Here is a 72,089-nt window from a genome sequence, read left to right as displayed (position 1 = left end):
AGGGGAAGAGGGGTCTCTGAACAACCCTTGGCACCCTTCACAAACTACCCTTCTCAGGATTCTTTGGGGGAAACCATGATTTGTTTCAAGTGGAACATTGATGGAGTAAATGTATGGTGTGCATGTGGTGCAACTTAGGCCCATTCATTCCAATGGGTCTATTCTGAGTATATCTTAGTTGGATACAACCCCTTAACACTGAAGCCCATGGAAACATGGCTGGACAGAATATCACAGTGGTAGACACTGTTACATGCAAGTGGGAAAAGTCAAATGTTGGGTTTTCGCCATGAGGATGGGGAAAGGAATGCAGTGTCTGCCCTTCAGGCATCGGCCACAGAGGTTGCTCTCTCTCATCTCCAGGAGATGCTATTTTGGAGCTTGTGGACAGGTTGGAGGTGACTTTTTCTGTTGATCCTGGGGCAGCGTGCACGGTTTCGATGGCCAGCAGGCAGGGTCCTGCTTTGATGGGCATTTCTCCTGGTTGTCTTTGCACGGCGGGGGATTGGTTGGGCACTGTGGTTGCTGGGAAGACATCCTTCGGAGTGTTCTGAAAGAGGCAACAGTGATAGTTTTATTTTATTTTAATTCTTTCCTTACATTCATATCCTGCCTTCCTGCCATCCACCATTGAACCCCAGGTGGCGTAGATGTGCTTGCAAGGCGGTCTCCCATCCAAGCACTGTCCAGACCTGCTTAGCTTCAGCAAGGTGACCATCCGGTATGCCTGTGGGCCACACCTTGGGTTTAACAGAAACAAAACTGTGGGTATTAACATTTCAGTGAGTGAAGACTGAGGAAGCCAGGATTCTTGTCTGGAGAGATAGCACCCAACAGCATCATGGAAGATAGAAGACTGAATGGTGCCACCAGAAGGAGATGGTGATGGTTCACATTTTGCACGTTATTCACTTTATACAAAAGAAAGAAAGTCTCAGAGCGACTTAGCAAGATAAAATGCAAAAAAGCAAGCAAAACAAAGCAAACCATGTGCAATACAAAATTCCTAAAATGCTCATCCAACAATAAGGGCAAGTCCTGCTCCACCCTGTTACAAGAGGAGCATCGTCATAGAGGCTAAATGAACCACCAAAAGCCTGGTTAAATTAAAATAAATAAATAAATAACTGACAATGGCTCCAAGCAGCATTGGTTGATGCCCATTGAGGCTGGGAGGCAGAGCCAATGAGAGGGAGATCCAACTAATTCTAGTTCCCTCCCATCCTCCTCTCTGCTGAGAGAGATCCTGAGACTAAGGTAGGGATGGGTTGGAATTTCTATTCAGTTCCCATTTCAAGCAGAATTTATCGAATTCCCAATTTCCAAAACAATACGAGAACCGAGACACAACCATCCTTCAAAATTCACATTTGTTAGAATTTTGGGATGCAGTTTGCCAACTCAATAGCATTTATGAAAATGCGCATATCAGGGGAAAGTGTGCATAAAAATAAATACATGAGTGAAAATAACAGGCAAACAAGCATGATGCAATCAGAAATGGCTTGAAAAAAATGTATACCTTCGCCAAAAATGCCTACAAAAAAGGGGGTTAATTTGGAGAAATTTGCATAAAAATGGTGGAAAATTTCTATGAGGATTTTTTTTTTTAAATCACAGATCTCCGTAGAAATGTAGAGAACTGAATTTAACATTGGAAGAAATGAGAACTGACGCAGACAGAGCTTTCCATCCCTAGACTAAGGACAAGGAAGCTGACAGGTAGGTTCATCCCCTGGACTGGATGTTAAGTAAGAAGGCAGGCAGGTGGACATGATTTGGACCAAATTGAGTTGCAAATAGGGATAGCTAAAAAAATGGAATAAGATTAATTCCTTAATAACAGGATGGTTTTGATTTTTTGGGATGAGGTGGAGTGGGGACTGTTGTATCATTTGGTTGTAGCCAGTTATATTCTTCTCAGAGTATTATTATATTTATTTGTTGGCTACTTCATTATTTTCTTGTCTCACAATTTTTGAACAGCATCTGATACAAAATTTAAAATCCATCAATAGATGAAAGAACCTTATGAACTCAATGTGTTCATCCTACTACACACAGAAAAGAGGACATATCCTACCCCACCCAACTAAAAGATGAACACCCAGTTAAAAGCAAGAGCAGTCCCATTGAAATTACTGGAGCTAAGTTAGTCATGCCCATAAATTTTAATGGGCCTACTCTGAATATGTCTAATGTTGGATACAACCCAAGACAGTTATAGGAAAAGTAAGAACGAATACAATAAAAGGAAAGACAAATAGGGGGTAGCCAATGTTAGCCCTACTCAGAGTAGACCCATTGGAATTAATGGGTATGACTAATATAGGCCTTTATTTATTTATTTACTTATTTATTTATACCCTACCCTTCTTCCTAGAAAGAGCCCAGTAGAAGGAGCCTTATTGATTTCAATGGGTTGCATCTAATGTTAGTCCTACTCAGAGCAGACCCATTGAAATTAATACGCATGACTAACCTAGGTCCATTGTTTTCAATAGGTCTACTCTGAGCAGAACCTGATTGAATGAATGTATGTTAGGTGAGCCTCCAATGAACAACCAAATAGGTTTATAGGGCACTGTTTGTTGATATACAGCCCTGTAACACATTCACATCATTCTAAAATGCATATTTTTCCTTTCCTTTCTCTTCTCTTTTCCTTCTCCTGTAGTTTAATTTTGTATAATCTATCAGGAGTCATTTTTATGGGGAAATGCCATAGCTCAATGATAGAGCAGAAGGTCTGAGATTCACTCCCTGCTATCTCCAGGTAGGACTCTGAGAGACTACCTGTTCAAAAGCTGTTGCTAGAGTAGACAACACTTCAGTGGATGGACCAATGCTCTGGCTCATTCTAAGGCAGCTTCTTTGGTTTGTATCTTCCAAATACATTAAATATTTTTTTAAAAAAAATAGGGGAAAGAGAAAGAGATCCTAAAGACCTAGGACACGAACCCTTTGGGTTATCCTTTAACAACGTCCTTCTTCTACAGCATTTTAAGCTGAATTTAATCCCTGCTGCTCTGTGTGCATTTTTCACTGACAGCTGTTTTACAAATTGCTCAAGTGACTGTTGCTTGGCTGCTGTTTCTGTGTTTTATGACTTGGTGTGATCTATATCCTCCACAAATAGCATAAATTTAGGTTACTAGGACAGCTATCCAGGCAGCAAAGAACACACCCGGCTGGCTCTTCTTAGCGTTATTGTTAGAGTCACAGATTTTCTAGGTCAGGAATATTGAAACAGAGTTGGAAAAGGTTCAGAAAAGGGCAACCAGAATGGTCAAGGGGCTGGAGCGACTCCCTCATGAAGAAAGGTCACAGCATTTGGGGCTCTTCAGCTTGGAGAAAAGGCGAGTCAGAGATGACATGACAGAAATGTATAAAATGATGCATGGCATGGAGACAGTGGATAGAGAAAACTTTTTTTCTCCCTCTCTGACAACACTAAAACTTGTGGACATCCAATGAAGTTGAATGTTCAAATTCAGGATAGACAAAAGAAAGGAATTCTTCACACCGCACATAGTTAAACTATGGAACCGACTCCCACAAGAGGCAGTGATGTCCACCAACATGGAAGGCTTTAAAAAAAGGATTAGAGAAATACAGGGGAGGGGGATAAGTCTATCAATGGCTACTAGCCAAGATGACTGTGCTCCGCCTCCATGCTCAGAGGCAGTGCACTGCCGAATAGCAGTTATCTGCTGTAGAAGGGCCATGCCTGACCCGTGGGGCATCTGGCTTGCATGCAGAAAGCCCTAAGTTCAATCCCTGGCATCCCAAGTCAGGGCCAGGGGGGAACCCCAACTGAAATCATAGAGAGCTGCTGCCAGTCAGTGTAGGCAATACTGAGCTAGATGGGCTGAAAGTCTGACTCAATACAAGACAGCTTGCGATGCAGGTCAACAAATCTGCAGAGCAGGTTCTGTATTTTATGAAGGTACCTACATGGCACCTCTACAATGCTGAGAGGCCCTTATTATTAATATAGAGCTGGAAGGGAGACCTGGTGGTCTTCTAGATTGCAGCTTCCATCATCCATGCTGGCTGCTGGGAGTTTTAGTCCAACAACATCTGGAGGGCCACAGGCCCCCTCCCCCTGATGCAGAACTTCTTCCAACTATTCTTTGTATTTGCTATCGTACAATCCATTAAGGGTTCCCATTGTCAAGACTCACCTGGTCTCACAGCGAGCGACGGAGCAAGCACAAGGAGTCAGAGATGAAATGCAAAACTGTGGAGGAGACCGCAGTTGCTTTTAAAGCCTGTGCAGTGCATGAGAAACCCCCTGTGCATGTGGGCAGTCAGTCAGGTCCCAGCCCAAACCAGTTTTAATTACAACTTTGTCCGAACTTGTAATTTTTGATGGAAAATCCCCCCATTACCTATTTTTAGGTCATTTATTTGGCAGCTATTGCAATTTTGAGACCCACCCAAATGGAAATCATCAGGTTACATCCCCAGATAACCTTGTGAAATAGGGCTGATGTGATGTGTGTGTGCACTTCTGTAAGATGATTTTTGTTTTTTAAAAAATCTACTTTGCATGTTTAAACTGTATGAATGGCCCTTTAGAGACATATCAGGGTCTATGGGCTGGGCGGAGAGAGCAGTAAATTCCTGGTTCAGTCAGTCCCTACAACTAGGGATTGATTTCTCCATACTCTCAGTGTCTCATTTTTCCAGTCTTAAAATAAGTTCCGCAGCAATTTGTGATTTTTTTTTTAAATCCTCATGAAATTTCTTCAGCCTGTTAGTACAAATTCCTTCTAATAAACACATTTTTGTAGGCAATGTTGACTAATGTACACATCATTGCAAGCCATTTCTCATCATATAATGCATTTTTGTACGTTATTTTCACTCAAATATTCATTTTTAGGCACACTTCCCCTAACACATGAGTTTTTGTAAACATTGTTGTGAACTGTACCACCAAATTTGGATAAGTCCGAAGTTCAAAAGACGGCTGTGTTTTGGTTCTCCTATTGTTTCAGAAAGTGCAGATTTGATAGATTTGGCTTGAAATGCCAACTCAAATCAAAATTCTCACCCTCCCCTACCCATGACCCACCATATTCTACCATGGCTCTGTTCTTGAGCTTCCAGGTTGGGCCCCGAACCCTGATGGGTTTCTCCACCCCTTGTCCTGATGTGGGCTTCAGCTAGTGCTTTGGAGGTGAACAGTTAGGAAACTCTCTGCTTCATTGTTGTGGCTTTCCTCCAGATTTCCGTCCCGTTGCCCAAAGAGTATATGGCCTCAGAATCACCTTCCCTTACCCCAGGAGGAAAAGAAAATGAAGCAATCTTATTCCCTGAGTCATAAACTCTTACTCCTTTCCCCCCATGGGTCCTTTCTATTTGAAACTCTCGCTTTGAATCCAAATAGCTTTGCTTTGCTTTTGTCTCCTCTGTATATATTAGATAATTTCCTTCTGGTTCCAACAGGGACTGCCAGTCATAATAATCATTATTATTTTATTTATTAGCAGCCAAGCTCGTTATTATAAAGGCAGAGTTTTGCCAGTGAGATTATGCAAGGGGATATGAACAAACTTGAGATATGGGCTGATCCTTCTTGAATCCTTCAGTCTGATTGTGAAACTGATGGACTTGTGATATATCACTGTTCCTCCTTAGACTTATTTTCTTTCCAGTAAAACCAAGCAATATATATATATTCAGGGGGTGGAGTCTGCAGGGCCAGGAGTGCCCAGGGATGCTGAAGCAGGACTTGACATACACACCCTCTCTCATGACCACTACTCATGTCTTCATTCCCAATGCAGAACACAAGAATATAAGATGGGCCCTGCTGGATCAGGCCAGCGGTCCATCTCATCCGACATCCTGTTCTCCCAGTGGCCAACTACTAGGAAGCCTGAAAGCAGGATCTGTATGCGACAGCACTCTCCTCACTCGTGATTCCCAGCAACCGGTATTCAGAGGCATGTTGCATCCAACAGAGGTAGAACATGGCTATCATGGTTAGCAGCTATTGGTAACTTTCTCCCTCGTGAATTTGTCTGATCCTTTTTAAAAGCCAGCCAATGTGGTGTCCATCACTACATCTTTTGTGGGCTATTTCTGTAGTTTAACAACATGCTGCGTGAGGAATTGCAAAGATAAGTGAACCAGTTCAAGTCAAAGGGCCAATTCATCCAGCACACTGTTCTTAGGCCCATGGGAAGCCCACAAACAGTGGAGGAATGGGAATGAGGTCTGGACAGGGCTAATGTACGACAACATTCTATGTTCCTAAGCATCTGTTCAGTAGAAAGCCATGAATGAAATAGCAACATAGGAAACTGCCTTAACATGCAACAGACCCTTGGCCCATTTAGCTCAGTACTGTCTTCACTGACTGTCAGCTGCCCTCCAGGATTTTGAGACAAGGAACATTCCCAGCTCTGCCTGGAGGTGCCAGAGATTGACGCTGGGACCTTCTCCATGCCGAGCGAGGGATGGACCTTGAACCACATCCTTTCCTTAATAAAACACAGGGATGGGCAAAATGTATCAATTTTGGTTTCTCTCCGTTTCTCATGTGTCCAACCATAACTTCAGTTTAACACATTTCTGCATCAGTTTGCAATTTTTTTGGGGGGGGGAGAATCCTTATAGAAATTAATATACATTTTCATGCATGTTTCTCCTTACGTTTTGTTCACAGTTTTGCCTGATGCATGCAATTTTTGCATGTTATTTTAACGGATATACACCTATTTGCATGGTGTGTGTGAAGGCAGCATCAGAAAATTTGGAGAAGGGTGAATTTCAAAGGAATGTGGGGGTTCAAGTTTGGCTAGACATATTTCTCCTCCTTATTTGATAAAACGACAGTTGATCCTTCTGATAAGTTGTGAACTCATCTTCCATTCAGCATGGTACTTATTATCCAAAGCATTGGTCCTGATCAAGGTCATGTTTGTTCCAAAGCAGGAAGTAGAGACAAGCCACCCACATCCTTGGCTTATGTACATACTTCTGACTAATCCTCATGGCAGTGTACATTTCCTAATATCTGCTTTCTGTTTTCAACAGCAATAACCTAGATCCTTTCCCCACTGATCCTTAAAGATGCCCAGAAAAAAATTCATCTCTAGCCCCAGTATATAAATGCCACCAATCAATCAATGAGTTTCTTCACCTGCTCTTGCTTTAGACTACGTGTGGAGAACCTTTGGCCCTCTAGATATTGCTGGACTACAACTCCAATCGTCCCTGGCCATTGGCTATGCTGGTTGCAGCTAGTGAGTGTTGCAGTTCAGCAACATCTGGAGGGCCAAAGGGTCCCACACACATGCCTTAGACAGTCCCCACACAGTGTTCAGTATCCATGCAAGTTGTGGTCCCTGCTAAACTGTGCAAGTGTCTTGCCCCTTTATTCTGAACGTGGGTGCAGCAATCAGACGTATTTGCCTGCTTCATTTGGAATGAGGAACATCATCCTAGATCAATTATCTTCCATCCATTCATGGTCCAAATAGCCAAGGAGCGTGTTCACTGTGTTTGTGTTAATGACCTATTAAGCAAAGGAAATAAGAGTTGCACAGCTCTAAGGGCCTCGATGTGCATTAAATGACATTTGCATAAAAATGAAAAAAAGCTATCAGAGGAGCAGTATATCTAGTGCTAGTGAGGTTGAGCTGTGTGTGGTAGTGTGGCTCAGGGGTTAGAGTGGGCTTGGGGAGGTTGCACCCCTGCATATGTAATCAGCTCCAGCTCCCATTCGCCACAGCCACCATGGCCAATGGTCAGGGATGATTGGAGCTGTAGTCCACCAATGTCTGAAAGGCACCAGGGTAGAAAAGGCCGATTCAGAAGAGAGATAGGGAGACCTATGGCCCTTAAAAAAGATAGCATCAGAAGCTGCTTTATACTGAGTCAGTCCCTTGGCATTGTCTGCACTGACTGGCAGCAGTTCTCCAGGGTTTTAGGCACATATTTTCTCCCAGCCCAATCTGGAGATGTCAGGGATTGAACCTGGGAACTTCTGCATGCAAAGCTGATGCTCAACTGCTGAGCTATGCGTGTGTGTGTAGATAGACAGAGAGAGAGAGAGAGAGAGAGAGAGAGACGGACGGACAGACGGACAGACAGACAGACAGACAGTTGTGGCTAGTGCCTGTTGGGATTGGTGGGGCAGAAGGGAAGGAGTCCAACAGTAGGTGGCACCACAGCCAATGACAACCAGCCAGATGGGCGACTAATAAATATAATATAATATAATATAATATAATATAATATAATATAATATAATATAATATAATATAATATAATATAATAATAATAATAATAATAATAATAATAATAATAATACTGGTTTTGCCCCTACCTTCCTCCCTGCTGAGTTCCACAAGGCAACACTGAGCCTAAAGAAGAGGAAGCTGACAGGCAGGGCTGTCCCCTCAATTGGTTGTTGTGAAAAAGAAAGAAGGCAAGTGGGCCTGGTTGAGAGCAGCCTGAGGTTGGTAGGGCAATGCATCACTCGCCCTAATGGGCCAGCCTTCCCTGAACTTGATACTTAGTACCTTTCCACAACTGATGTGACAATCCGAAATAAAACAGGTGATGGTTTTATCCAGTTGCTGCCTGTCTATGAGACTGCAAGAGGCTCTCATCTGTTCATTTGTATCTGCTGTGTGGCTGTCAAATGGCTTCATCCATTAACAGGTGACTGCCTGAGGCCATTTCCATGTCCACTTGTGTATGTGTGTGTTGGACGGCTAAGTACAAAATGACCACGTCGTTGGATCTGAATATGCTTACAATCAGAAAAGGAGGAAGGCTGGATGTCTCTTGCTACTGGGGCAGAAGACTTAACCTGTCCTAGAGTAGGATTTGAAACCACAGAGCTTTCACACAATGAATCCGCATACACTTGGCTAGCCCTGAAGGAACCTCTATCCTGCATCTTTAAACCCAGTTTTTAAAATGTCATGATTACTAACAAGCAACCCTAGAGATGTCTCCTTTCTTTCTTTCTTTCTTTCTTTCTTTCTTTCTTTCTTTCTTTCTTTCTTTCTTTCTTTCTTTCTTTCTTTCTTTCTTTCTTTCTTTCTTTCTTTCTTTCTTTCTTTCTTTGTGTAAAATGATCTGGGACTGCCAAAATGGGTGTGTGTGTGTGTGTCTGGCAGTGAGGTGGGGAGAGAAGGAGATGTCTGAGGAATCAGCCAGTTGTTAGGTCCCTGTAGGTCTAGCTCCTTCCCTGTGATGGTGGAGAACAAGTGACTCCCCTGGTTCCCCAGTGACAGGGAGGCTGCTCTCCTCTGGAGAAATGTCTGAGACATTTTGAGGGATGCCAAAACAGTTTCCATCAAACATTTGTCTTAAATGAGCCACATTGGTGAGCTGCAGTTGATTAATCTATAATCTTACAAGTTAAATGAGATTTAAGGGGGATAAGCAAGAACTTGACAGATTTGTGCATAACTTGTATTGGTTGGTTGCTTGATTGGTAAAATAGTGGGCCACAGTTGCCAGGTGATCATAGATACTCATTCAATATGGTATTTTAGAATAGATTTGGAATGTATGTGTTATAATATAATAGCACACACATTTATAGTGATATATCCTTATTATTTTAATGTGTGTATGTGTTTTAAAAATAACCCTTTGTCTGATACAAGGTAGAAGTTAAGTACTGTGTCAAATTATTTTAAAATAAAATCAACTTTCAATTTAAAGGGTGGGGGAAATTCAACAAATCCATAATTTGTAGAGAAGATGTGTGTTAATGGCTTTTAGCCACACTCACTGTATAGCCTATAAACCACAAAAGGAAGAACATACACCACAAATTTGTAATAATATATGTGCATTTATTAATGCTTATGTGTTTTAAAAAATACCTTTGTCTGATGCAGGATGGGAGTCAAATACTGTGTAATCTTTTCTTTTCTAAAAAATAAATCAAATATTGATTAAAAGAGGGAAATTCAACATATCCATAATTTGAAGAGGAGGTGTCTGTCGATGGTAATCAGCTACAATGGCTATATATCTTATAGGTCACAGATGGAAACCTGTAGCCCTCTAGACATTGCTTGACTCCTTCTGCCATCACCCCTGACTGTTGGCCATGTTGGCTGGGGCTGATGAGAGTTGGAGTTCAACAAAGTCTGGGGTTTCCACCCCCATCCCTGACAATGACCCTCCATGGTTAGATGCTGGGGGTCAATACAGAAGACATCAACATGCCATCGCACTTTGCTTGTGGGCTTCTTGAAAGCATCACATTGGCCATGACAGGGGGCACAGGACCAGACCAAATGGGCTTTCCATTCATGGCTTTCTTGCAGCGGCAAAGGATGCAACCAAGTGCTATTAAAAGTAATGGGTAATTTCAATGCACTGCACCCAAATATGTCACTTTCTTCCGTTTCACCCTAGTTTGGAAGGGAATTGCAGTTGCTTTGATCTTTCAAAGTGGCCCATTTCCTTGTAAAATGCTGTTTACAAATGATGAGGGGAACCACCCCAGCATTGCCAAAAACGTTGTATACCTCCCTTTCCTTTTCTTTCCTCCCGTCTCTGGGACAGAAGAATGTTGCTAACTACTCTTTTGAGTTACTCCCCAGTGCCTGCTATCACCATGGCTCTTGGCATGTAGCAATTATATCCAACCTGCAATTTGAACCTTCCCTCTCTGGTTCCGATTTCTCACGCCCATAAAACATTCATCAGCTGCCAGAAAACAATTTGAGTCATCCTGCCAATCTGCCCATTAACAAAGGAAATCAAAGGAAACAGAGGAAAACATATATTTATGACCTGGTTGTTCATAGCCGAGGTGCATGATAGGGTTTGATTCTACAAAAAAAGGGGGGGGAAATCCCCACACCTACCTTTAAGAAAGAAATGGTTTAGGAACATAGGAAGCCGCCTTGTACTGAATTAGACCATTGGTCCATCTAGTTCAGTGTTGTCTACACTGACTGGCAGTGGCTTTCCACAGTTTCAGGCAGGAATCTCTCTCAGCCCTACCTGGAGATGCCAAGGTTCAAACTATGGACCTTTCGCATGCAAGGCAGATGCTCTGCCACTGAGCTATCCTTTAAATATATCTTTTGTTTGTGTTTAATATCTATTTTAAGATGTTTTGTTTTAAAGATATTTTTAGTGTTTAGACATTTGTTTGCTGCCCTGGTCTCCTTCTTAGAGAAAGGGTGGTTCACAACAGCTTTAAAATTCATCATTACAAACAGTTAAAAACATGTAAAGACAACCAAAATTTAGACATTATAGACTATCATGTAGGGTGAGATATGTTCGTTCTGCCATTATCAAAATTATTTTTCGCCACTTCCCTTCCCATGTGTATTCTCAGCCATTTTGGTATCATCATCCTCATCATCCTCATCCTCATCCTCATCATCCTCATCATCCTCATCATCCTCATCATCATTGACAAGGGTGGGGTAACTTGTGGTCCTCTCGATGTGGTTGGACTACAACTCAGATTAAGGATGTGAGATGACATCAATGTCCATTCTGCCTTGTATTTGTCATGTGCGGCACTGTTTCTGGTCCACTGCAGTTCCTCTTCATTGCCAAAAAGACATTATTTGTCTCACTGTCCTCTGTGGCAACATTACACAACTTAGGTAATTTACCCATGTAAATTTCACCATTCCACCCCATTTATCTCCATGCAAATGGAGGAAAAGGGTAATCCATTATGCAGACTGAAAGTGATGCTGATGATATTTGCCTGATTGATTTCCATTCTGGACATGGGACAAATAAGCTATCATTGTCAATTTCTGCTCCTGTTTTCATTTTCACCACAATTCTCTGGCATCTCTGTCACTGACCATTGACTGTACTGGCTGCATTTGAGGGGAGGAGGCATCCAGCAATGTTAGAAGGGCATTGTATTGGCTACCACTGGGGATGGGGCAGAACTCTGATTTAGTTTGCATTCAATGCTGAATGTATCAGATTTGCACTTTCCAGAACAACATCAGAGCCAAAACACAGCCATCCTCCAACATTCACCCTTATTTGAATTCTGCAATGCAGTTCTCCAACCAATGCTTCAAAAGATGCATATATTAGGGGAAAATATGCATGAAAATGAATATATTCATGAAAAAGGCACACAAATGCATTCATTAGGAGAAATTGCTTGCAAAACTGTGTACAATAGACAAAACTGAATACAACAGTTTATTTCTTCAGATAAATTTGCACTTCAGTGCTGAAGCATGTTCACAATTATTTTCTTTTAAAAAATATCTGCAGGAATGTGGAGAATATAATGGAATAGCACACACATTTATAGTGATATATCCTTATTATTTTAATGTGTGTATGTGTTTTAAAAATAACGCTTTATCTGATACAGGGTAGACGTTAAGTACTGTGTCAAATTATTTTACAATAAAATCAACTTTTAATGAAAAAGGGTGGGGGAAATTCAACAAATCCATAATTTGTAGATAAAATGTATGTTGATGGCTTTTAGCCACTGTTACTGTATAGACCACAAATGGGAGAACATACACCACAGATTTGTAGTAATATATTTCTATTTATTAATGCTTTTGTGTTGCTTTTTTGTTAAAAAAATACCTTTGTCTGATGCAGGATGGGAGTTAAGTACTGTGTAATATTTTCTTTTTAAAAACAACAACAACAAATCAAATATTGATTAAAAGAGGGAAATCCAGCAAATCCATAATTTGAAGAGGAGGTGTCTGTTGATGGCAATCAGCTACAATGTCTATATATCTTATAGGCCATGTGGAGAACTGAATTTCAGGTTGGGGAAATGAGAAACTGAGGGAACTGAAGCAGACAGATCCTTCCATCCCCAGCTATGACTACACGGTTGGACTTCAAAGGGACAGGGACCGTGATCAGTTATGGACTACAGAGGCCTTTTAGGAGTTACCCTAGGCAGGCAGACAGGGAACAACTTCCAGATTTCCTAATGTCAACAAGTGTCGTGCCAAAATATCTCCCCCCCCCCTTTCTCAAATGTTTTCTTCCCCTCCAAAAAGATTCTTCCATGTTCTTGTCCCTTTCTCAGGGCACTTTAGAATTTCTTTAGAATTTCAGTGGAGATGCAACACCTCCTTCCGCAGCCCCCTACCAACTGTATGTTTACAAGAGGTTTTTTTGGGGGGGGGAGACCTCTGGCCACTTATAAGGTAGGAGGAAGTAGCAGAGGCACATGGGGATCAAAGTGAGTGTGACTTCATTTTAGTGGTAGTGAGCAAGCTCTGGGGAGATGCAAATCAGCGCCTCCCCATCTTCAGTGGTGAAGGAGTGGTTGTTCCCTTCCCGACCATTAGCTTTGCCCCCTTAATTGTTTGGGAGCTGGATTTGGGTCAGGTTGGGTGTTCCCCTGGTTGGGACATGAGCAATCTGGGATCAGAAGGGGCTTTGCATGGTCCTGATTTGCAATTCAATGTTGATTGGAATTGCAGTTCTGACTTGACCACCTTGAATTGTTGGATTTGCATGGAACTTTGTTTCCAGTTGAGTGGGATTCATTCTTCAATGGCAATGGCTGACTGGCAATGAGCAAGGGGTTGGACTTGATGGCCTTATATACCCCTTCTGACTTTACCATTCTATTATCTATGTGTTGTGAGCCTCACAGAAAGGGGTGGAACAGTGAAAAGGAGGACTTTGAATGGGATGAAGGTTCCAGTGTCGGGCCAACTGGTGGGCCGGATTATGAAAGCTCTCACACCATGGAGAGTGACAGCTCCACCCCTATAGCTCCAGTTACCCGTGAGGAGGCTCAACCCAGTCAGACAGTTGCCTTTCCTCCCAATGTTCATCCCCTTTCAATGTCTGCTTCACTGATGCCCCAGCGCAGCCCCCTCCCTCTCAGTGAGAGGATCTTGCTGAAGCAGAGCGGCTGCCTTTGTCTCATACATGGAGGCAGCTGTGCTGGCAAATTCAACGCCACCCCCCACAGCCCCTCTGAGGAGGAGTATCTGTGTGCACATGCATTCTCAACAATGACACTCAGTTCATGCAAGTAGAGGGCCTGTCTATCCTTACTTAAGCATGGTGAGGGGGCATGACTAGTTGCTGAGACAAGGTCTACCACAGTATAGTTGTGTCTAGTTACTCCTAGTAAGCATGCTGAATTCTGTGTACCCGGTAAGCTGATTCATGAAGTGCTCTGAACTGAAACTTTCTATTAAATCTACTAAAGAAGCACACCTCCTCATCTGTGTCTGACTTCATTGGGTTTGGGCAAGACACCATGTTTCTATGATTCCAAGAGAGTGGGTATCAAACAAGAACCACAGGGACAGTGTGAAGCTGCCTTGGCCATAAGATATTTGGGCCCATTTGCCTGTAATTTTGCAGGCTTATTCCACTCTGGTTCAGTGGGTGGGGCTAGTATGCCTGCAAATTTTGTTCACTTCTGTCAAACAGGGGGAAAGTTATAGCTGGATTTTGAGTTCTGAAAGGTGAATGGTGTGGTTAAATAAGGAGGGCTTGGACCCCTGAGTCAATTTGGGCAGCCTCTAAATTAGACTGAGCCAAATCAAGCTACTTTGCAAGGTACATAATTGGGGAGAGAACTGAATCTTGTGGTTGGTGCACACCCTTAATAGGTTCCGCGTCCCCTGTTCTACAAGCTTCTATAAAATGAAGATATTTTTTTTCTCCTAAGGAAGCAACCCTATCACAGGCCACCAGATGGCAAAATCATCTTGGCTCTGCTTTTGCTTCATGCAGTGATAAATGCTCTGTGGCTTTAGTCATTTGCAGTCTGCCTCAATTGGTGTGGTGATGTGGTAGTCTAAAATGATGCACCACTCCTGACCCCTGGTGGAAGCTGCAAAGGCATCCTCTCAGCCTGCTGTAAGCCAATCTAGTTGTCTCTTTCTTCACCCCTGAAGATGCCCTATGGGCCAAGTTGATTTTCAGCAATGCTTTAAAAGAAGGGCAGGGAACCTTTTCAATCCAAGGGCCACATTCCTATCTGGGCAATAATAATAATAATTAAAAAAGTTTATTTCTAGGCCGCCTATCTGGCCGTGCCAGTGGCCACTCTAGGCAGGGTACACAATCAAGTAAAATACAGCATATAAAATACACATAGAAACTGAGAATCTAATATAAAATTAAACTAAAACCACCCACAGCTATAGCAGATAAAATTAGGCTACCCCAGGGGTCTTATAGGCCTGCCTGAATAGCCAGGTTTTCAAGGCTTGGTGAAAACTTGGCAGGGAGGGGGCATGGCGAAGATCATAAGGCAGAGAGTACCAGAGGGTGGGGGCCACAATTGAAAATGCCCTCTCTCTGGTCCGCACCAGCCTAGCTGTTTTAACTGGTGGGACCGAGAGAAGGTCTTGAGTGGCTGATCTCGTCAGGCGGCATATTTGTTGATGCTGGAGGCGCTCCTTCAGATAAACTGGGCCGGGACCATATAGGGCTCTAAAGGTTAATACCAACACCTTGAATTGGGCCCGGTAGACAACTGGTAACCAGTGTAGATCTTCTAGCACCGGAATGATGTGATCACGGCGATGGCTGTTGTTAATCAGACGCGCCGCCGCGTTCTGTACCAGCTGTAATTTCCGGACCGTTTTCAAGGGTAACCCAACATAGAGCGCATTACAGTAGTCTAAGCAAGAGGAGACCAGGGCATGCACCACCCGTGGGAGAAGATGGACAGGAAGGTAGGGTCGCAGCCTCTGTATTAGATGTAATTGATACCAAGCTGCCCGGCTCACTGCCACGACCTGAGCCTCCATGGACAGCTGGGAGTCAAGGATGACCCCGAGGCTGCGGACCTGGTCCTTCAGGGGCAATTTTACCCCATTTAGCACCAGGTCTATATCTCCCAACCTTCTCCTGTCTCCCACGAGCAGCACCTCGGTCTTGTCAGGGTTTAGTTTCAACCTATTTCCTCCCATCCATTCACTTACTGACTTCAGGCACTTGGAAATGGTCTCCACAGCCAACTCTGGTGAGGACTTAAACGAGAGATAGAGATGGGTGTCATCCACATATTGGTGGCACCGCAGCCCAAATCTCCTGATGATGGCTCCCAGCAGCTTTACATAGATGTTGAATAGCATGGGGGAGAGGATAGAACCCTGTGGCACACCACAATTGAGAGGCCAAGGGTCTGAAACCTCATCCCCCAATGCCACCCGTTGATGTCTGTCTGAGAGATAGGAACGGAACCAACATTTTTTCTTCTCTAAATGTTATTAAAGATATTAGCCTTCATACATCTTTACAAAAATGTCTACATGAGTGAAAAGATGAATAGCAAAAAATAAAAATAACTTCCAATATCTGAAATATTACACCTATTATTATTATTATTATTATTATTATTATATCCTACCTTTCCTCCAAGGAGCTCAAGGTGGCATATATAGTTCTCCCACTCTCTCTTTTATTTTAACCTTACAACAACCCTGTGAGGTAAGTTAGGCTAATTCTATCCTGTTTCAGCATCACTGGGCATGCAATCGTAGCTACCTTCCATCCCATTTCATGTGGATTCTTTTAAAAAAAACAACAACAAACAAATCCACAGAATGGCCACATTTAAATGGTGCCTATTTTTCTGCATACTTTTTATGGCAAATATTTATTTCCTAATGAAAAACATGCAGTTTTGAATGATTTTGCAATTAACTAATCTGTAAAATGGGGATTTTTGTAAACATGCTTTTACATAAAACACATAGGAACATAGGAAGCTGCCTGATACTGAGCCTGATCATTGGTCCATCTAGATCAGTATTGTTTACACTGACTAGCAGGGATCTCCAGGGTTTTAGGCAAGGAGCCTCTCCTAGCCCTACCTGGCAATGGCAGAGTTGGAACCTGGGACCTTCTGCATGCAAGGCAGATGCTCTGACACTGAGCTATGGCCCTATCCCAAAATAAGATGAACTGCCAAGAGGGCCAAAGTTTTCCTCTGCTTTCCAACTAATAATTGCTTCTTAGAAATCAGGTTAACTGATTAAGTGCATAACAGGAATGGCACTTGGTTAACAATAGATTGTGCTGAAAAGCAGGCATGTTTTGTAGAAAACTGAAATATAGAACAGACATATAAAACTTGTCAGGTATTTATTCTTCTAGTGTGGATCAATCTTCATTCTGTTTGGTTCTGTTCTCTGATTTAAGAAAGGGTTGAAGGAGAATCTCTTATGGAAACTAAAAGTGGAGCATCATCCATGCAGCACAGAAGTGGACATTTAGAAGTTGTTACAACTGAGGTTCACCACTAGGAGACACTGTGTAACCTTCGATAATTTTTTTAAAAGATTTTCGGTTTTGGTTTTGTTGGGTTTTCTGCATCTACAAAGAGCAAAAAAACAAGAAAAAAAAAAGCCCCAACAACCATCAAACAAAAGAGAGGACATATGTATACAATTTTGCCCCATGGGCTCATAAACAAAAATAATTATATTGCATTTTATTCATTTGTGCAAAAATTCGATGGATACTGCATACTGCTGCTGGGGAAGGTTTGGACTGTTAGCATATATAATAAAATCCCACTAAGTAATGTGAAAAATGTCCAGTGTTTCAGTTCCACAGGTGATGGGCCTCTTGCAGATACCATCTCATCAGGAGGTCTGTCCCGCACAACATAGGAAGTGGACTTTTAGGATAGTGGCACTGACCCTTTGGAATTCCCTCCCGTTAAATATTAAACAGGCTCCGTCTCTGATGTCTTTTTGGCATCTACCGAAGACCTTCTCTTTCAACAAGCCTTTTAAGTAGAGACCTTATCCCAGTCTGCTACTGTGTTGGAATTGCTTTTAAGATGGCTTAAAAGATTTTTTTTAAAAAAAGATGTTTTGTTTTAAAGATAGTTTGTTTTTAAGATGTTGCATAGGGTTTTTTTTTAGTGTTTTGTCATTTGTTTGCCGCCCTGGGCTCCTTCTGGGAGGAAGATATAAATTTAATAAATAAAAAAATAATGATAATTCCTTGTCGAGACTGCAAGTTATGAGTGACTTCCCCCCCCCTCTAAGATGGCAATATTCCACATATTACGATACCAGGTTTCCGTATGCAGACTATGCAATGTTCTCCATCTTTGGGTAACAGGCTGTTTTGCAGCAACCAGTAAAAATATTACAAGATCCTTGGATTTAAGTATTACATTGATAAACAAATTTGACAGGAGAGTTGAAGGCAAACCAAGCCCATCTTTAAGTGCAGATCAATCCAAGATGCAGGGAAAATAAAGAATGACACAAATTATATTTACAGTCCAGTGGAAGTGAGTGTTTGGGCATTCACGAGAGGTCATTCTTGAGAAGCACCACAGCTCAATGGCAAACATCTGTCTTGCATGTAGAAGGTCTCAGGTTTAATCCCTGGTGTCTCCACATAGGGCAGAGAGAGGCCCATGTCTGAACCCCTGGACAGATGGTGTCCATCAGAGTAAACAATACTGAATGAATGAATGAATGAATCTTTACTGCTCAGAGCCATAGGCTACCACAGTTCAGCACATGTAAAAGGAAAATACAAAATGCATATTAAAATACAAGCCACATTTCAACAAAACACAGTTCAACATACAGTAATGAAAAGCAACAAAACATTTCAAATAAAATGTCCTCTCCCGAGCGAAATATACACTGACCCACCCCATGACTTAGTGTATGTATACTACAGTCATAATAGAGCCAGGGCACATCCCACTCACCCCACAAGGTGTTTTTGGTATCTAACTCTTAATGTTCTCGCAGTTAGAGCAAATTTTGCCACCAGGGTGGTTATAGATATATCGTTGCCTGCTAGCAGAATGCATATCTGCTCCAGGAAGGTCTACTGAACAAGGAGCAAAGGATGTAGGACAGGAATTTTAACCGTGGGGACTTGTATAAGGGGCAGCTTAGTGAACAATGTACAGTGTCCTCAACTTCACCAGATTCACAGATACAAACTCTCTGAATGTTAGAAAACCTCCCGTCCAGGAAAGCAGGAGAGCATCGTCGGAGGTTGTCAAGCCGTGAATGATTTTCTCAGGGGTGCCGCTGTCAAAACTGTGAATGTGAACAATATTGAGCTAGATGGACCAACGGTCTGATTCAGTACAAGACAGCTCCCTTGTTCCAATTCTTCATAAAGTGCACAATTCAATTGTGGAATTCGCTACCACAAGGTGTAAGGAGGCCTGTACCCCCCTCACAGAGCTATTTTATTTATTTATTATTTGATTTATATCCCACCCTTCCTCCCAGCAGGAGCCCAGAGCTATGATTCCCAGAGGGATTAAACAACCAACCCCTCTTCTCAGGGAGTTCTGGGAATTATAGCTCTGTGACGGGCATCTCTGAGCAACTCTCAGCACCCTTCATAAATGACGCTTCCCAGAATTCTTTGGGGGAAGGGCCATGACTGTTTAAAGTGGTATGATACTGCTTGAAATGTACAGTGCAGATGGGGCCTTACAATCATTTCTCCACATGTCTGCAGCAATTTGAGAATTTTAGTTAAAATAATCCCCATGAAAATTCATCAGCGTTGGGTGTGAATTCCTTATTGAAAAAAAAATCAGTTTTGACTAAGACAAAGCATTTCCCCCCACACACAAATAGAATGCATGTGTGCATGTTCTTTTCATGAATGCAAACATGTATAGGGTCTATGCATTTTGGACACCTTATTTGGTCGGGGAGCTGCGCTGCAAAATGAGGAGAATTGCACATTCCAAAGGATGGCTGTGTTTTGGAAAGTGCAAATTAGGTAAGCTCACCGTTAGACGTGAATTGACTCGAATTCTTCCACCATCCCTCACTTTAGGACATGCGGAGTACATTTTTAAAATTAATTAATTAAATTAATGCATTGGTTGTAGGATCGGAGAGAAACTGCCCTGAAAGGGCAAGACTGTTTGATGTATACCGGGATGCCAATATTTCCATTTGTTTGCAAAACATGTTTACAGAGCCAGAGGATGAGAGGCACAGAAAGGGCATGTCCCTGCTAATGAAGCCTCACCTTTTTTGGGTTTGGCCTCATGGTTTCCCCTGCCTATTCTTTCCCAACGTTGAACGGGCTACGCGGACAAGCCTGCGATTTTCAGGGAAGAAAGCAGGTCAGCAGTCATCTGTTACACCAGGTCACTTCCAGATTGCCACTGTTTTCAGGTGGGATTCAATCACATACCAGCAAATTCATGTCGCTCAAGTATAGCTGATTGAGAAGTCTTGCGCAACAAACCCACTTCCCAGGAAGTTCAGACATTTCTGTGATAAGGAACTGCAATAGGTAGTATGGGATAACACTTGTCCATAACTCAGAGGTAGAGTACTTGATTTGCACACAGAAGGTCTCACGTTCAATCCCCGGCATCTCCAGGTAAGGCTGGGACAAGACCCTCTATCTGAAACCCTGGAGAGCTGATGCCAGTCAGTATAGACAATACTGAGCTAGATGGATGAAGGATCTGACTTGATGTAAGGTAGCTCTCTCTGTTCCTAATTAAATCAGCCCTTTCTTCAGAACCCTGAGGACGGGAATCTTAAGTTGCTGTTTAGCTCACTGTAGCTCAGTGTTAAAGCATCTGCCTTATATGTAGAGGGCCACAAGTTCAAACCCTGGCATCTCTAGGTAGGGCAATGAGAGATTCCTGCCTGAAGACCATGGAAAGCCACTGCCAGTCAGTGTAGGCAATACTGAGCTAGATGGACCAATGGTCTGACTCAATACGAGGCAGCTCCTTATGTCCCTATGTTGTTTTGATACAAACGCCACCTGGTGTTCTTGCAAAACAGATCAGAATCAATGCTCATTAAATAGTCAACCTCTTCCGATCACCCAGTAAGCAAATCAGGATGAATCCTCAATTAACAGGTCATCTGTAGGTATGGACAAATAGTAAATCTGGCTTTCTCATTCCTCCCCCCCAAAAAATATCAGTTCAGTTCTTCACATTTCTGCATCAGTTTGCAACATGTGTGCTTATTAAAAGTCCCCATGAAAATTCATCAACATTTTAGTGCAAATTTATCCTCACATGCATATTTTTTTGCAAGAAAATTTACCTGATAATGCATTTTTTCCCCAGCCATATCCTCTAATACAATGCATTGTGTTTGCGGTTTTCACTAATACACACATGCTGTACACATTATTTGGTTGGAGAACTGCCCATAACATTCAAACAATAGCTGTTTGTTTGTTTGTTTTGCATATTGTTTCGGAAAGTGCAAACTAGGGAGGTTCTCATTAAAATTCTGACCTGAATTTCTCCATCATCCCCATCTGGAAGCTCCAGTGGTGGCTTTAGGTCTTTTTAAAAAAAATATCACAGCATTAAAACACAATAAAGAAGAGTGTGCCAGTTGTACTGATGTACTCACACACCACACCACCCATCTCAGTTTGGAGCCAGGCTTGGAAAACTGAGCTATTTCCTCCCAAACTCTGAAGATCACTTGATTCCCCCAGTCTAAAACCCAGAGACCAATTTTGAAAGTCTGACACCTACCCCCTGCCCCCAATCAGGGTAGCCACTTTGCCAAATAAAGGGGGGGGAGAAAATACATTGGCAAAAAAAGGCTGCTCATTTGCATACAATTTGCATAGACTAATTGGAGGGGGAATTGGCATGCTTACTCCTGCAACCCCCCAATATACTTATACTGGTGTTGTTTTTACTTGTAAGCAGCTCTGAGTCCTATTGGAAAAAGGGCGGGGTAGAAATAAAGTTTATTATTATTATTACTTAATATGCAGAGAGAATGCCTGCAGAGTGATTCAATAATTCTGTTTCAGTAAAAACAACCAGCATAGAAGATTCCTAGTGCATCAATTTCACTTTGAAACTCAGAAGGTTGACTCCAATTAGGCAATACTTTGATTGGGGCTATTGAAATCAGTGCACTTTAGTTAGCCATGTCCATTAATTTAAATGGATATACTCAGTGGATGATTTAGCTGGAGGCAAACGAGAAAATCCCTGGGGGAATTTCAGAAGTGTACCTGACACTTCAGCTATATGGGTGACATCCCCCACTCTGCATTTCCCTTCTGCTACCAAAGACTCTCTTCATCAGAGCAGGACAGCTATCTATGTTCCTCCTTCACTGATAGAGGCAGCATGCTTCCGAATCCCAGTTGCTGTAAACCACAGGAGGGGAGAGTTGCTCTTGCTCTCAGGTCCTGCTTGCAGGTTTCCCACTGGGGCATCTGGTTGGCCACTGTGAGAAGAGGAGGCTGGCTTATTTATTTATTTATTGAATTTTTATACCGCCCCACTAGCATAGCTCTCTGGGCGGTGTACAACAAATATAATGAATACAATAAAATCACATGGAACAATACAAAAAATATAAATACAAATCCATAATTTAAAACCAGTTAAAACATATTTACGAAGAGCTAAAATGCCTGATAAAATAGGAAGGTTTTAACTTGGCGCCAAAAAGATAGCAATGTCGGCACCAAGCGCACCTCTTCGGGAAGACTATTCCACAGTTCGGGGGCCACCACTGAGAAGGCCCTAGTTCTTGTTACCATCCTCCAAGCTTCTCTATGAGTCAGAACTCGGAGGAGGGCCTTCGATGTTGAGCGTGGTGTATGAGCAGGTTCATATCTGGAGAGGTGTTCCAAGAGGTATTGTGGTCCCGCGCCGTATAAGGCTTAGATGGGCCACTGGCCTGATCCACCAGCAGGGATCTTTTTATGTTCATATTTTATCATCAATGTAAGCTTTAGATATAACTCTCAGGATCTGAAAGGTGTGATTTCCAGAAGACACACTGTGGGTGGACATCTTGCACAATCACCAATAATCTTTGCATACATGTCTATAATTTTTATTATTATTAACAGCTGGAACAAACAGTTCTGGTGATTGTGCAAGATGTCCACCCACAGTGTGTGTATGCCAATAATATGAGAGCCAGTGTGGTGTAGTGGTTAAGGCATTGGAGTATGACCTGAGAGAACAGGGTTTGAATCCCCACACAACCATGAAGCTCACTGGGTGACCTTGGGCCAGTCACTGCCTCTCAGCCTCAGAGGAGGCAATGATAAGCCACCTCTGAATACCTCTTACCATGAAAACCCTATTCAAGGGTCACTATAAGTCAGGATCGACTTGAAGGCAGTCTATTTCCATTTTCATGCCAATAATTTGTATTTTATTGACAGATCAAATGACAACCAATGATTAAAGTATTTGGTTTATTGGCATTATGTTAATAACTCACCTGGTTTTCTAAATATGTTTAGCATAATTCAATAATGTCATAGTTTGATAATAAGCATAGCTTAATAATGAAATTTTAGAATGATGGACACTAATCTATTGATATGTTGGGGAAGTTCTGTCAATCAACATTGACTTCAGTGGTAGACTGGCCATCCAGTACCCATGGCTCTATGACAAAGTTAAGAAACCAGTAGCCCTCCAGAAACTGTTGGACTCCAACTCCCATCAGCCCCAGCCAGCATGAGCAATTGTCAGGGATGATAGGAGTTGGTGTTTGGCAGCATCTAGAAGGCCACAGATTCCCCAGCCCTACTGTATGAGAACATCTAAGGCAGCTGACCAAGTACATCATTGGTTCCACTTGACCTCAGCTGAAGCAGCAAATGTTATTGATCTAAAGGACCAGTTTATTTTATTTATTTATTTATTATTTCAATTTATATACCGCCCTTAGCGAAATAGCTCTCAGGGCGGTGAACAAACAAAATAACCTGTTGCCTTCCAGATGTTGTTGGGCACCAATATGCCCCTTCAGTAACTGGTATTATGGCCAGATGACCAATGATGAGGGATTATGGGAGTTGTAACAACTTCTGGAGTGTGAATGACAACTCCTGCCATCACTTTAATTTGTCATGTTGGCTGGGGGTGAGGAGCATTGTACTCCAACAATATCTGGAGGGCCACAAGTCCCCATCCCTGCTCTAAGATGACAGAGTGCTTAAATGCACTTTAAATGTGCAAACCTAAGGTTCCCGCATGTGCTTGCATCCCTTCTTCAAAAGACTGACTCAAAGCTTGGATTTAGGGTAGAGTATAGCTGGTCTCTGGAGCTTTTGAGGGAGGTCTGGGTGGTATTCAATGCTAGTCTTACTCAGAGTAGACACATTGAAGTTAATGGACATGACTAAGTTTCATTAATTTTAGTGGATCTACTCTGAGTAGGATCTAGTTAACTGCAAACCCTCAGCTCCAGCAGTTGCATCCAGCTTTAGTCCTACTCAGAGCAGACACACAGAAATGAATCAACATGACTAATTTAGACCTTATTAATTGCAATGGGTCTACTCTAAGTAGGACTTAGTTGGATACTATCCCAGGGCTTTGGGTGGTGGTGGGCCAGGCCACTGGTTCTGCTGATCATGCTAAGATGTCTCCTTGGGAATTTAGATAAGCAAACCTGAAAGGGAAGGGAGTAGGTTGGCGTGATTATTGAACTCCCACGGCAAAAGGAGGCTCATCCAAAAGGGCATGCTCCAACACCCACCCAAACAAAAAGAGAGAGGACAAAATGGGTGGTGGATAGTCTGTCTCTAGGGCTTGCCTTACAATAATTGTCGAGTGATAAACTCACAGAGGTTAACTCCCTTCCCTATCACTGAATTTGGTCCCCACCCAGCCAGCATTCATTTCTTGCATTCATTTTTTTTGAAGATCCTCAGCACCTTTCTGACCTACATAAATCTTGGCCTTTTTGAACTCCTCCTCAGAGTTGCCAAATAAAACAGATTTCCTCACTTCCAGAGTTCTGATCCTCTCTACTCCAGTGCCTTCGAGAGCTGTAAGGATGGGCAAATACTTTAATTTTGTTTTTTTTCTTCTCAGATTCTCATTTTACCAGTCTTCAGACCTCCACATTTTGAGTGCAAGAGCACTCTCTCCCCTGTGGCTTCCGACATCTGGTTTTGAGAAGCATAGTCCTGCCCAATCTTTGTGATCTGCCACTGAGGCATGTCTGGTGGTGCCTGCCAGAGTTGGAGACATCCGCAACATGAAAGTGAGGGTCCAATGGGGTGTAGTTTATGGAACTCTCTAGCTCACGAAAGCACTTTGGCTGCAATAAGTTTTAAGTGCCATTATTTCAGCAAGCCACCTTATGGAAAGGATGAATTGTTTTGATAGCCTTCAGTTTCAATGTATTCTCCCCTAACTTGTTTAATGTTTTTAACTGAGGCCTGGTAGAAAGTGGTGGAGGTACATTTTTAGATGTGCTTTCAGAACAGAAATGACCACCGCTCAAAGTAAGCTGTTTCACTGACCCGTATCTCAGTGGGAGAACATCTGCACTGCATGCAGAAGGCCCCAGATTCAATACCCAGCATCTCCAGGTAGAGCTAGAAAAGACCCTCTGTCTGAAACTCTGAAGAGCTGCTGCCAATCAAGGTAGACAAGATGGAGCTAGAAGGATGATGGTCTGACTCAGTATAAGGTTTCCCCGCACGCTGTGAGCATCTCTTATCACGAGGTAACTTCTCCAATGTTTAGCCAAAGTCTGTTTCCTTGTAATTCCCACCCTTTGTTCTAGTCCTGTCTTCTGGAGCAACAGAGAATCAATCTGTTTCATCTTCTGCATGACAGACAACCTTCCAGATTAGAGGTGGAAGGAACTCTCCATTTTGGTGTTTTCTCTTTTTCATTTTTCCAGTCTTAAATTCAGCAATTTCTGCAGCAATTTGTAATTTTTTTGTTTATTTATTTTTTAAAACCTCATGGAAATTGCTCAGCATTTTGGTGCAAATTTCTCCTAATAATCTCATTTTTGTGCAGTTTTGAATAACACACACATATTTTTCAAGCAATTCCTCCTCATCTGATGCATTTTCCATGTTATTTACAGTCATATATTCATTTTTTTAAAAGAAAAAAATTGCCCACTTTCCCCTAACATATTCATTTAAAGAAACATTGCTTGGAGTATGAATGCATCCTAAAATTTGGAGAAGTGTTTATTTCAAAGGATGGCTGGATTTCAGTTCTCGTATTGTTTTGGAAAGTGCAAATAGGATCAATTTGGCTTTAAATGCAAAATTAATTTAATTTGTCTCCTGTCCCTACTCCTGATATTTAAAGACCACTTTGGTTTCTCCACTTCATCTTCTCTTCTCCAGATGAAACATCACAAACTCTTTCAGGCATTCCAGACCCTTCACCATCCTGGTTGAAAAAAACCCATTCCAAAACATATGACCCCCTTCTCCCCCTCTTTAGCTCTTCATAATAAAAGAGAGTTTGATGATGATGATGACGATGACAACAACAACAATAATAGTCTTGCTTTATTATTAGGCACATCTGCACTTTTACAAATGGATTTTTTTAAAAAAAATCATTTCACACACAACCACAGTTTTGGCTTTATTTAAATTATGATGAAAACTATTTGTAAATATTTAAGTATTTAAAAACTTATTATTACATATAATTTAATGGAGTAGGGAATCTTCCTGTCTCTATGTCCTCCGGCTGCAATTGAATGTCTTATGCAGCATGTGGTTCTATGCTTGTTTACTCACAAGTAAGCGTCATTGAGGGGAATAAGGCCTCTTCGGTGAGGCTGCATAGGATTCATGGGTCGAAGCCAACCTAGTGCTGCACGAATGTTGCATTAGCACAAAGATTTCTGCTTGCACAGTGGAACATTCTCCCCCTCTCTGCCCCCTAAATCTGTTCTATGTTTCTATATTTTCTTCTTCTTTTTTGGTCTGAAGTTGTTGCCCATATTAATTTTGCATTGGTGACATGCATGAATTTTGCAGATGTCTGTGCGCTTTTAAAATATTTTCCTGCTATATGGAGATTAATGGCAGATCAACAAGAATGGACTTTAATGGTCACTAAGAGACATACTTGGATCCTGGAAGGACAAATACCCACCAACTGTTACACAGTGGTTTGATGACCTAAACTCCCTTGCTACATCTGAGCATATTTTCTATAAACACCAACTTCATCTGGAGACACATTTGAATGAAACATATTGATCCATATGTATAAACTGAAATGGAGGTATGGATGTTTAAATGTTTTGTTAACATGAGCTGACAGAGCTTTTTTTTTTTGCTCCTTACACCTACTTTTCCCCCCTTTTAGATCTTTTTTTTCTTTTTAATGAAATCCCAAAAGTATTTTTTTTTAAAAAAACAACAACAACCCTAAATCTGTTCTAGGGATTCTCACAACCCTCTGGAGCAGATATGGGGACAGCACAGGGCAAACATAGGGGAAGTGAGGGGCGGGCAAGTCCTGTTGTCCAAGTGGAAATCCTTGTGCTGATGGGAAGTGTCAACTGCATACTGCCCATAGCCTATAGCCATGGTCTCAGATATGATAACCAACCATAGTTCTTGATTTCACATTAAATTATCAGTGATTTTACACTATAATAGCAAAAAATGAAATTAAAGTAACTGTTCATAAGAACATAAGAAGAACCCGGCTGCTGGGTCAGGTCAAAGGCCCATCTAGTCTAGCATCCTGTTCTTGCAGGGCCCAACCTTGATGTCTCTGGGAAGCCCAGAAGTGGGACCCAAATGAAACACCAAGCCTCCCTACTTGTGATTCTCAGTAACTGGTATTTGGAGGCACACTGCTCTCCCTTTAAGGCACCATTGAATTCTGTTCATTTGCAGCGCACCATGCTGCCCCATCAAGAGAAACGGGGCCAACGATGGCAGATAGAGTTAAGGACATGTAAACATTGCAATCGACAGGGTCCAGGAGTTTAGAATGTTCACACTTGGATCCCAAAGGGACCCAATTGGATGTAATATTAGAGAAAACACATCTTAGCTCCTGGCTCCAAAGCACCGAGAGAGAACTCAAGAATATTGTCCATCTGTTCAATAAGTGTTGAGGATGAAGACTCTTTTCCATTGATGAAACCATGAAGCCCATCCTTGCTCCAGCAGTCCCTTGTTCCATACATATGGGGGAGCTCAGTAGGATGACTGACAGCTTGTAGTACTGAAGCTACGGCGGTATTTGGAAAACCGAGATGGCTGGGCAATAATGGCTCTCGGAGTTAAGGATCGGCTGTACATCTCAGCCCAAGGGCGAGCAGGCCTTCTGATGTCAGGCAGAGGGCGTTTAATGGCATACAGCGAGGTGTTCTTGGTGGCAAGGTCTGTCGAGGTAGTTGCCTCGCTGCTGCTGCACAGTGCCTGGGTCTCAGGAGCACATGGGTTAAGCGTTTCCACTTTACATGCTTCCGGAAAGACTTGAAGAATTGGTCCAGGAAGGTCTACTTCAATCGGAGGGGGCTGGATGACAATCTTCATCTCTGGTCCTTGGGAGATGCATGAGGAAGAAGCACCCAACACCCCACACACAGTTGTGCAGGACAAAGCACGTGCCGTCAGGGCTTTGACTTCCCCTTCTTCACCACTGGTGATGGCACACTTTTCTTCGCCACTTGTTAAAGCGCCGGCAGTGGTGCATGGGTTGTAGACTTCAACCGCGCACTCCTCCGCAGCAATTTCAAGAATAGGGCCGGGAATGGTGACCTCAATTGGCGGAGGGTGTATCACCACTTTGGAGCTGGGGCCTTGCGTCATGCAAACTGGTGTGCTGTTGAGCCCACATGGGACAGAAGTAGAACGAGACATACGGTGCGGGGTAAGGCAGCAGTCAGAAGAGGATGTCGAGCGGGCAATGGCACGTGGTTGGGATCCACTGGGGACACAGGGGTTGGAGGTTTCTATGAGGCATTCATTGGGATAGCTGGATAGGACTGCCCCTGGGATTGTAATGCAAACAGGTGGTGGTTGTATCACCACTTGCGAGTCAGGGCAGGTGGTCGTACAACATGGAGTATCTCCACCAGAAAGGGCCCGCAGACCTGTGGATTTAGTAACAACCGCTGTGGAGCATCCACCTTTGTTCTCCTCAGAGCCATTGGTGAGACACGAAGTCTTGGTTTCCACGAGGCACTGATTTGGGGTTGTGGTGAGGCTCAGACCTGGTAGGGTGAGAACTAATGGCGGCGGATGTATCACCACTTTCGCATCCGGACATGATGCAACACATGGGGTCGTGACACACTTCACACCCGAGCTGGACATTCTGCTGGGATGGAAATCGGCCTGGATGGGGAGGGGCATGGAGAAATGGTTCAGAGGAAACACAGCACAGAATTAATTTGATGTTCAGTGGCTACTTGGCTACATGGATATTCAAATGGACCCACCCAACCAATACCACCCTCTAAGAAAAGTCACTTGTCTTGGAGGAGGAATCACACTTTTCTCTCAATCACCAAGAAGATTGTGTGCCTCCAAATGCCACCAATCTTATATTGGAATTTCATGCTCAGCAACATTCAGTATCAACAGGATTGTGAAGTATCTCCCCCAACCCTGAGAAATGTGGTTAAGTCTGCTTAAAATACAACTGGGAAGCCTGTGCCACCCCCAGAAGCTGTTAGACTATAGCTCTCATCAACCCTGGCCATTGACCATGCTGGCTACAGGGGGTAATGAGAGTTGGAGTCCAACAATATCTAGAAGATACTAGTTTCCTTATCTTTCATAAGACCATTAAGTCCAGAGTCCAAAAGCTACCCGACTGCACCAATACTTACGTCAGTGCTTCTACTTCAGGAATATTGAATTTATGGCTCTCCAGATGCTGCTGGACTCTGACTCCCATCATCTTTCCTGACCATGATCAATGCCGGTTGCTGGGGCTGATGGGAAATGGAATCCAGCAGCATCTGGAAAAGGGCCACAATTTCCTCTTCCACAAATTAAACTATCATCTAAAGAACTTTACTTGTGAGCTGATGGGGAGGAAAATTCAAATAATAAATAAATAAAAATCAAGTCTGCTTCTATCGTAGGGTTCAAAACTCCTCATGCAAGCAGAAAGCCTCCCATTTCATGACAAACTCTTCCTGTGTCTGCCCAAGCCTGGTGGCTGTTCTTGAGGAGGCCACAGAAGAATCCAGTGACAAGGCAGAGCCAGATGGAACCAGTGCCCAAAGTGATTATATTTGTTTACAAGTGACCAGCTGGACACAATTGCTCCAAATGGACCCCTTCCTTCCTTCTCGCAGTTCTTTGTGACATTCCTAATGACCTACTTGGATTTCTTCTGCCTCCTACAGACTTTTCATGGCCGGTTATTATAATGACTTGCATACCTAGCACAGCCCACAGACATTCTGGAGACATCCTTTCCACTGGGTGAGGGTCCCATTCCCAAGAGAGCACGATCCTCCCTGTGTCCCCTTTCCTGCTGTCTATTCACACACCCTTCCTTCCTCTAATCCTTATTTGAGAGTCCAGTCCAACAACGAACATTGTGCATTCAGTACATACCTGCTTCAAGCTTGCTTGAGACTAAGGAAACTCACCGCCTATATGAGGTTATATAGCTTATTTCCCCAGCTTTTTATGTGTCAGGAGAGCTCAGGCACTCCCTAATCATTTCTCTCTCTCACTCTCTCCCCTGCTCTTGCTCGGCATTGCTAATTATGTCTCACAAACCCAAGCAGCAACTCTTGAAAGCCCCAGATGAGAGATCAGCGATGCATCACAGTTATGGGCACACTGAGAGACCGGTTAGAGGAGGAAACCCATTTGCAAGGCGGGTGTTCCTCAAATGAGGAGATGAATCAAAGAGAATGAATAAACGCTTGCGGTTTCCAAATTAGAACCCAGAAAATGGGTGTGTGTGTGTACAATATGGATGGGCTTCAAAACAGGGTGAATTTCCCCAGTCAGGCTCTGAAATGGGAGAGTAAGCTATTCCCCCTCCATGGAGATATTCCAGTTTCTTTTCCACCAAAGTTTGAGCTACGTCAGAAGATGTGCTCCCAGCAACATCACCATCCCCCATCACCCCCTTGCAGGGTAGGGTTGGAAAGATCTGGCAATTTTGGTTCTCTGAGTTTCTAATTTTTCCCCAATCTTCAATTAACTTCTACGCATTTCTGCAGCAATTTACATTTTTTAAAAATATCCACCTGAAAATTCTCCAGCGTTTTAGCAAGAATTGTTCCTAATAAACTCTCTTTTTTTGGTAAACAGTTTTGACTAATGTGCACATTCTTGCAAGCTGTTTCTTCTCATATAATGCATTTTTGCATGTTATTTTCACGCAGAGATTCATGTTTATGCACACTTTCCCCTTGTATATACTCTTTTTTTTTTGTAAACGGTTGGCGAACTGCATTGCAAAATTCAAACAACTGCAGGTTGCAGGATAGATTGCAGACAACAGGAAAGCTGTGTTTTGGATCTCTCATTGTTTCTGAAATTGCAAATTTGATAGAGTCACTTAACATGCCAACTGAAATGAATGTCTCACCCACCCCTACAACAGAACCAACCCTTCCATTAGGCATAGTGAGAGAACCATCTCAGGCAGCAGTTGCTGGGTGGTGGTGGTGGTGGGCAGGATTTTCCTAAACTAGCCTGATGCCTTCAAATGCATTCCAGCATTTGAAGTCGGGAGAGTTGCTGTTGTGCTCAAGTTGTGCTTTTGGGCTTCCCATTGGAGCATCCGTTTGGCCACTGGAAGAAGAGGATGCTGGTCTAGATGGGCCACTGGCTTTTCTTAATGAGCAGAAGGGCATTCAAATGCAACAGGATTAAAGAGTTCTGCCAAGACTAGAGTTTAAAATTACCAAACTACACCACTGTGTGACTGGCATAGAAGTCCCATCAGAAGAAGGCCAAGGAGGAACCCAAGAAAAAAAATGCATCCCTCTCCTTCCTGAGTGAGGCTTTCATGACTGAGCAGGACCTTTCTGGCATGCTCCCCTTGACATGTGCAGTGAAAAGAGGGCAGGTGCAGCAAAGGTATACCGTCAAAAAGGAGATAATGTTTGAGAAAGCTCCACAATGGGTGTAATCTATATATCTATATATATGAATCACCTACTGCTGGAGGGGAAGGTGGACATCAGAACTGAAGATAACCACACACAACCATGACTAACGCAGGAGGTGAAAACAAACAAACATCTCTGTACCCACTTCACAGAAATAAAGATGCAAATCCTCTCTACACCGAGATACATATTGCAAAATGTACAAGCCGAAGGTGTGCTTCTTCTTTTTTTTTTTGGCAAACTCTAGAACTGGGAGGATCCGATGCTACCTTTTGGTAAGGTCAAGCTGTTTGCTTACCTTGGACAAAACATATATATATATATAATTTTCTATTACCCGATCCTTTTAAACTGGATATGGCAGGGATTGAAACTGGGACTGTTTGCATGCCAAGTATGTGGTTTACCCACTGAGCTATGGCCCCTTCCCAATATCAAACAGCCTTATACAAGACCCCTCCAGACATCCTATTTATTGTGCATTCATGGTAACTTCTGTTTGTGATGCAATCACATGTGAACTCGCTTTCAATGTTCTTTGTATTGCACCTACAAAAAGTGTTGGGGTGGCCACATTGTTTCATTTCCAGCCAGTGCATATCCTGTAACTTTCTTCTGAAATCCCATAACAAATACTCTGGCTTATTTTTGCCCCACTTTTCTTGGACTATAGCCCCTCCAGACAGCTATGATGTGGTAGAATCACAGCCATCCTTGGAAATTTGTGCTTCTGCACCTGGTAGGTCTCTAGCCAAGTAAAGTGTAACGGAAGTTGAAGAACACTGGTTGTTCTATGACCTCTCCATGGTTTTAGACAGTGGGATTTACCATCACCTTTTACCTGATCTATGTTAACTGGAGATGCCCAGGATAGAACTTGGGACCTTCTGCATGCAAAATAGATGCTCTACCACTGAATAACATCCCTTCTCCAAGAATTATCCAGAATTCTTCACTAGGAGAAGACAGGAATCTTTATTCCAACACACACACACCAAATATAGTTTGAGCATTTCTTTCCCACAAATAACAGCTAAAGAAGTATGTATATATATTGAGGGGGGGGAGAGGGAGGGAGAGGGAGACAATTGATTAATGATGAAGTAATGATAGCTACCCTTGAGCCTGGCCCAGAGGCTCCAGCTGGTGCAAACTCCTGTGACTTGACTGTTGGCAGGGGACAGCCTACCACCACTACCTCACTCTGGTGTTTAAAAGCTTGTACCGCCTGTCCATATACTACAGGGCCAGGTTCAAGATCATTGTATATATATCTGAGGACAGGATATCTTAAGGACCACCAGATCCCTTATATCCCAGCCCAGTCACTGAGCTCTTGGGAGATGTCACTGTTAATGGTCCCCCATGGCTTGTATCCACCAGGAGCCACGGTTTCAGCATCATGGGACCAATTCTACAGAGCCCACCCTTGGTTGAGATTGGACAGGACCTCCTACCTCTTGAACTTCTGGCATCTAGTGACTAGCTTTTACTTTCAGCAGGCATTTTAAGTCATTCCTGATTTTGTAGCTAGCTTTTCACTGATTTTATCTCTTCTGTATGTGTTAAGCCTACTGTACACCAGTAGTTCCCAAACCTTTTTTCCCCACAGTCCACTTGAAAATTGCTGATAGTCTTGATGGACCACTTCATGACACCACTTTTCTGCCTGTTTTAGGAATTGTAGTGTGCTGTGCTAGATGCTCTATTTTTTAAAAAAATATATTTTTATCGCTTATCCTATTTCTTGTGCAGTATTGCATTACCATTTGCACTCCCTAGAATTCAAATTGCAGAACTATCAAATAAACACAAGAAAGAAAAGAAACAACAGAAACACAATTGCAAATCACTACGGGTATTTAAATGTGGACATGCCACAGACAACCTGAGGAAAGCTTGTGGACCGCTGGTGGTCCACAGACAACAGTTTGGGAAGCCCTGCTGTAGGCTACTTTAAGACATCGGCAACTAAGCAGCATGGAAATTGTCACAATAAATAAATAAATAAAATGGCAATTCATCTGTTGAAAAGAAAGCTGTCTTGTCAATTAGAGCGTGCAAAGCAGGGTGTGGATGGAATTCCAGACACTACCTGAATTGCTAAAGGCTGAGTGTCTCAGCATTTAAATAACTGGTTTGGGCAGGTTTCTGAAGAGCGAAGCTTTGGTTTCTGAACAAAGAAACCGGCTCATTTGGAGGAGTCTGGGATGAAATAACTTCAGAACACAGGATGAGCCTGTTGTGATTGTCGGATGCATTTGCCAGCGGGGGGGATTGCATGCCTACCTTGATGTAAACCAGTTCTTCACATATTTTTAATTAAACTAAATGCATCCCCCATTTACATCCTTCTTTGAAATTTAGACAACTAACAAAAACACACTACGCCTGATATCAAACAACTGGGTCCAAATGAGTGATGGGGTTTATTTGCAGATGTTGGTGAACTTTTAAATTAAATTCCCATGTGAGAGTTATCAGAAGGACAACAAATGTGGATATAATGCATGGTTGCATGATATTCTCACTGTTGCATTTATTTGTATGCACAATTCCCCCAACAGATGCGTTGATGTATCATTGCTTGCTTGGAGAGCTGTATCACAAATTCAAATAAGTGTAAATGCTGAAAGTTTTGATCCTCATCTTTTTTCAAGAAGTGTGAATTTGATAGTTTTAAACATAAACTGAATAAATTTTTTCCCCCATCCCTACTTCACCATATTGAAAATATGAATGGAAGGCCATCTCAATTTGCTTACAGGCAGAATTTTCCCAAGCAGGGTATAATTTCTGATCAGTTTATATATATATATATATATATAGGAATGAAGGGCATATTAGAAGAAACCATTGTTTCAAGTGAATTTCAGAGGCAGTTTAGCTATTCCTACTTTGAATAAAGGCATTTCTGTGAAATGTCTCCATATTCCTGAACTATACGTTGTCATCAATAATAATAATAATAATAATAATAATAATAAACATGAAGCAAAATTGGACTTTCAAAAGTGTGTGTGTGTGAAGATTATCTTGCATTCTCTGGGAGGAACCAATGAATTTTGACTTTTTTTTCAACTGCTAATTTTATTTATTTATTAAATTTACATCCCACCCTTCCTCCCAGTAGGAGCCGAGGGCGGCAAACAAAAACACTAAAAACACTTTAAAACATCTTAGACTTTAAAATATATTAAAAACAAAACATCTTTAGAAACATACTAGAACAAAAGATCTTCAAAAACTTCTTTTTAAAAACAAAAAGCTTTACAAATATCTCAAAAAGCAATTGCAAAACAGACACACACAAGCAGTCTTTTACAGTGACACCTTATACATGTCTACTCAGAAGTAAGCATCAATGGCTTGGATCCTAAGATAAAGTTTCTTAAGGAAGTTCACAGAAGGAAAGGTTGCCATTCCCCTCAAGCTATCTGTGACACCCCCCTCCAAAGAAAAGGCTCTCCAGGGGATCAGGGAGCCCTCCAAACCAATGTGGAATGAGGGGGTTGGTGGGCTGCTGGGAGAAGGAAGATATGGGGAGCTTTCCTTCTGTGAACTTCCTTAATTTATCTTAGATTCTAAGGCTGACTTCCCACCACGTCCCACAACAAACCATCCCAAGTTGTCCAGAAGGGCCTCTCTGATGCTCTAGAGAAGTTTGTACGGGATGCAGGGGGTAGGATAGGACACAAACCTGTCCTGCAAACTTCCTTAAGTTAATTACCTTAGGATCTAAGGGGCTTAATAAAGATAAAAGTGTATGGACTCCAGGTCCAAAATCAGAAATGGAGAACCTGGTTGTCCTCCACATGTTGTTGGACTCCAACACTCATCAGTCTCAGCCAGCATGGCCAATGATCAGGGATGATGGGAAGTGGGGTCCAGCAACAGCAGGAAGCCACCCATTTGTTGTCCCTCTCTTGAAACCATTAGAGCAAAATCATGGAGGAAAAGCCAGATGAGAACAGTCTGGACTTTGATGTGAAGGGAGGCAAAAGGTGGAAAGAACATACCTGTCACCTCAATCACAAATAAAAAGCAGTACACTTATTTAGGAACATAGGAGGCTGCCTTACAGTCAGACCATCAGTCCATGTAGCTCAATACTGTCTACCCTGACTGGCAGCAACTCCTCAGGGTTTCAGAAAGGGGTCTCTCCCAGCCCTCCCTGCAGATGCCAGAGATTGAACCTGGGACCTTCAATATGCAAGGCAGATGCTCTACCACCAACCCATGCAAGATCCTTAGAGAGGCAGGCTCATCTAGGCTGCTCCCAGCTTAGTCAACAGGGCTCCTCACAAACAGAGTGGGCTGAGATGGGCTCCCTGTAGGGAGGGGGCAGCTCAGAGTGGAAACCACTGCAAAAAGCATCATGAGCCAGGTGGTGTTAATCAAATCAGGCTTACCTGGTTCCCTCTGAAGCTGGAGTCAAATAAGCTGTTTTTAAGAGTCACGGGAGCTTTTATAAAGAATCACAGACAGCCTTAAGGGAATGAGGCAGCCTTTGAGCACAAAGGTTTTAATTAGGTCCTGGCCAAAATTTGCTCAGCGCTCTAATTGTTGGGAGACCTGCTTGTGATCATCTGGTTTTTACATTTTTTTTGGTATGAGACACAATGCTTGTCTCACACACGTTTGTCTTACACATGTGGCCATTTTAAGGGCAGAAGCAATCGAACACACACCACTCTGTGGGCTTTACTATTAGCCTAATCTCGGGCCTGAGACCTTGACCGCATTGTGCTGGGCCCTCTTCTTTAGAGGATAAGAGTTGGGAAATGACGCTTGCCGAGATCTTGGCCTCAGTGTGTAGGCTTTTGCCTTGCCTAATTCAAAGGATATCCCTGACTGAAGCAGTTTCCCAGCAACTCCCTTGGCCAGCCCCATATTTCGTCACCCACATTGGAGAGAGTATTCAAATAGCGTTCCTTTTTCTCTTTCTCCACACACGCAGACATTAAATCTTCATGCAGTCTGTGAAGTGAACATTCCTCCTTTTGTGACTTCAGGACACAATCTCGCATAGGGCCTTTCTTAGTCTTAACACAAGTGTGGCAACCTGTGGCTCAGTCTCGGCTGAATGTCAAAAGTCCTGTGCAAGTGATCTGTTTGAGTCTCTGACAGGAGTGAGCTGGCCCTTCTCTGGTGACCCACTGGGCAGGGAGGAGGAAGGGGAGAAAGAAGAGGAAGGGTCTGAAAGGGGGGGAAACCAAAGAGCAGAAAGGTGTGTGTGTGAGTGTGTGTGTGTGTGTGTGTGTGTGTGTGTGTGTGTGAGAGAGAGAGAGAGAGAGAGAAAGAGATTAGGGATGGAAGGATCTGTAAATTTTGGTTCTCTCACATTCACTTTTTTCTCCTCTCTTAAATTCAGTTCTTCACATTTCCGCAGCAATTAGTGATTAATCTTCTAAAATAAAATAAAAACATGAAAAATTTCTTCTGCCTTTCAGTGCGAATCTCTCCTAATAAACACATTTGTGTATGCAGCTTTGACTAATATGCACACCTTTTGTGAACAATTCCTCGTGACATAATGCACGTGTATGTTTTCACTAAGATATTCATTTTAAGGCACATTTCCCCCAATACATACTTTTTTTTTTTTTGTGAAGCATTGCTTGGCTGGGGATCTGCATCGCACAGTTCGGGTAACTGCAAATTTTGAAGGAAGGCCTTGTTTCGGTTCTCATACGGTTTCTGAAAGTGTGGATTTGATAGATACAGCTTGAAACACAAACTGAATACAGTATCTGCCCCTTCCCTAATCAGGACAGATATGGGGCTGGAATAAGTGAGGGTGGTGGTCAGAAAATGTATGGCCTCTGCCAGTGATGACACCACCAGCCTCAGCAACACAGAGATTGTGGACAAGTTCAGAAATGCTTTGACAGAGGGAGTGATGGTGTGTGAGAGAAGGGGAAGGCAGACAGACAGACAGAAACACCTAAAGGGGTAGCAGAGATAGGTGTGTGTTCAAGAGGTGGTGGCAGCACAGGTGTTAATGTCTAGGGTCCCGAGGGCTCTTAGACCCCTCACCTTTTTGGGAGCAGGGTTCCGGCAGTGTCCCAAGTCACCAGAGACCTTCAAGCCAATCAGCATGCAGGTGAGTGTGTTAGCCACTGAGAAGCGTCTTCTAACATGCTTCCTTGCTCTTTCCTGTTCCTTGGTGCCAATTGGAAGGAAAGGAGGCGAGACAGCCACTGAGAAGACACTTCTCAGGAGCTACCACTCTCCCCTTGCATGCTGATTGGCTCCTGGGGATGTCTGTTGTTGTTGCGGGAGAAGACATGAACTAGCATCTCATTTTCAACCAGGCTCAAAAGGGGGGAGGATCGTAGCTGTGGCTGACATGAAGGCACCCTGCACTTCTGAAATTGCCACTACACTGCTGTGTGGCAGAAAGAGAGAGACAAAGAAGATCCCCCTGCTCACTTTGGTTCTGCCAACACCACCATGTGCCCCCCAACAGATTGTCCCTGAGAAAATGTGGCCTTCAGCAGAACTTCCCCTATCTTAATAAATGTCACTGGCAGCAATTCACTATGGACATCCCTGCCCCCATTTTACCTTGAGGGGTGGCTTTGGAGGGGATCTCTAGAAGTTAAATCTTTGAGGAATGTGTTGGATGGGGTGGGGTGGGGTGGGGTGAGATGGGGGGGACACATCATATTCTACTGCAAATTCCAGCACAGAGACACATAATATAGGGATGAGAAGCTGTTCCTCCGTCCATTCCTTTCCCCTCTCCCTCTGGCTCAGTGACCGACTCTCCTCCTTTTCCTCCAATTGGCTCCTATCAGCAGGAATGGACAAGGAGGCATGTTAGAAGACTCTTCTTAGGGGCTGACATGCTCTCCTTTTGTGCCGATTGGCTCATAGGATGCTAAAGACCCAGGAACCCTGCTCCCCAAAAAGTAAAGAGTCTAAGCCCCCCTGACACCCTTGATGACTACACCCCTGCTAGAGAACCACAGCCAGCCAACACTGAGCTAGGTGTACCAATGGCTCAGGCTCAGAATAAAGCCGCTTCCTATGTTCGTTACTATGAACCATTTCTGATCTGCTCTAATCGAAGGGCTGGCCTTGGACAAAACACTGCAGAAAAAGAATCCTAATGCAGTGACACATAAGATCAGAACCCTATTGCTTTTTGTTTGTTTTTTACTGGGTTTCATTGATGCATAAATGCATCAGTGTCCTGCACACAGGTGAAACTTCACACAGAAGCAATCTCGAGAACTACTGTTTGACTTTTTTTTTTACTTTTCCTGTCGCTGTGGTTGCTTGATGCACAGAACTTCACAGATGCATCAGTAAAGCACTGCACAAAGAGGAGTGTTGATGCAATGGTGTATACACAGTCACGTCAATACAACTGCTTTGTTGTAGTGTTTTTATCAAAGCACACATCTGCATTGGTAATATAGGGGGAGCAGGAAGACAAAAGAGAGATTCAAGCAAGAGCATGCAGGTTCAAATTTGTAAAGGCAGGGTCACTCCAGATGCAGTGGGCGTTGACCAGACCCCCTTCCTCACCGAGACATGGAGGTCTGGTATTCAACCTTGGCTGATGCCTAACAGTTGTCCCAGGATTGCTGTGGACCAGGGGGACCTGGACATCAGGTCTAATGGTACATATATACATAAGGTTTTGTGTACAATTCTGCCTAAACAAAACATTTTTTAAGCAATTCTGCTTAATCAAATGCATTTTTTTGGTTGTTATTTCCGCAACCATATGCACCTTTATGTACACTTTCATACTAACAAATGACTTTTTGTACAAATGCATTGAGAAATACAGAGAAGTGCACATTCCAAAAGAGAGGTGCATTGCATATTGTTTGGGGAAGCACAAATTAGGTAGGTTCACATCAAAAATAATCTTCTCTCTCATCCCTATGACGAACCAAGAAATGGGACAGCAGGTCCATTTGAAGGCTGTAAACCCCATTAAGTCCCGCATTGCACATGATGAACACCCACAGATGTCCTATTACATTGAGCTGCTGGAGGGTGGAGTGTAATTGAGGGTGAGTGGAGCAAAGTGAGAGAGTTGTGCTCACACATAATAGTCCATGTTAATTATGGCCCGTTTCAATGTACACTCAACAGAGAAGTCCCGCCAGAGGTGTATCTGCAACACCTTCAATGTAATGTGTGCAATGACCAAAGTCATGGACAATCCATGTGTTTCCCACCAGGATACTGACTCTTCTCAGTAGCTAACACACTCCCTTTTCATGCTGATTGTCCCCTAGGGACATCTGTTGTTGTGGGAGAAGGTGCACATGGGAAGGACTGAGGGGTGTTGAGATGATGACAGACAGCAAGTGAGCGAGGAGGCATGGCTATGAGCGGGCATGGCATGACTATCATGAAGAGACCCGGCACTTCTGAATTTGCCACTCCCCTACTGTGCAGTAGGCATAGTGGGAGTGTAGTACATATGAACATAAGAAGAGGTCTGCTGGATCAGGCCAGTGGCCGATCTAGTCCAGAATCCTGTTCTCACTGATGCCCGTGGGCAGCACACAAGCAGGACATGGATGCAAAGCACTCTGCCCACTGGTGATTCCCAGCAACTGGCATCCAGAGGCTTAGTGCCTCTGACTCTACTTATGCTGCCCCACAACAGCATTTAAGCAGTTATATGTATAAGCCAGCAGTTAGCAGCAAAGGAGCTGCCTCATACCAGATCAAACCATTGGTCCATCTAGATCAGCACAGCCTACACCAGGGACAGGGAGCCTGTGGCCCTCCAGATGGCCAGACTACAATTCCTTTCATTCCTGACTGCTGGCCAGGCTGGCTGGGGCTGATGGGAGTTGGAGTCCAACGACATCTGAAGGGTGCCCCGTTCCTGGTCTAGAATGGCTCTCCAGACTTTCAGACAAGGGTCTTTTCCAACCCTACCCCGCTATTGCAGAGATGTTAACCTCCTGGTGCATGCAGAGTTTATGGCCTAATATTGAGCTATGACCCACTGGCTTCCAAAAGCAGTAAGGGTTGCATTTAACTAAATCCTACTCATAGTAGACCCATTGAAGTTGATAGTCACAACTAACAGGGCCAGTGCCAGGCATGCTGGGACCCTTGGACAAAAGCCTGCCCTGGCACATGCATGCACGCACACACCCTGCCCCACCTACCTACCTTTTCCTTGGTGAAAGCTGCCCATGCTGTGAGCTCATGCCTGCCATCAACCAAGATGGTACCTGAAGCTTCCCTAAGGGGTGGATGCCTCTGCCGCTACTTTGGTTGATGGCATGCATGTGTGCTACATGCATGCATCCCTGCCGCGGATTGCAGAAGGGAGCGCTACCCACCCACCCTAAGGAGGGGCCCTTTGGCACCAACCCAGACAACCAACTTAGGTTCAGTAATTTCAGTGGGTCTACTCTAAGTAAATTTAGTTCAATACAACCTTAAGTCAGGACATAGGCCTTAAAAGCTGAATATTCATCCCTTGTTCAAGGATTCTACCAGAGGTAGCCTATGTGGTATAGCGGTCACAGTACCTTGTGAGAAGTGGTGAGACAAGGTTTAAGTCCTCACTAAACTGCAAAGCTAGCTGGGTGTGACCTAGGACCAGTTATCTCTCAACCTGACCTACCATGCAGCATTGCTATAAGGATAAAATAGTGATGGTGATGCTAGTGGTGAGACTCTGAATCTTTTATTTCCAGAGCTCCTTGAAGAAGGACTGGGATAGAAATGTTATAAATTATAATAATTTCAACTCCACCTTGGCTTTCATGTCGAATGTATCACTTTCCCCTTACTGAATCACCTGACTGCCACCTTGGTGGAAGAAAGCCAGCTAGTTTATTATTACCACTTCTAGGCCAAGAGCAAAATAAGTGAGTTGAAGTTAATAATTTAGGAGCTGGCCTTGTCAAGAAGATATACCAGTTGTTCAAGGGCTGGGAGACGACAGGTTATCGTAGCACATGGTGATTGAGGCTCCTGTCCAGGGAAAGCCAATTATCATAGACGGGAAAGTACAAATGATGACTGCAGGTGTGCTTCTGTTAAGAACGTAAGAAGAGCTGTGTTGCTGGATCAGGCCGGTGGCCCATCTAGTCCAGCACCCTGTTCTCACAATGGCCAATCTTAACAAGCAAAAAGCACCTGCATGGAACCTGAAAGCAGGGCCTGTGCATAAGAGCGCTCTCCCCTCCTGCAGTTCCCAGCAGCTGACATTCAGAGACATGCTGCCTGCAACAGTGGTGGTAGAACATAGCCTTCATGGTTAGCAGCCATGGATAGACTCATCCTCCACAAAATTGCTCTAATCATCTTTTAAAGCCATCTGAGTTGGCCATCACTACCTCTTGTGGGAGCAAATTCCATAGTTTAACTATGTGCTGTGTTGAGAAATCTGTCTGTCCTGACTCTCCCAACATTCAGCTTTTATGAATGTCTTTGATGTCTAGAGTTATGGAAGAGGAGAGAACTTTTCTTGATCCACTTTCTCCACACCATGCATAACGGTATATGCTTCTATCATGTCTCTTCCTCCTCAGCTTTTCTCTGACCAAAAAATCCCCCAATGCTGCAGCCTTTCCTCATTGGGGAGTTGCTCCATCCCCTTGATCATCTTGGTTGCCTTTTCCTGAACCTTTCCCAACTCTGCAATATCTTTTTTGAGATGAGGCAACCAGAATGGCACACAGCGCTATCCCAGGTGCTTTTAGTCTGTGACGTTGTTTCGCTTCCGTGAAAGCTTGGTGACATTTTGATCGCACTTGCACCCGTCCATTTAAAGCACGTCTATGCCGCCTTAATAGTCGGGGCTTCTCTCAAAGAATCCTGGGAACTGTAGTTTGCCCATTGTGGAGCTACAGTTCTGAGCACCGTTAACAAACAACATTTTGCAGGATTATTGGGGAGGTGAAGGCTGGACTGCTAATGTGGCATCGATGATGTGTGTTAAGCATGGTTGTGAACACATGCAGAAGAGTCTGTGTATGGACTAGGTAACATGTATACATGTATGTCTCAAACCAGCTCTTAGATCCAAACCAGACATGAGTTGTACAACATCAGTCTATGGTAGGTCACACCATCAGCCAGGTATTATTATATAAATGTTTAATTAGGAAAAAGAAGTTTTTTGTCTATAGATGATGAGGCCACTCTTTCCCAAAGTCTTGTACAGAAAATTAAATCAAATGCTGCCTTTTATTATTATTATTATTATTGTTGTTGTTGTTGTTGTTGTTGTTACCACCACCACAACTACTACTATTACTACGACTAATTAATTAAATTTATTAGTTGCTTTTCTTCATAAAAATGAACCCAAAGTGATATACAATAAAAAGATTAAAACCAATATGAAACTAACACAAATATACAGTTTAAAAAAACCAAAACTCCACACAATACCTGAATAAGATGGTGGAACAACAACAACAAGAGACCACAATATCAAAAGCCCTCTGAAAATCAAAAACCGAATGCCTGGGAGAAGAGGAATGCTTTTGCATGGTGCCTAAAGATAGATAATGATGGTGCCAGGTGTGCCTCTCTGGGGAGAGTGTTCCATAAGCGGGGGGCCACCACTGAGAAGCCCCGTTCTTGTGTCACCATCTTCTGCACATCCCTCAGAGGAGGCACACAAGGAAGGGCCTCAGATGCCAAGCTCAGGGTCTGGGTTGATTCATCTGTGGAGAGGCAGTCCTTGAGGCATTGGGGTCCTGAGCCACATAAGGCTTTATAGGTCAAAACCAACACTTGGAATTGAGCCCAGAAACTAATTGGTAGCCAGTGCAGTTGTGCCAGAATTGCTGTTACAGTATGTGCTCAGATTGTCTTGTCCCGGAGAGCAGCCTGGCTGCTGAATTCTGCACCACCTGCAGTTTCCAAACTGTCTTCAAAGGCAGCCCCACATATAACAAATTGCAGTAATCTAACTTAGGGGTTACCAGAGTGTAGACAACAGAAGTCAGGCTATTCTTGTCCAGATAGGGACATAATTGGGTTATGAGCCAAAGCTAATGGAAGACACTCCTCACCACTGAGTCCACTTGAGTCTCAAATGACAGGAATGGATCCAAAAGTACCCCCAAGCTATGCACCTGCTCTTTCAGAGGGAGTGTAACCCCATCAAGAGCAGGCCACATCCCTTCCATTTAGTCTAGGGAACCACCCACTAACAGTGCCTCAGTCTTGTCTGGATTCAGCTTCAGTTTATTGGCTCTCATCCAGTCAATGAATGAGACACACAAATGTGGTTTTATCTTGCTGTACACCGCCCTGAGAGCTCGTTGCTATAGGGCAATTTAAAAGCGTAATTAAATAAAATAAATAAAATAAATAAATATATTATTATTATTATTATTACTACTACTACTACTACTATTGTCATCGTCATTGTTGTCATAATCATTATAATCATCAATAATAATAATAATGCCCATCTATGGTAGATCTACCCAGTCTGAACTCTGCTACACTAGACATGATATTTATTTTTCATGTAGTTTACTCTTGTTGGAGACCAACAGTAGGTGGAGCCAGAGTCAACTAATTCTACTTTTGTCATTTTCATTCTCCTGCTGAGTTCTTCAAGGGGCAAGACTGAGACTAAGGAGGACACAGAGAGCCAGGGCCACCCTCTGGACAGGTTGTAAATAAGAAAACAGGTGGTCTTGGAGGAAGCAAGGCTTGGTGGGGCATTGCCCCGTTTGTCCAAATGGACTAGCTTCCACTGCTGCTGGGTGGCAGGGAGGTCATATTCAGAGGCATGGTGGGCCAGATTTGGCCCATGGGCCAACATTCCCCACACCCTTCATAGGTTGCCATCCTCATAAATTTCAAATAGCAAATCTCTTTCCCTGGGAGCATCCACAAGCAGGTCAGAACTGGTGGGGCTAGGCAGAAAACTATCCCCATTCCGCTCCCACCAGGAAATGGGGAATCCCCCCAGAGGCTCCTCCAAAGATGCCAGGGCCTCTGACTCAATCATCCATTTCCTGGTGCGCTGCGTTAAAAAGATATTGGAGAGTAAGGGTGGGACATACCTCTGCCTGAGAGCTGCTGCCGTCCATTTGTGGGCTTGATAAACCAGCTCTCTGACTTGGCAGGTAAAGTGCTTTTTCTTTGGTGGAATCTTCCTTCATGAGAGCATGTGCTTCCCTGCTGCCATCATCCTCCCACACCTGGGAAACTATTTGAGATGTTCTCAGCATATTTGGCACCTTCCTCATTATCTCCCAGCCTCCAGCAAACACACTTGGAAACGAAAGCTGATTGTATTTAGCAGGTAATGATGGGTGGCTTTTTTTGAAAGAAAGAAAGAAAGAAAATGCTTTTCATCACTTTTCTCACTCGGCTGTGCATGGGGACAATGCCCTCTCTAGGGCAGAGAGCAGATGACAGCCTGATCCCAAGATCTTAACCTGCAGAGCCTGAAATGCAGGTAGTGGCGCTTGAAAGCATTTTTTTAGCAAATGACTTCATTGCCTGCTTTGTGCACCTGGCACACCACAAAGACAAAAAAAGAAATCAAACCACAAATTTGGAATAGGTAAATTTATTATGGTCAGTGGTGTCTGATCCACCACACACACAAAAAATCAGGCAGATACTGATGGAAGGTGCAGCATTATCATGAACCTTTTTTTTAAAAAAAGATCTACCTGTTGAATTCCTGCCAGTCATAGGACTCCTCCAGATGACCTCTTCATTGAGCTTTAATTCCAATTTGCTTCCACCAAGTTTGCACGGAGTTCAGGCTATAGATAGTCTTTATTGAAAATCCATTCTGATTGGGCTGCAAGATGGCTGTTTATACAACAACGATCATTCATTCAGTGGAACCTGGTGGCATTGGTCAGCAGGCCAGTGAATCAGCTCTGGGACTTAGTCCAAACTTTCAAGGAGCTGTCCAATGTGCTGAAACCTATTTCCAAAATAGATTGAATGCCTTGGACAGCTCCTTGAAAATTCAGACTAAACCCCAGAGTGGATTCAAGGCCTCATCAGAGCACCAGTCCACATTGTATTCATCCGGAATCTGTCCTGAACTGCTTCCAAGGTGTTTGCATGTTTTCCCCTTAAGTCATCTGTTCATCCCACACTTTTCAATGCACTTCCTTGTCACTTTCTTGGTCTGATTTTTTTAAAGTGGATTTGTTGTGCTAGAGAGACAAAACATTTCAACCCACTGTAATTGTGCAGGCCTACGCGCTGGAATCCCTCCCACAAAATAGCAACAGTCTAGAGGGACCCCTAAAACTTCTAAAGACTCTGGGTGGCATTCATTTAAGCTCAACTCAAAATAGATTGATTGAAATTAATGACTGATTTCCAGTGTTTCCCTGGGAAAAGGGACTGACCGTTAAATCACTCTGGGTACTATAGCTTTGTGAGATGATTAGAGGCCTCTTAACAACTCTCAGCACCCTTCACAAGTGACTGTTTCCCAGGATTCTTTGGGGGAAGCCATGACTGCTTAAAGTGGCATCATAGAGCTTTAAATGTATGGTGTGAATGTGTGGAAAAGGTCCCACTTAAATATTGTTCTTGTTTGTTAACTTGGCTTTTAATTGATTTTACCTGTTTGTTGATAATAATGTGCACATTATTCAGTTATTGGTCTGTCTTGAAAATGGCCTCCTGCCATCAGTATGCAATCTTAATTTTGTCAGGATCATGCTAGCTCCTTGCCCTGGAATAGATGGCGCAGTTCAGTGATTCCAGTTCCTTGACACAACTTGAGTACAGTTGTGATGTCCTAATTGCTTGGCGAGAAGGATCATTTTATATAATTAATTCTTGCTGCTTAACTTTCATCCCAATGTCAAGGTTCATGTAAGATCATGACACCTTTTAAATCTAACTGGTAAATTCATCTCAGAATAACTCTTAACCACTGGCTTCCTATTTGCTTCCGGGCGAGATTCAAGGTGCTGGTTTTGACCTATAAAGCCTTACACGGCGTGGGACCTCAATACCTTGTGGAACGCCTCTCTCACTATGAACCTACCCATTCACTTCGTTCAGAATCTAAGGCCCTCCTCCGGGTACCAACCCATCGGGAAGCCCGGAGGGTGGTTACGAGATCTAGGGCCTTTTCTGTGGTGGCCCCTGAGTTGTGGAACAGCCTCCCCGAAGAGGTACGCCTGGCGCCTACACTTCCATCTTTTCGGCGCCAGGTAAAGACCTTTTTATGCTCCCAGGCATTTTAATCTTCTTAAATTTTTTAATCTTTTAATCTGTATTTTAATTTTTGTAGTATTTATTTTGTTTTTGCTGTGCTTTTCGTTGTTTGTTTGTATATGTTTTTGTATTTTTATTATGATATATTTTATTTTGTTTGTTCACCGCCCTGAGAGCTATTTCGCTAAGGGCGGTATATAAATTGAAATAATAAATTGAAATAATAAATAAATAAATAAATAAACCACATGCAAATTCAACCCCACCAAAAATCAGACAAGATTAAGATTGCACTGAACTCCCAAAGAAATTTAATTCCATTGCAATTAAACCAAGCCAGAAGGAAACCCATAAATGTTGGGCACCTGCCAAGAAACACCTCTTTGAATGTTGACCTCAGGTGGAGGTGGGTGTAGCGATTGAATGGATGAGTGATCACCCCTACAGGATCATACACTGAGATGCCTAGATCAGATAGGCAACCACAGCAATCATCTAAGGTGACTCTTAGAGAGGAAACCACAGCCTTCAAAGCAACAACCAAGTTAAGAGTTTTGTGCTGATTCCGTGATATGGCTGGCTCTTCATCCAAAATAAGGTTGAATTCCATAATCCAGGAAGTTCTCAAACGTATTCTTGGATTTGCTTTAGACTTTTCAGAAAGTCAGTGTGAGAGGCGGCACACACTGCCTCATGCCTGAGGGCCATACATGTCCTGCCAAACCTCTGATTCTGGCCCTTGGAACTCAACACCTCCTAAGACACAGAGCTTTTTCCCCAGACCACCCCTTTCACCAGCCCTGCTTGCGTGTTTTTGCCTGGCCTGAAGGTGTCATTTAATCTGATAATGCCTCTTGCTTTCTTGGATGGAAATTAGATAGTTAGACAGAAGTGTGTGTGTGTGTGTAGAACAGCCTTTCCCAACCAGTGTGCCTCCAGATGTTGTTGGACCACAATTCCCATGTTTCCTAACCATTGGCAATGCTGACTGAGGCTGATGGGAGTTGTGGTCCAACAACATCTGGAGGCACACTGGTTGGGAAAGGCTGGTGTAAAAAGTAGTCTTTTATACAATATATATAATTTACATTTTATAGCCCTGACCCCTTTTGCTTCTGGCTCTGTGCACCACTGTCATGTGGCCCTCGGAAGGTTTCCCAGAAGGTAATGTGGCCCTTGGCTTGAAAAAGGTGCCCCCCCTTTCACTGCAGAGGTGAGATTGGCTTCCCCGATTGTAAACTGCAATAGGATCCTGTAAATGTGTTTACTCCAAAGTACATCCCACTGAAGGTCTGATACCAAGAGCTGGAAATTGTAGGGAAGCAGATTTCAGCTAAACGTGAAGAAAAGAAAATCCTAAAATTAAGAGCAGATTGCCTCAGGAGGTAGTGGGTCCTCCTTCACTGGTGATACAGTATATGAGCAGAAGCTGGGCAGATGCTGTAATTACATCCTGCTTTGCAGATCCTGCACATAAGAGGGGGTCAGACTAGATTACCTATGTGATCCCTCCCAACATTATGGTCCTATGAATTCAGTGAGACTTTCTTCCTATTAACTATGCTTCAGGTTGCAAGCTCTGCCTCTAAACCAGTTCATGACTACACTGACTGGGAAGCACCACTAGATGAGTAAAAGTATGTATGTTGAATTGCAAGATTTAAGACGCAGTAAAATGATAACCAAACAATGATCACAGATAGACTCTTAAAACAGCACTGAGAACAGTACAGGCAGGTGTAATTAAAGAGCAGTTTATACCTTCGACCACAATGCTTTACAACAGATTGGAAATAAATCAGCAGTAAAAGGAGACATTTTGGGTAGTATAACCTATTTTTTTCTCATTCAGAAATTTGCAATTTGCATAGGATTTTAGTGACTAAATAAATAAATAAATAAGGAATCAAAAGGGATCCTGACTATATGGGGAAAAGACTGATTTCTTGAATACTAGTAGAAGTTCACAGTTCAGGGCTTGGCTTTGTCATTCTCATCCTCATCTCTGTCTCCCTTTCTTCTTCTTCTATGTGCTCGCATTGTTAGTTCCTTCTTCCACTCAGTTACAATCCCAAGCCACAGGAAAAACTTAAGAAGGGCTCTGCTTGATCAGGCCAATCGCCCAACTTGGCCAGCACCCTCTTCTTACGGTGGCCAACGGGATGCCTCTTCTGGGAAGCCCACAAGCAGGACCTGATCACAACCACAACTCTCCCTACAGGTGATTCCCAGCTACTGGCATTTAGACAGAGCTTTCAAGAATGGAAGGAGAGCATAGCCATCATGCCTAGTAGCTATCAGCCACCTTATCCTCCATGGATTGGCCTGATCCTCTTTAAAAGCCATCCAAGTTGTTGGCCTAGTTAAACTATGAAGTTTGCTCCTACAAGAGGAAGCGACGTCCACCAACTTGGAGGGCTTTAAAAGAGGACTAGACAAATGCATGAAGGATAGGAATGGCTGCCAGCCATGATGGTTACACTCTGCCTCCATAGACTGAGGCAGTATCCTTTGGATAACAGTTTCTGGAAACCACAGCAGGGGAGTGTTCTTGTGCTCAGGTCCTACTTGCAGGCTTCCCCTGGGCATCTGATTGGCCACTGTGTGAACAGGATGTTGGACATCTTATGCTTTCTTATGCTTTTATTCTTTGACTACTTCTTGGAAGGTGCTGTAGCCCACTCCATCACCATTATGGGTCCTTCATGGTCCATTTTTTAAAAATTAATTCTAGACATTATCCCAGTTAAACCAGAGTTTTATAACAGAGGACTGTAGAGTAGAGGAAGCCCATACAACAGGGGTAGCCAATGTGGTGCCTTTCAGATGTTACTGAACACTAACTCCCATCAGCTCCAGCCAGCAGGGCCAATGGCCAAGGATGGTGGGGGTTGTCAGTCCAACAACATCTGGAGGACGGTGTGCTACAGAACAACAAATGGATGGATTAGGAGACATCAGATCATCAGTAAAAATCAAGGAAACAAATTTAGCCAGAAAAAAATAGTGTGTTCTTTTTTTTAGAAGGGATGTTAGAGACTTCAGCTTCCAAACTCAGATTTAAATAAACAAAATCAAGAGCTATTGTGTGCCAACTTTTGGCATCAGTACATATGTAATTGACAACAAACACACAAACACACATTTACCACCCCTACATCCTGCTGTTGCCTAAAGTCTATGGGTTGCAACACTGAATGCATTCCTAAACTAAGAGAAAACAGCCCCCAAACAGAATGTCAGAGGCTGGTTCACCGTTCCCTTACCTGAATCTCCAGCAAGGAGAAACCACAGTGCTATCAAATGAAGATTTTAGAAGCATCTGAGTTGCTTTTATTGTTATACCATTTTGGGGACAGCATCCAGGATATGTGCCATCCCGCCACTCCACACACACTCAGATGCCATTAATTGACACCCAATGATGACTTAATGCAATGTTGACTCCACCAAATGACTTTTAATAATTCGGTTCCTTATTTGTGAAGGCGAGACTGTTGCATCAACTGATAAGAAAAGTAATGATGCAGGTTCATTTTATTTATTCATTCTGTTCAGAAAGGTGTTGATTAAATCATTATGTTGACTTTGGGATAAAAAAAATGAACTGCCTTCAAGTCGATCCTGACTTATGGCGACCCTATGAATAGGGTTTTCATGGTGAGGGGTATTCAGAGGGAATTTTACCATTGCCTTCCTCTGAGGCTGAGAGGCAGTGACTGGCCCAAGGTCACTCAGTGAGCTTCATGGGTGTGTGAGGATTCGAACCCTGGTCTCCCAGGTAGTAGTCCAACCCTCTATGTAAGCTCAAATTCTGGCAATCATCTTCATCATCATTGCCACCACCTTCATCAATACAATGGTATGTATCCATCCACTGAGGACTTTTGAACCAGAAGAGTAGGAAAGGTTTTGTTTTTTTTTAAGTTTTTTTTTGCACGTTCTGCCTTTCACCTGCACCCTTATGAATTTCTCAAGTAATTGTTCTCTAGAACAGTAAAAGGGTGTTGAAATGACAGTTTTATTTTACTCTGTGTTATGTATTTTATTTTGAGATTTATCTTGATGCCTGGAAGCAATGAAGCTAATAAAAATATTGCCCCTTAAATGTCTGTTCCATGTGGTTGGAGGGTTCTCCAGAACCATGTGGAAAGTGGAGCAGGATAAAAGGGAAAATAGGGCCAAGAATAAAAATAAAAATACATTAAACCCCTCCCCCTTTCTTCTGCTAGTGGAGGCCTCCATAGAACCATAGAATTGTGGAGTTTGAAGAGGCCTATAAGGACATCAAGACCAACCCCCTGCTCAGTGCAGGAATCCAACTTAAAGCATACCTGACAGGTGGCTGTCCAGCTGCCTATTGAAGGTTTCCAGTTTTGCAAAGGCCACCACCATCCTAGGTCATTGGTTCCATTGTCGTGCCTCTCTAGGTTTTATTATCGTTGGTTGAGATTTTTTAATGCTTTAATGTAAATTGTATGTTTTTATGTTGCACATCGCCCATAGTGGCTGGATAACCAGCCAGATGGGCGATTAATAAATTTAATAAATAAATAACAGTTAGGGATTTTTTCCTGATGTTCAGGCGAAATCTGGCTTCCTGTAACTTGAGCACATTATTCCGTGTCCTGCATTCTGGGATGATTGAGAAGAGATCCTGGCCCTCCTCTGGGTGACAACCTTGCAAGTACTTAAAGAGTGCTATCATATCTCCCTTCAGCCTTTTCCTCTCAAGACTATACATGCCAAGTTCTTCCAGTCTCTCCTCATAGGGCCTTGTTTCCAGTCCCCTGACCATCCTTGTTGCCCACCTCTGAACTTGTTCCAGTTTGTCTGCATCCTTCTTAAAGAGTGGTATCCAGAAGCCTCCATTAGAACAATGACCCTTCCATCATCAGAGAACCATTAGATACAGTTCAATATTAGATATTTAGAAAAGGATGCTAGCTGGGCAACATGTCATGTTTTATTGTGAACAGGGTGGACTTGGTCCTCCCTTGCAAGTTACTTGAGCTCCAGAGCAGACATTAATTGTGTCAGTTCAAGAGGGGTGGCTGGATGGGGGAAATTAGAGGTGCATATGTTCTACCAGAGGGCCTACCTGGAGATGCTGGGGTTTGAACCTTGCACTTTCTGCATCTGAAGCCGATGTTCTGCCACTGAGCTATGACCCATTCCCAACACCTTTCTTCCTGGGAGCCTCTCCCTGTTATATGTTCCCTGCCTCTTTCCTCCTCTGACTTTCATGGATGATAATAAAGACATCTTCAAGAGCACAAAGAGAATCTCACTTAACAATTCCTCCCTCAGTTCTCACTTGGATTGTGATTAGAGAGTTGAAAAGGATAAATTCATCATGAGCATTTTTGAAGCTTTGCTTGAGTGTAGGTTTTAGGGTGGCAATTTGCAAGTGGTTGCTAATCACAGGACACTTAAAAGGCAATAAACATTTTAATGAGAGCTTGCTGTGTATCTCATCTGGATATCTACTCTTAGGAAGCTCTCCAAACCACTACTCAATGTATTGCCAAATGCCTAACCAGGGCAGGCACCAAGCAAATTAGTTCAAAATTTCAAAAGGCAATGAGCACACTGGTGGTGAAGGTTAAATGATTTATTCAAGCAAAGCTGCGTACATTAAGCTGTTGTTTGCCGGCAATAAATCACTAAAATGAAACTAATGGCTAATGGGTCCCTTCCTCCCCCTACCTTTGCCCTTATCTTACTTTTGCCTTGCTGACTGGAAGCCTTATGAATCAGCACAGCAAGGATTCTTGCTTGAAACTTGCTTTTTGGTTCTGCTTGGTCTTTTCTGATGTTATCTTGAGGCTCTCGAGACCCCTTGAGGTTTATCTGCCCAGATCAAGGGTCCTATATTTATACCAAAAAGAGCCTCTGGGAGGAGTCACCTTATACCTATGAGATTATTATCATCCCAGCACCCAGGTTGCTGGGTTCTCACACAGATAACTTTTGTTTATCTCTCCTGACCCTGAATCTACTACACACTGGCCTTGGAAATACAGCTTTGATGTTTATTCCCAGCTCTTGTCTGTGCTTTATTTTGACTAACAAGAGTCTTCCTCTGACTCTTGTTTACATAAGCAGGGTGAGAACATTTGCAACCCAATTAAGCTCACTGTACCTTCTAAGCTTGGGAAAGCCATAAACAAGCCCACCTGGGCAAGCAGAGATGTGAGATGAGGTGGATTGTTTTGGTTAATTGAATAACTTTCCCAAGCTCTGTTTTGAACATAAGCAGAGCAAAAAAACTTCTTTCTCAGGTTATTATAACCAATGTCAGAAAGCCTGCGCTTTGAGCTCTCTAGATTCAAATACTATGACAGCGTGCAAAAGCAATAAGCACCCCAATAAACCAGGGGTATGAGACATGAATTATGGGACAGGGGGAATGGGGCATGCCATACTTAGCCTCCTCAGCCCTCACAACTAGATTCTTCCAGAAATATGTGGCACCACACTCAATATGTACCTTTCTCCTGTTGTTGATAAGTAAGAGATATTGAAACTGTGCTGAGCTCTAGAACATCAGAAGTGACTGGTTGCTGGGTGAGGCCAAAGGCCCATCCAGTCCAGCATCCTGTTCTCACAATGGCCAACTCAATGCCTCCAGGAAGAAATAAGGACATGAGCCCAACAGAAGTTCTCCCCACATACAATTTCCAGCAGCTGGCATACAGAGATATATTTTGTCTGATCCTGAAGGTAAAATATACAACCATCAGAAGAGACTCCCTGCTCTGTGGTGTGGGTGAGAGAAGGAGATATAGTGCTTCTAAGATGACCTCTCCCATGGACACTTATTTAGAAATGTTTATTAACATATATATATATATATATATATATATACACATACACACACACATATACACAATCTACTCTCCAGTAGAGAAAGGGGAGAAATTCAAATCACATTTAAAGTTGAATCTATCAAATCCACACTTTCTGAAACAATATGAGATCTGAAAGATGGCCATCTTTCAAGATTTTCACTTCTCCAAATTTTGGAGAAATTTAAAACATATTGAAGTAAAACACCTTTAAAAACATATTTAAAAAATCTTTAAAACAAAACATCTTTGAAAACTTTTTTTCAAAGAAAGCTTTAAAATACATCTTAAAAAGCAATTCCAACACAGACACACTGGGATAAGGTATCTACTTAAAAGGCTTATTGAAGGAAGAAGGTTTTCAGCCCAAGGGCCACATTTCCTTTTGGACAATCCTCTGAGGGCCACATGCCAGTGGTGGGTAGGGCCAGAGATAACAGTTGGGCTCAGAAATCATGTACCCTTTGCTTTTGTGCAGGTGGGCTGTTTCGTCACACACTTCCGCTCCCCACTCTGCCCTCCACCCAGGGAAAGAAGAGTCATCATCAGAGTTCCAGGACTCTTGTGAAATGAAATGAATCTTTATTGCTCAATACCATAGGCTACCACAGTTCATCACATGTAAAAGGAAAATAAAAATACATATTAAAATACAAGTCATATTTCAACAAACACAGTTGAACAGCATACAGTAAAGGGACAACAGCACTAAATTTCAAATAAAAAGTCTTATCCCGAGCGAAAGAGCCACCCCAGAACACTTGTGGAAGGCTCCAAGTAGAAGGACCACTTGGTCATAAGGAAGGAGATGGAAGATAGGTGACCCCATAAGAACATCCTCAGTTGCAGTTCCAGGCATGTGGAACCAGGGTGGAATCATTTGCAGGAACATTGGTGCCTGTGTGCAAATTGGGACAGCTAGGGTCAGATGGCAGGGTACCCAGCAGTATGCAGAGAGAGATACTAGTTTTACCTCCATCTTCCTCCAAGTCGAGTTCTGTGAAGGCAACAGTGAGGCTAAGGCAGTGCAGGCACCTGACAGCCAGAGCCACCCCCTGGACTGGACATAGGGATAGAATGATCTGTCAAGTTTCCAATTTTTCTAACCTAAACTTGTGTTCTCCGCATTTCTGTGGAAAGTCGTGGTTTTAGTTTATTTGTTCTTTAAAAAAAAAACACCTTGTGAAAATTCTCCATCGTCTTAGCGCGGATTTCTCCTAATAAATCCATTGTTGTATGCAGCTTTGACTAATGTACATATAATGCACACAACAGAGCATAACCTCATGCATTTTCTTGTGCACACTTCCCCCTAGGATGTGCATTTTTGTAAATGATGCTTGGTCAGAGATCTGCATTGCCAGATTTGGATAACTGCAGATTTTAAAAGGATGGCTGTCCTTCGGTTCTCATACGGAAAATGGAAATTTGATAAATTTGGCTTGAAATGTGAACTGAATCACATTCCTCCCCCATTCCGAATTGGATGTAAATAAGCAGGTGGAGGCCAGCTGATAGCAAACTGAGGCTGGTGGGCCAGGGTCCCATTTGCCCTCATTGCTGACCAACCTCCCCTGGGCAGGAGACCACTGGACAGCTGGTGGTGTTGGAGATGGAGGAGCAAACATCACAGGTGGGTCTATGTAGAGATATACAACTGGAGTTGGGCAGATGAAGCAAAGAAGTCCCCACCCATCCCTGATCCTTAATTGCCTTGGCACAGATGGAGAAGTTGATTCCTAAATGACTAATAAATAAATCCCTAGTGGTGGCAGAATGGCATCAGGTCTATTGCCATCAGCCTGCCCTACCTCAGTGGGTTCTTATGAGGATCAACTGCAGAAACCCACGCTCAGAGTTCCTGGGATGAAGGGTGGATTCAAATGTGTCAGACTGGAAATGAATTTAATCAGGATGTCAAGTGCCTTCTGTTTTCTTTTCAGTTCACATCCCTTTGTTTAGATGAAGCTGACATCAGCAGCTGATTCATACTGAGAGGCAAAACAGCTGGAAATAGGTGTGTACATACATCAGTTTCACCCTGAGAGGTGATGCAGGTGATTTAGATGTGTGTGTGTGTTTGTGTGTTTTCCTTTCATTGTTGGAGGAGAAAATCTGTGCTGCATAAACCATGTAGACCAGGGACCATAGGTTAGAGCCCTCCTTGCTAGTGGAGGCTGGCCCATTAGGGCAAATGGGCCATTGCCCCACCAACATCAATCTGTCCTCAGTCAGTGCCCACCTGTCTGCCTTCCTATTTACAGGCAGCCCATGGAGGGGCCCTGGCTAACAGCTTCCTCTCCCTAGTCAGGAGGGAGGATGGGGGCAAAACTAGAATTAGTTCACTCTGCTTGCCATGGCCTCTGGCTCCATCTACTGTTGGGCTCCCTGCCTTCTGCCCCACCAGTCCAAATGGGCACCAGTCACCCCTTCTCCTCCATATCCTGGCTAGGGCCAATGGGATTATAGAGTGAAATCTGTGTGCACTTATGGACATAAGTAGAGCCCTGCTGGATCCGGCCAAAGGCCCATCTAGTCTAGCACTCTGTTCCCACAGTGGCCAACCAGATGCCCCAATGGGAAGCCCTCAAGCAGGCCCTGAGTGCAACAGCAACTCTTCAATATGATTCCCAGAAGCTTGTATTCTGAGGCATGTTGCCTCTGATGGTGGAGGTAGAACATAGCCATCAAGGCTAGTAGCCATTGACAGCCTTTTTCCCCATGAACTTATCTAATCCTCATTTAAAGCCATCATATTGGTGGCTATCACCACCTCGGGTGGGAGCAAATTCCATAGGTTTAGCTATGCACTGTGTGAAGAAGTACTTTCTTTTGTCTATCCTAAACCTTCCATTCTGCTTCACTGGACGAGCCCATTGAACTTGTCAAGGCTTATCAATACCTTGGCACAGTCATTAACCAAAATAGAGACAAAGTCAAGAAATCAGAAGAAGGCTAGGACTCGGGAGGGCAGCTCTGAGAGAACTAGAAAAGGTCCTCAAATGCAAAGATGTATCACTAAACACCAAAGTCAAGATCATTCAGACCATGGTGTTCCCGATCTCTATGTATGGATGTGAAAGTTGGACAGGAGAAAAATCAACTCATTCAAAATGTGGTGTTGGAGGAGAGCTTTGCAGACACCATGGACCATGAAAAAGACAAATAATTGGGTGTTAGAACAGAGCAATTCCATCAGCACAGGTGTCACACGTGTGCGTCAAATGTGTCTAGATGCCCCACTCAGCAACCTAGGCTCAGTGGAACAGTCCACAATTCCTATGTTGTCCCCAGAAGTGGAGACTGGCCGCTCTGTTGTCACTGGGGCAGTGAATCCACTCTGGGTTTTGGTATAAACTTTCACAGAGCTGTCCAAGGTGCTGAAACCTATTCACAAGATAGGTTCAGAATCCCATACAGTTCCCTGTAAGTTCAGACTAAAACCAAGAGCGGATTCACTGCCCCACTGACACTGAAGCAGATTCCAGGGGAAGTTGAGCATTCTCTTGTTAATTGCTTCCAGAAGGAAATCTGTTTGCAACATGGTAAACCCAGGAAATTTCAGGAGTTTGCTGTATTATTTTCTGCATGGAAGATCAGAAGCATGATGGATGTGCTCTGCCTCCATAGTTGGAGGTGGCATGCCCACAAATAACAATGGAAAACACAGCAGGGGAGAGTTGCTCTTGCACTCAGGACCTGCTTGTGGACTTTCCATTGGGGCAACTGGCTGGCCATGGTGAGATAGGATGCTGGACTAGATGGGCAATTGGCCTGTTCTAGCAGGCTCTTCTTATGTTCTTATGTAAGATCCTTGTGGATCAGGCCAAAGACCCATCTAGTTCAGCATCCTGTCCTCACAGTGGCCAACCAGATGGCCCAATGGGAAGCCCAGCAACAGCAACACTCCTCTCTCCTACAAGCCCTGGAGATTGGAACAAATGTGAAATTGGAAAAAGATTTGGAGTTTATGGATGTTAGAAATTAAGTTTACTGTTTGGAATTCAACGTTGTCTCTGAAGAAATTAATGAAGATTTTGGTGGTAAAGTTATCAATGTCTTGGATAATTTTCTGGACTGGAATGATGTGATGGAGCTTGACATAGAAAAAATCTATGGAGTTGGCTACAGATATGTGACAGTGGAGAAACTCTTAAGAGATGAGCCAGTGCATTTTGTAAAAAAGAAGAACAGAGATATGACTTTGCAGCAATATTTCAGCAACATATTCAGAATTCTTGACTGGAATGATGTGATGGGGCTTGATATAGAAAAAAATTATGGAATTAACTACAAATATGTGACAATGGAAAAACTTTTAAGAGATGAGCCAGTGCATTTTGTAAAAAAGAAGAGCAGAGATGTGATTTTACAACAATATTTCAGCAACATATTCAGAATTGATGGCAAGGACATATTTGTGATGGGGGAAATTCCCATCAGACTCTTGTTATATGACTATGGCTATGACAGCAAGATCATCATGGGATACTGATATGGATGAATGGATACTGAAACCACTGGATTTAACAGGACTATTGAAGATGGAAGATGGAATTAATATTGATAATGGAAGAATGGTTATGGAAATTATTGGACCTAACAGATTTGACGAGATGGATTAATCGATATGTTTATTTGGACTATGGCAATGACAACAAGATTATTATGGGATACTGATAATGGAAGAATGGCTACTGAAATTACTGGACTTAACAGGATTATTGAAGATGGAAGATGGAATTAATATAGATAATGGAAGAATGGCTATTGAAATTATTGGGCCTAACAGATTTGAATCAGATGGATTAAGCAATATGTTTATTTGGAGAAAAATTGAAAGATATATCTCTCAAGGAATTGAAACCTCTCTTTGACTTTTTGTGGAAAGAATAAAGTAATGTTTATGAGATTTGATGATTAATTAAGATAACTGCTGGAGGAAAGTGATTTTATAATATAATTTTAGAGACAGGATTGTTATATATTGTAGACCTATAACTGATCTGCGACAAATCGGAAGTCAACATTTTATTTTATTGTTTAATTGTTTTTGTTTTGTTTTGTTTTTTGTCTTTGAAAATTTGAATAAAAATTAATGATAAAAAAAAGCAACACTCCTCTCTCCTGCTGTTTTCCCCTAGCAAATGGTGTTGGAAGTAGTCTATATAGCCATTGCAGTTATTAGCCCTCAATCGCCTTATTGTCCTCTATAAATTTGTTGATTCCCCCTTTCAAAGTCATCCATGTCTTGTGAACACCTTCTTTCCATTTGTTTGTCTGGAAACTATTTTTGCTCAATTCATCCCATTGGGTCATGGACAAAATAGGGAGAGTCCATTTTTCCAGGGCAGGTCCTTGCAGACTTCCTTGGCAATTAGGGACAATTGGAGCATAGTCTCCAACCCGATTCCATGTTTGCTGTGCCAAATGTTTACACAGAAGTGCAAAGCTCAGGCTCCCCTCCACTTAAAGTATTAAGGCTAAGAGTTCATAACCTCCATTTGGAAACTTGGTTGGGTGGAGTCCATGGCGTGTTTGAGCCTAAGGGGAAAAGAATAGTAAACACCAGCAAGAAGGTGATTGTTACTATTGGCTTGATAACTAAATGCTGGAGAATGTGGAGAGTGGGTGATTTCTTAAGAGCAATCTCTTTTGAGGTGCCAGTGGGTTACATCACATCACACCCGACAGTGTGACATACCCACCTGGTGGTGCATGAAACTGTATAAAAAGGTTGGCACTCAAGGGCCTCCTTCATCACCTCTCTTGACTCTTTGCATCCTCCAAGAACAACCAGGTAAGTCAGAGCAGGTTTCTTTCAGAGCTGAGACTGCACTTGAACTAAATGGTGGGTGGGGTAGTGGGACCCTTCAAATCGATGCTCCCAGTATGATTCTGCCTGCAACCACAACCTTCATTCAATATTCTTGGGATCTGTATTTGGATCGTAGGAACATGAGAAGATGCCTTATACTGAGTCAGCCCATTGGGTGTCTCTAGTTCGACATTGTCTACATTGAGTGGCTGCAGTTTTCCAGGATTTCAGGCCCAACCTTGCCTGAAGCTACTGGAAATTGAACCTGGGGGCTTCAGCATGCAATTCAGATGCTGAAGAAGGGACTGTGGATGTTCTCCTGTCTAACATTTACAGAGAGGTACTGCAGCTGATTGTAGTCTGCATGCCTTCTACCAAATCAGTTCATTGGTCCATCTAGCTTAGCATTTTCTACACTGACTGGCAGACCTTCTAGGACCTTCTGCAGGCAAACCAAATGGTTTGCCACTAAGTTATGGCCCTTCTAATCATTGCAGTCAGATGAAAGTATTTTATTAGAAGGTGGAGGAACTCAAATTTGAGAAACCTGTTAAGATTCCGTTAGAATTAATCAACAAGAATTGAGATTCTTCTTTTTTTAAAATGCTCTTCTCAAGCTTGAATTTCATAGATATAGACCTCCCCATTATTGTGGTGAGAAAGGGCTTTCTTCATGCTGACCCATCCTTGGAGGTAAGGATGTGTAGCAGAGCCTGAAGAATGGTGTTACCCAACCTGTGGAACTCACCACCAGTGTCAGCTTCAGGTTTTGGAGGCCCTTTGAGCAAGACACTCTCCAGGAGTCTCACTCCCTCAGTGAGTCCATCTTCTTATTCAAGCAGGTCCACAGGACCCTTGTGAGTCAGTATGGACCTTCTGCTGGGGTGTGGACCCTCTGCAGATGCCTAACCATGGCAACCTTGATGCCTGCCCTATCCACCAGCCTACTGGTTTGCTCTTTTTGCTTCCAAGTTTTTACCCATGTGCAATTTGCTTTGGGCCTGATGGTGCAGCCGATTTACAGAGAAGCACAGCTGTAACGAAGCAAAAAAGGATGCAATGGCAAAAAAAATTATGCCTAATGAAAAACTCCAAAATATTATCTAAATGACCCAGACGGCAACTAAACTAGGGATGGAAGAATTTCCCTGTTCCTTTATCGTAACAGAGACTGTCTCTGCACTGCACCACACTCCTCCTGTCTTTAAGGTGGATATTTTCTAAAATTAAATTTGGAATTACGACATACCTAATTTCCTGAAGATTGTACTTGCTTTGCATTACCCCTTCTACATTCTGAATGTACATACGTCCGTTGCTAAATTACTGCAGAACAATCTATCTGTACACATTTTTACAACAAGGTTCTTTTTGTACATTGCTTTAGTACGGTGAGCAAAATGTGCTGCTGCAGCTTGAGAAAACAATGTACACAAAGGCAACAGTTACAATCCCATCAATCACACCTTTTTCCATGTGGGGTTTTATGCATGTCCACATCACTAGTTCAAAAGAAGGAAGGGAAAACTGAATGCACTGAACGCTGTGGCAAAATTGCACACAGGCAGCTCTTGGTATAAAATTAGAAAATAATTAAAGAATGGAACAGTGGTTAATTCTCATTGCACTGGTACTTCTTTGGAAACAAGATGTAGTAATTTGGAACTCAAAAACTCTGAAAAAAACTCAGATGGGATGATATCTCAGCTAAGGAAAGCATAGATTTTGCATTGCAGATAGTATTGGTGGTGGATTAGGAGGGTGGAAGTTTAGGGGGCAATGGAGGTGGCAGTTTAGGTGAAGGTAGCTTGGGTGGTAGTATAGGTGGTGGTGGTGGATTTGGTTCCAGGTTCAATCCCTGTCATCTTCAGGTAGAACTGGGAATGACTCCTTCCTTGAAACCCTGGAGAGCTGCTGCCAGCCAGTGTTGGCAGTACTGAATGAGATGGACCAACAGTTAGACTGTAAGTCAACTTCTTATGTTAGAAAGAACACCCATAGCTCAATGGCATTACATTGTCTTTATACAAATCTATCTTGCTGCCTCATAGTGTTGCTAGCAGAGATGGTTGGTTCATGTTGTCACAGTTTGTTTGGAAATGATATATATTCTTTGGTTTTAAAATGTACATAGAAGAGTTCCCACCCAAAATAGTACAGCCACCTGTGTGCAAAATGAGCTTTGTTACTCAAATTAGAGATGCAAATGAAGCTTTTTTTATCTAGATATGAGCTTTGTGGGTTTATAATGCACACCTCAAAGAAGACGAGAACATTGATGATGGTGATGATGATGATGATGATGATGATGATGAGTTTATTTATATACCACTTTTTGGCTAAAAGGCCCCCACAGCGGTGAACAAAACATTATAAAACATATTACACAAAAAAATTCAAAAACAAATTATAACCCCCCTGGATTCTTCTCCAGCTTAGATTAAAATCTGAGCCAGAGTATAATTCCCAGTTAACGCAATCAGTCCCTCCACTCTCAACCCACTTCCCTTTAAACAAAACTTACCATTCAATGCAGCAGTGGTCTCCATCCTCTCTCATTGGTAGCAAGCCAGGAAGACAGGCTGTTTTGGCCTTTTTGAAATTAAACTTCCCATTTTGAGGGGGAGGAGGAAATGTAGCTCAGCTTACTTTCTAGCTAGCCCTACATGAATCATCTAATAAGCCCTTCATCATTAAGTCTTCGGGTCTCTTGTGGGGCTTTGGAACCCGTGAACTTGGGAGCTACTGGTTTGCCAGACTTTTTAGGTTGAGCTCCATGTACCAAAAGGACCAGATCTTCAGAAATCACCCTAATGGTTTCATTGAAACATTTATTGTTGACATAGTTGGTTTCAGATTTGCATCATGTTCACCTCAGGGCAGGTTACAATATTTTGCCATGCTGGTTAAGAAGATCACCCAGTCCTGAAAGTTGGCAATTAATTAAATAAGGGTAGCTCACTTATATGATAGTCTGATTGTGTTCAGGAAGACTTGTTTTTCAAGTGATGCTGTGATTGGGGTTTGAACAACCTTCTCCCTTATTTATTTCCAAAGTGTTCCATCCCTGTTCACAACACAAATATTCCCATGACAATAACCACCACCTGACAAGTTTCTCTCCATCAATCCTCTTCTAAAAATAAATGGCACCTGTACAAATTCAACCATGCCCAATCCCTTGGCTCTTATTCAGAAGAGATTTTATCTTGTCCCAGTTCAAGAACTACCAAACTCACAGCCTTTCTGCAAGGAACTGCCTTTTGGGATCATCAGATTAAAGGTTTTTCAAATCCAGCATTCTTTCCCACATCTGGCCAAGCAGAACCTCACAAACAGAGCATAAACCCAATAGTCTTCATCGGCTGTCATCCCCAAACCTATGTTATTTCTATGAGATCCTGCCTCAGGATGTGAAAATCTAAATCTGCATTCTTTGTCCTTGGATCCCCAGATGTTGTTGGACTACAACTTCCATCATCTCTGGTGATTGGCTAAAATTGTTGGGGATGATGAGAATTGTAGTCCAAGAACCTCAGAAGATCCATGGCTGAAGAATCCTGTCCTAAATAAAAATAATGAGTAAGAGCTATTGTTAGATCTCTCCTCCATGGAATTGATTAATCTCCTTAGTCTGTGAACATCCCACAAGAAGTAGTGATGGCCATGAACTTGGATGGCTTTAAAAGAAGATGAGACAAATTCATGGAGGATAAAACTATAATTGGCTACTTGTCATGATGGCTATATATTACCTCCAATGTTGGAGGCAGTATGTCTCTGTCTACCAGTTGCTGGGAATAACAAGAGAGTTGCTGTTCATGTCCTCCTTGTGGGCTTCCCGTAGGCATCTGGTTGGTCCCTGTGAGGACAGGATGTTGGACAACATGGTTCTTTGGCCTGATCCAGCTGTAGGGCTCTTATATCTGCTCAAGAGCTTCTGTATGAAACACAGCAGAGGGTGTGATCTTAACAGCCTCATAATTGATACATACGGATTTCACATGTGCCTGTTGAACCAAATATTGCCCACTGCATTCATCTGTCATTGTGCTCTTTCAGAAACAATTGCCACCCTGCAAAGATGTCGGACCAGTGTTATGCCAGGTGTCCTGACTCCTGTGTGACGATACAGCCACCACCTTTCGTCTTGACAATCCCAGGACCAGCACTTTATTGCCCTGACCAAGCATTTGGCATTGAACAATACAACCCATGTGCAGGCTATGGTGTTGCATATGGAGGCATCGGAGGCAGTGGGGGAGGATTTGGTGGTGGAAGAGGTATTGGTAGAGGTGGTGGCTTGGGCATTGGTAGCGGTTTGGGGAGTGGTGGAGGAGGTTTTGGCGGTATTGGTGGTAGTGGTGGTTTGGGAGGTGGGGGTTTGGGAGGCCGTGGCCATGGTGGTTTAGGTGGGAGTAGTATTAGTGGTGGACTGGGGGGTGGAATTTGGGGGGGGCATGGAGGTAGCAGTTTAGGTGGGGGTACCTTGGGTGGTGGTATTGGTGGAGGTGGGTTGGGTGGTGGCAGCAGTGGTGGACCTGGAGGTAATTTAGGTGGTGGTATTGGCAGTGGTGGATTAGGAGGCAGTGGAGGTGACTATGGCAGTGGCGGCAGTGGAGGTGGTGGTTCTGGAGGCAGTATGAGTGGTGGCATTGGAGGATCTGGAGTCAGCATGGGTGGTGGCAGTGGTGGCTCAGGAGTCAGCTTGGGTCATGGTGGAGGAGTCAGAATAAGCCGTCGTGGCTCAGGTGGCAGCTTGAGTGGTGATAGAGGAGTCAGAATAAGCCGTCGTGGCTCAGGTGGCAGCTTGAGTGGTGATAGAGGAGTCAGAATAACCCATCGCAGCTCAGGAGGCAGCTTGGGTGGTGGTGGAGGACGCCGAATCAGCAGTGGCCGGCATTACAGTGGCAGTGGGGGACACCACTACAGTGGTAGTGGTGGTTACAGTGGCAGTGGTGGTTACAGTGGCAGTGGTGGTTACAGTGGCAGTGGAGGATATGGTAGTGGTGGATACGGTAGTGGTGGATACGGTAGTGGTGGATACGGTAGTGGTGGATATGGTAACTGTGGATATGGTAGCGGTGGATATGGTAGTGGTGGATACACCAGCGGTGGATATGGTAGTGGCGGATACAGTAGTGGTGGATATGGTAGCAGTGGATATGGATACAGCAGTGGCAGCAGGTACAGTGGCAGAAGAATCACATACTCTGGCAGTCGCAGCTATGGTGGCAGCACCAGATGTGGTGGAGACAGTTCCTATGGTGGAACCTTGGCATTGATGCCCAGCACCTCATACTACACCTCCTACTGAACCCAGAGGAAACCAACTGAATGCCACTGGACAACTGGAGAAACAACAGATGAACCCAAAGTTTGAGCTTACAACAATGGACTTTAGAAAATCATTCAATCTTCTGTAACCAGCTGATTCTAGCTCCATGAATTGAATGACCAGTGTGTCTACACTTCAGTTCCACACGCGCTTTTCTTTTCCATGTCAGCACACCAGAAAAAAGCAAAATTGCAATGATATCCTTCCCAAGCTATATTGCTAGCTACTAACTTCACAAGAATGACTTGTGGTAGTGGGGAGCATATAACCCCACCCCTTTTCTGTTCCAGGATAATGGATGGATCATCATCGTGCACTTAAATGATGGACTTAAATGCCATGTTTGAAGAGAATCTGGGAAGATTCAAACTGTGTCCACTGAAGTATTTTGAAACTATTTCTGCAGCTGTTGAAACAACAGTGCAGACTGATAATCAGCTGAGTTCTTATCATCATCTGCCTTTCTGGGGGAAAAATACTGCTATTCCCTCATTCCCTTTGCTCTTCTCATTAAAGCTACCTTTGCATCGCAAACTTTTGTCTTCCATTTAATTTGTATTCTGCCCATTCTTCTTAATTAGGATGAAGACATTCCTTTTGTTTGTTTGTTAGTTAGTTATTATTTAGTTATCTATTTATATCCCGCCCTTCCTCCCAGAAGGAGGCCAGGGCGGCAAACAAAAACACTAAAAGCACTCTAAAATATCTTAAAAGCAGACTTCAAAATATGTTAAAACAAAACTTCTTTAAAAACACCTATTAGAAAAAGCTTTACAAACATCTTGAGAAGCTATTCCAGCACAGACACAGAGTGGGATAAGGTCTCAACTTAAAAGGTTTGTTGAAAGAGGAAGGTCTTCAGTAGGTGCTGAAAAGATAGCAGAGATGGCGCCTGTCTAATATTTAAGGGGAGGGAGATTAGTTGATTAGGTTGAGACATGAGAGAGGGGGGGATTTGGATGGCTCAAGGTCATCCAAACAAAGATACTACTTGGGATGGATTTTTAACCTAACTGTTTCCCTCAATCTGAGCTGGTCTGTCCAAAGTTCAAGCTGTTATCACATGGGGGAACATTCACAAAAAAATATCTAAATTGACCATGTAATCTGAGTTACTGGATCTCTCTGCATTTGCTTTTTAGATAGGAAGTCAGTGTTTGAAAGATTGTTAGATGATCAAGAGGATGGACCAACTCCCCTATGAGGACAGGTTAGAGCATTTGGGCCTTTGCAGTTTAGAGAAAAGGAGAGTAAGATGCACCATTATAGAAGTGTTTGGCATTATGCACAGTATGGAGAAAGGGGAGAATGTAAACATTTTCTTTCATCTCTCATAATACTAGAACTTAGACCCATCCAATGAAGCTGAATATTGGAGGATCCAACACAGACAACAGAAAGGAGTTTTTGGAGGATTAGAGTTTCAGCTGTTACTAGCCACAATGGCTATCTCCACTGTTGAGGGCTATTGATGGAAACCATAGGAGAGGAATTCGTTGCATTCAGGTCCTGCTTTTCATTTTCCTGTTGGATTTGCTCCCTCAAAAAGGTAGTGATGTCCATCATCTTGGATGGCTTTAAAAAAGGATTAGACAAATTATTGGAGGATCGGGCTATCCATGGCTACAAACTACAAAGGCTATGCTCTACCTACACTGGATGCTGGATTAGATGGGTTGTTGGCCTGATCCATCAGTCAGGCTCTTCTTAGGCTCCTAAATTCTTATTTCCATATGCTGAACAGCCAGATTTTCTGTTGTTGCGAGTATGAGCTGCTACCACATGGTGGCACCCTTCATAAGCAATATTATTGTTAACCATTTTGAAAATGCACTGGAATATAGACTTTGGGCTTCCCTGTGAGAAGCTTGGGATCATTTCAACAAGTGTTAATCTCCCTGAATCACTCAGATCATGACCCTCCCTGGCCTCAATCCTAGAAGCAGGCACACACCCCAAAAAGAAGAAGTAGCTTAAAAGATACATCATAAGTCCATAAGAAGAGCCTGCTGGATCAGGCCAAAAGGGGGCCATCTAGTCCAACATCCTGTTCTCTCAGTAGTCAACCAGATGCTCCAATGGGAAGCCCACAAGCAGGACCCCCTCCTGCAGTTTCCAGCAATTGGTGTTTGGAAGCACTCTACCTCTGAATATCATATCACTTTAATGATCATGGTCCCACCCAGAGCTTCCGAGGAGCTGTCATTTGTTCAAGGTGCTGAGAGTCATTAGGACACCTGTGGCATCCCGGGCCCTGGGTCTACAACACTCCTGTCCCTCACACTTGGAACAGATGACCCCAAGGACATCTGCCTCTGCCTGGGCCAGTTACCTACTGCACCACAAACCTCAGCAATCCCCACTTTCTCCTAGAATGTACCTACTGGTTTATATATAGTTTATTTGTCTGACGATAATTGTGGATATTAGGTTTGAACTCATTTAGGTGGCAATATGAAGACAAAGCATGCATGTGGAATTTTACAGAATCCAACAACAAAGATTTATTATGATCATACTATATATTATAGATGTTATATTTGATATAGTCCTAAACCTAACCTGCCTACCTACCCACACTAAACCAACCCACAATAAGAACCCCAAATCCCATTCCCTAGATGTTGACAGAACAAGCCCCCAAAACCCTACTTCCCCAATAACGGTCTTTTCTACCTTTTTAGAAAACCCTTCATTTCCCCCTCCCTCACAAACCCTCCAGCCAATCGTGCTCAACTTTCTATTAACACTATCATAACTGAATATAAGTTAACAGTGATATTTTCCCTCTTAAATGTAAACACGTGATTTTGTCACAGGACTCTTATTTCCCCTCACACAGCAACCATTCCCAGAGTTCTTTGGGAAGAGGGATGGATTGTTAAAGCACTCTGGGAATTGTAGCTGTATGAGGGGGAGAGCGGGTCTTGTAATAACTCTCAGCACCATTAATAGGGATGGGGTTTGCTCGTTGGTTCCAGTCCATGTTTTGGTTTTCGCAACTGGCTTGTGGTGCCAATCTGCAACATTTCCCTCCCACAATTTTTTTCTTTTTGCTATTTCCAATTCACTTGTAATAGCTAACAAAATTGCTAATGCTATTGGCAAACTTTCTACTGATGATCTCTTGCGTTTTCTATTTAAATTTAAATTAGGCAGATCATTGCCTATCAATTTTGCCTATTACCTTAGGTTACTGCGGTGCTGTCCAAAGATGTTAATGGTGATTGTTATCACCTCATTGAGACAGAACTTCAAAGGAATACACATTGCAGCACTTCAGAACAAAGCTGTTAACGTTCATAACAATGTCAAACTAGCCACGGATTGGCTTTTTAAAAACTAAAAGCTGGTGTCTCTGACAGTTGCAAGCATTAGTCAAACCCTATCCTAAGACATACGGGATTTACAGATTCTGACAGAGTTCAGTAACAGACCCGAAAATGCCAAAATCCGCCCCCATCTCTAACCCTTAACAATATCCACCCCTGGGAAAATTTCAGACAATATTCTTTTTCTCACCACGTCCCAGATAAAAGAACATTTTGCATTTTTTCTCCAAATATTCTTAACCATTTTTTTGTATGGGGCATTTACCATTCAGCCCCCTCCACCTCCACAATGTTTCAGAATGTTGATCGGTCCAGGTCATTGTAAAAGGCACCAAATAGTATTTGGATGAGCTGGAGCATTGGCCCCAAGAAGGGGGGAAGTCATCTACAATTGGTGGGACCTGTTGGATTCCTTCACAAGTGATGTTTTCTCTGTCTGTGTGAACTTGTGGAAGCCAACACGAGAGCCGATGTGGTATAGTGGTTAGAGTGTTGGACTGGAATCTGGGAGACCAGGGTTCAAATCCCTGCTCAGTCTTAAAAGTCATGAGGGTGATCTTGGGCCAGTCTCTGTCTCTCAGCCTGCCCTACCTCACAGGGTTGTTGTGAGGATAAAATTGGGAGGGGGGAAAGACATTTGTACTCCACCTTGAGCACTTAGGAGGAAAGGTGGGATATAGACATAATAATAAATGAAATGAAAAAAGGTGTCAGAGGTCAGGAAATCTTGCCTGATTGCTAGCTTTTCCCTACAACATGGGAGGCCAGCAGTGTTGCAAGTAGGGATGAGACAGTCTGTTGATTTCTTTTTCCCCAGTTTCTCATGTTTTGCATTCTTGCTCAGTTCTTCACATTTCTATATCTGTTTGGTGAAAGTTCATCAGCATTTGAGTGAGGATTTCTCCTAATATATACATTTCTGCATGCAATTTGGCCTAATATGCACATTTTTTGCAAAGCAATGCTCCCTAATATAACACATTTGCCATATGTTATTTTCACTTAGTATATGCATCTTTATGCAAACATTACCTCAGTCTATGCATTTTTGGGCATGTTGCTTGGATGGAGAACTGCATTGCAAAATTTGGAGAAGTGTGATTTTTGAAGGAGGGCTGTGTTTCAGTCTGCATATTGTTTTCCAAAGTGCAGATTAAGTAGGATCTTCTTTAAATATGGAGTGAATCAAATTTCTCCCCCATCTCTCATTCCTAAGTCTCAGATTTCCTAGGAGAAAGAAGATCTCAAGCAAGCATCCTCTATGCAAAGTGTTGCTTGGACAAATAAGTACATTAGCGGCTGTTTTTATTTTCAGCCTTTTTTATTTATTTATTCATTCGACTTATTAGTCGCTTATCTGGCTGAATTGTCAGCCGCTCTAAGCGACTTACAAAGCAGAACATGTAAACATCAAAACATTACAACTAACAATAAAAACTAAACAATGACGTAGAAGCAACAAGTTCCAATAATAATCTTCACCATGCCTTTCGATCTTCGCCATGCCCCCTCCTTGATGGCTTTCTGCTGATCCTTGAAGACCTGGCTGTTCAGGCAGGCCTATGGGGTTTCTGGGGTGGGTTAGTTTTTAATGCTGTTGATTACATGTAAGAGTGGCAGTTAGTTTAATTATTGAATGTTGTTCTTGGTTTTATATTGTATTTTATCCTCTTATTGTACGTCGCCTAGAGTGGCCGTTGCTTCGGCCAGATAGGCGACTCAAAAATAAAATTTTATTATTATTATTATTATTATTTATTATAATAGGGCTTCTCTCTTGTATAATCTGGAGGTGGGGAGGTTCCTGGTGTAAGCATCAAACCAGTGTGGTGATAGTTCATTTGCAAGATGCAAAGTAACATCCCTCCCGAACGTCCAACAACTCCAAGCAAGAGAGGGGCGAGATAACAGGCCCCTCAAAATCAAAACCAGCAGGGCAGCTCTTCTCAAGGAAGCCAAGGCAGAGGAGCCAGGGTGCAAACACGACTGATAACAAACAAAATAAAGGCTGTATGGCAGAGTGCCGGCTGTTGCAGGGGTGCTTCCCAATCCTCAGAAGCCGAAAGATTATCACAGCAGGCCGCAACACCCGACCCCGTCAGTCTCTGACTCCGGCCTGCCTCTGGGTCCAGCCCGGCTTGGCGCCCCCCACCATGAGAGGCTGTGGCTGCGGTGGCCTGATGTAGGTAAAGTCCCTGGGACATACCGGTAGCTAGTGTCCAATTCAGGTCAAATACCACGGGAGGCGGTAAAGAAAGTATGGAAAGAAGGGAGGGGGCTCCCCCATCCTTCCCATGCACTCCCGTATGTTGCAGCTTCCAGTCGGGGGGAGGAGATTACTCTGTAAAAGCCATCAGTAGAAGAGCTCCGTAGACCCTTTCCATTTCAAGGACAGGAGATATTATATTATGTATATATAAAGGATGAATTAAAGTCAGTATAAATACATTTCATTTCCCTTGTCTTAATCCAAAATTATCCTGATTTTAAAGCAGGCTTCCATTCTCTCCTCACATATTTTTAAACCTTTCTCGTTTGCCCAAAGACTTTGGGGATTATTTGGTTACTATAACTCAGTCAGGAACAAAAGTAGTGTTAACAAGGCCAGGTTGAGCAAGTGGTTTCTCCAACCCAGACTCCAAGATAACATTGCCTCTCAAAGCATAACCCTTAGACCAGAGCATCGTTCACACCATTCAAAACACTTCTGTGGTTACAAAATGACTTTCCTCTGATTTGCTTTGGAGAAGATGATAGTGGTGGTGATTAATTAATTAAATTACTATCCCATCCTTCCTTCCAGAAGTAGCCCGGGGAGGCAAGCAAGATAAATAAAAAATAAAAAAATATTAAAACATTTAAAAAACAAAACATCTTAAAAACATCTTTAAAATAAAACATATTAAAATATATATTTTTAAAAAGTGTTAAAAACACCTTAAAAAGCAATTCCAGAGCTGGGATAAAGTCTCTACTTAAAAAGCTTGTTGATTTAGGAAGGTCTTCGATAGGTGCCAAAAAGATACCAGAGATGGCATCTGCCTAATATTTACGGGGAAAGAATTCCAACAGGTAGGTGCCACATCACTAAAAGTCTGTTTCCTATGTAAGATGGTATCTGCAGGAGGCCGTCACTTGCCAGAGCGCAGTCATCGACTGGGGATATAAGGGGTGAGATGACTTTTCAGGTGTCCTGGTCCTAAGATGTATAGGGCTTTGTATATCAAACCCAGCACCTCGAACATGGCCCAGTAGCTGATGTGCAGAGATGTTGGCTCTCTGTTAAATGGCTTAAAGCAAGGGGGCATCTGGAAAATGTCACAACCACCTTCTTCACTACAGTTGACCTTGGGTGTTAAGATCAGTAGAAAGGGCTTTCACATTAGTTCCACCACCTCATAAGTGCAGCCCAGGAGAAGACTTATCTGCGGCAGCCCCTAAACTGTGGGACTCCTTCCCCACATAGGCACATCTAGCACCTTCATTGCATAGCACTGTATAGTTTGCTGTATGATGACATTTTTGCATTCCAAATGGATGGATTTTATTTATTTATTTATTTATTTATTTATTTATGTCATTTCTATACCGCTTTATATTATTTGGAAAACAAATCTCAAAGCGGTTTACAACCTAGATTAAAACATTGAACAAAACATCACAAAATATTAAAAGAAAACATTACAAATTCAAGCCAAATATAAAAAACACATTCAAAACAGCATAATTATCAGAAAAATAAAAGTATTCTCTTAA

The 72,089-nt window shown here is 43.0% G+C and overlaps 2 protein-coding genes across 6 annotated transcripts; one reads left to right on the top strand and one right to left on the bottom strand.

Annotated features, from left to right (window-relative positions):
• Positions 1-25,658: 25,658 nt before the first annotated feature.
• Positions 25,659-44,908, bottom strand: LOC133374926 (uncharacterized). Of its 4 annotated transcripts, none has more exons than XM_061606265.1 (2): positions 44,855-44,908; positions 25,659-29,067 (listed from the first exon to the last, which is right to left on the bottom strand). In XM_061606265.1, the coding sequence occupies exons 1-2, from the start codon at positions 44,879-44,881 to the stop codon at positions 27,922-27,924; spliced, it is 1,173 nt and encodes a 390-aa protein (XP_061462249.1). In that variant the 5' UTR covers positions 44,882-44,908; the 3' UTR covers positions 25,659-27,921. The 4 variants fall into 4 exon arrangements, with proteins under 4 accessions (XP_061462249.1, XP_061462250.1, XP_061462252.1 ...); XM_061606266.1 differs by lacking the exon at positions 44,855-44,908 and adding an exon at positions 36,233-36,322; XM_061606268.1 differs by lacking the exon at positions 44,855-44,908 and adding an exon at positions 30,951-31,238.
• A 14,634-nt stretch (positions 44,909-59,542) lies between these two features.
• LOC133375022 (uncharacterized) lies at positions 59,543-65,535 on the top strand. 2 transcript variants are annotated; one of them, XM_061606474.1, is made up of 2 exons: positions 59,543-59,645; positions 63,726-65,535. In XM_061606474.1, the coding sequence occupies exon 2, from the start codon at positions 63,748-63,750 to the stop codon at positions 64,978-64,980; it is 1,233 nt and encodes a 410-aa protein (XP_061462458.1). In that variant the 5' UTR covers positions 59,543-59,645; positions 63,726-63,747; the 3' UTR covers positions 64,981-65,535. The 2 variants fall into 2 exon arrangements, with proteins under 2 accessions (XP_061462458.1, XP_061462459.1); XM_061606475.1 differs by lacking the exon at positions 59,543-59,645 and adding an exon at positions 61,548-61,627.
• Positions 65,536-72,089: the final 6,554 nt, after the last annotated feature.

This window comes from Rhineura floridana, chromosome 22 (assembly GCF_030035675.1).
Source record: "Rhineura floridana isolate rRhiFlo1 chromosome 22, rRhiFlo1.hap2, whole genome shotgun sequence".
In the NCBI taxonomy this organism is placed as follows: domain Eukaryota; kingdom Metazoa; phylum Chordata; class Lepidosauria; order Squamata; family Rhineuridae; genus Rhineura; species Rhineura floridana.
The sequence above is the reverse complement of the archived record's forward strand: the minus strand, read 5'-3'. Positions and strand labels throughout refer to the sequence as shown.

Bases quoted from the DNA above. Each gene is read 5' to 3' on its own strand.
- LOC133375022 (XM_061606474.1), top strand. From the start codon at position 63,748: ATGTCGGACCAGTGTTATGCCAGGTGTCCTGACTCCTGTGTGACGATA.
- LOC133374926 (XM_061606265.1), bottom strand. From the start codon at position 44,881: ATGGACGGCAGCAGCTCTCAGGCAGAG. The intron at 29,068-44,854 runs GTATGTCCCACC...CTCCCCATCCAG, and splicing joins GCAGCAGCTCTCAGGCAGAG to GCCGATTTCCATCCCAGCAG.